The sequence below is a fragment of the Chlamydotis macqueenii genome, chromosome 7 (genome assembly GCF_036417535.1).
Source record: "Chlamydotis macqueenii isolate bChlMac1 chromosome 7, bChlMac1.mat, whole genome shotgun sequence".
NCBI classification, from domain to species: Eukaryota; Metazoa; Chordata; class Aves; order Otidiformes; family Otididae; genus Chlamydotis; species Chlamydotis macqueenii.
In genome coordinates this window covers 18,218,554-18,272,065 of record NC_141562.1, presented here as the reverse complement: position 1 = coordinate 18,272,065, position 53,512 = coordinate 18,218,554, and the positions used below count along the sequence as shown (strand labels likewise).

The 53,512-nt window shown below is 38.1% G+C and overlaps 1 protein-coding gene across 1 annotated transcript; it reads left to right on the top strand.

Moving 5' to 3' along the window:
- The first annotated feature begins 2,805 nt into the window (after nt 1-2,805).
- Nucleotides 2,806-51,880, top strand: TM9SF3 (transmembrane 9 superfamily member 3). The gene is made up of 15 exons (XM_086751828.1): nt 2,806-3,015; nt 11,878-12,073; nt 18,710-18,832; nt 23,318-23,478; nt 26,350-26,427; nt 27,395-27,526; nt 28,069-28,235; nt 30,847-30,941; nt 32,843-32,973; nt 41,689-41,828; nt 43,403-43,471; nt 43,566-43,712; nt 44,135-44,218; nt 44,334-44,410; nt 48,927-51,880. The coding sequence occupies exons 1-15, from the start codon at nt 2,806-2,808 to the stop codon at nt 48,992-48,994; spliced, it is 1,878 nt and encodes a 625-aa protein (XP_086607954.1). The 3' UTR covers nt 48,995-51,880.
- The last annotated feature ends 1,632 nt before the right edge of the window (nt 51,881-53,512 follow it).

Below are 53,512 nucleotides of genomic sequence, written 5' to 3'. Positions count from 1 at the left end.
GCCTTCTCCAGTAACTCTGACACTACAGACTCACTGCCAGTTTGCTCTTTGTTCATAGTAGCCAGGGGAATGGTGAGGTGGAAGCTGCCGTTGTGTGCCTTTTTTGGAATAGAACAAAGTTCCCAGCACTATTCAGTCACATTGGAAGCAGGGGAGGAGGTGTTGGTGCTGAAATGATGAAAATGGTAGCATGGATAAGTGAAGGAAATTAAGATAAAAGAAATAAACTAAAAGAGGAAACTCAACAGCTTGATTGTCTACAGCTGTCACACATGCTTTGGTTTGCTCACAGCTCCCTGCTTTTGCTTGAAAGTTCCGTCTCCTTAGTGCTGGCTGCAGCTGTGCTCCAGAGCTTGGAGCTGTGATGTGATGAGAGGAATTTATCTGCTTCCATATCTGCCAGGCACAACATAAGGTAGAAATGGTGGGGACAACTGTAATGAAGTGGGAAGGGAAGAGCAAAATATAAAAGTGTGTAGTGCAGAAGACTTCTTTTCAAAGCTATTGGACTGAAGCAGCCCAGGGATCTGTCCTTCCTGGCTAATTTTTAATTCTGCACCCACTGCATGTGATAGCCAAATGTCTTCTCTGGGAGAGGTTTATCTGATCTGTATCTGAGCATTTGCCTTTACACAATCTTAATAACATGGTTGCAAATTGGATTCTTATTGCTGGTACTGCAGCGAGACAGTTCATAACTGAATTGCTGAAAAGTGGTTCATAAGTGGCCTTTCAGTTGCTCTCCTGTTTGCAACTTAGGTCCTTCCTTAGTCTGACCTGACCTAACATAAAAAAAAAACAAATACTAGTGGGGCTCTGCTTTGGAGGAGAGGTGAGTTGGGACAGGTGAGGCTGAGAAACATCATAAATACAGTCAGTTCAGGCCCTTTCTGAATTGCATAAGGGGGAAAAATTGAAGATGCAGCTGTAGTCTCAGGCATTCCCTTCTCACTTTCTCTTTGTAACTTCTCCTGGGTTAATTAGGGATCTCACTGATCAGCAATCATAGCAGACTATTGCCCTGTTGAGGAGAAAAGGAACCACACTAAAATGGCTTCACTGTTAAATGCAGGTAAAACAATTGTGATACAGGCATGTATCACATGTCTGTTGCAGGCCAGCAGAGATGTCCCTTCTTAGCTGCCAAAACGTGTTACACGTTGGTTTGGTTTTCTTTAGTTGCTTTAAGTCTGTTATGGCTCAGTGCATGGACTCCTTCTATCTGTAGACTCCAGCTGCGCTGGTGAGCATTCAGTGTGCATTGTCTCCACCCAGGATGAGAAGTGCACTGAAACTGAAGCTCGGAAGATAGTGGAGAAGAAAACTGCATGCAAACCAGGCTCGAGAATATGCTTGGGGTGGGGAGAGCGGGAATGAAGTGTGTTTCTGTTGAACAGCTCAAGGACTGCACAGATAGTAAAATTGCTGGTAAGAAGTAAATGGCTTTGCCAGCTGTAGGGGCATCAACCAGTCCACAAAGCTCAGGTGGCAGCTGGCTGGCCCAGGGAAAGCGTTTGCTCTTTGCGCAGCGTGCCTCACAAAACCCACTGCGCCAGATGGCTCTGGCTGGTCCTGTTACTGACTGAAAGACCTAAGTGCTGAATAAACTGAAGCTGGAATCTCCTCTTTCTCTGTGTCCGAAGGGTAAGCTACTCTGATTTGGACTAGGATGCAACAACTGGAAAGAAACATATGGTGTTATCAAAGCTGTCTAGGTTTTTCTTTTTTTTTTTTTAAATATAAACAGGGGTTGTGAATGGATCTTTTACAAGTATCTCTCTCAACAGGGACTTTGCTTCTACTGAAATAGGCAGGAGATTGTTAACCTACTGTCTGGAAAAGGGTTCCTATAAATGTGGCTTACTAAAATATGTACAGGGAAGGTAGATTGAACGCGTGGGACCACAAGGGAAAAAGCTTTTACTGTAGGCATGGTGGTCAGTGGTGGACAGAAAAATCTGGTTTTGCATCATTCCTACAAACTATGGATGGCATGTAACAGTACAGAGCAGCTCCTGCATTCAGTTCAAGTCTTTCACTGTCTTTATTTGTTGGCTTATGCAATATTTAAGATGATGTAGCCTCTTTTTTTTTTTTTTTAATATTGTGCCCAATACCCTCTGAATTTTTTTTTTCTGTATTTGTTCAATTTAAATATTGTCTGATCAATGAATGCTTAATACCTTGAGATTTTTGGCCTGAGGGTTTTGGCCTGTTTTTTTTTTTTATTATTATTTTTTTTATTTTGGACGTGTAGCTTGAGACGGTTCCAAGTTCACCTGCAGGTTTGCAGGCTTTATCTTAGCTAGAGCCGACAGGAACCTTGCCCTGTGTTCGGTTTGGGTGCCGCGTTGCTGCCTCAGTCCCCAGCCCTCGGCCGGGGCAGCGCTCCGCCCCCCGGTACGTCCCTCTGTGCCGCTTCTGCAAGCGGTGCTGACAACGGGAGCGCTGATTTCTGAGGGTGCTTGCGCACAGCCCCGTGTCACCTTCTCAAACAACCCCGGATCATTTCGTTGATCAATGCGTTATGACTTTTCACAATTACAGAGTAATTCCATCAGTTAAAAAATGACTGCGCTTCAACACGCTCGTGCTGAAGGCCGCGGTGTGTTAAACGCCCTCGCTTTTCGCCCTCCGGTGGTTTCCGCAGCCGCTGTCCCGCCTCCGGCAGCTGGGGAAGCGCCGAGGGCGAGGCCTGGCCTCCCCCCACCCCCGGGCGGTGGCCCGGCCCCGCGCCGCGCAGCGCGGCTCTCGGCTTGGCTCCTGGCGGCCACCGTAGGCGCCGCGCGTCTGGCGTGCGTCCGGATGACGTGGCCGGGCGGAGCGGAAGTGGCGTCGCGGGTCGGCGTTGGTGGCGGGGCGCGGGCCGGCTCCGCGGCGGGGCCTGCTGCGAGCGCGGGGACGCCGAGGCCCGAGATGGCGGCGCCCGGGCTGCAGCTCTGCGCGGCCGCCGCGCTGCTCCTCCTCCTCCTGTGCCTGCCGCTGCGCGCCCGCGCCGACGAGCACGAACACACGGTGAGGCGGGTCCCGGCCTCCCCTGGGGGCCCCGCGGCGCTCGGCCGCAGCCCCGGCCTCCCCGCCCGCCGGCCCCGCTGCTGCCGAGGGGCGGTGGCGGCTCGGAGAGCGCGGGCGGGGCGGAGCGGGGAGCAGCGGGCCGCGGCCTGGGGTGGGGGCGGGCGGCGGCCAGGGTGGCAGACGGACGGCTGCTTTCTGGTCTTTTCCGCTCCCCGGGTTATTTTAGCCGGGCGGGCCGAGTTTGTGCGGGATCGGGTCCTGTTCTCTCTAACTGGGTGCGAGCGGGACGCTGGGCCGCGCGGGGAAGGGCTGCCGGAGTGTTCTGATCCGGGTCGGACATCCGTGTGGCGGGCGCTGCGGCGCTGGGCTGGCTGCCGCCTGTCCCACCTTTTCCTGGAGCAGATAAAAGCCTCGGCAGATATGCGGGCTCTGTTTAAAGAGGGCTGCCGGGCTGTTTGACTTGCGCTCTGTTGGAGCAGTCGTTTCTTCCGGGAGGCTGTTCGCATTTCCTTCAGAACAAAAGTCCAGCCCGGAGCGCGGTGACAGCCCGCGGTGACAGCTCTCTTCTGGGAGAGGGAGGTGTGGCGTGGGTCTGGGCTGCGGGGCCAGAGCGGGGCGGGGGGCCCCCGGGCTTGGCACGCTGACGTGGGCCCCTAGGGGAAATGCGTGCGTATAGCACTGCTGACTTGAGCGGCTCACCTTAAAGGTAGTTTTTCTAAAGTCCTTGCAATATCACCCGAAAAGAATCTCTAGGAAGTAAGTACCAGTGCTTCATCAGTTTCTGATTTTGCATGGGAGTGTTGTTTCCCGTGGCTTTTGTTGTGGGAGGGTGGAAGTCTGTCTGATGAGCTGAGATGTGATTTTGGAACAAGGCTGCTGAAAACCATCCCTGTTTCTTCACAAGTGGAGTGAATTAGAGTGTGGCTGTGCTCAAAAACAGTGTTACCTGTCAGAACTTTTGTGCTCCTGAGCAGCCTGGCTGCTAATATTAAGTACTTTCAAGGAGCAGACATTCTTTGAACTAACTTAGGTCCCGCTTTTGTTGCTGAACTGGTGTTTTAGGGTTAGGTTTCTGCTGAGGTGAGATGGTTTTCAGCGTAGCACTATGTTTATTATAAAGGCTGTTTGACTTAAGGGATTGCTGATAACTCATTTAATATTGGTAGTCTTCTGGGGGAGAAAGGATTTCATAAAGCTGTTATTGAATTTATTTTTGAACTCTCCCTTGAAAAGTGAATTCTTTTTAGGTCGTATGAATGATTACCTAAACAATTGCCAATGGAAGTCACACGTTCCTTTTGAAGAGATGTCAAATTTTGCACTTAAACTACTCAACTCTTCAAGATTATAACTCTGTCTCTTCATTTAGTATTCTCGTTCACATGGTGTCCGGTTTAGTAACATCACATGGTAGGTTAGGAATAGTTGATGTAGTAAGACAGTTACCTTTTTTTGGAAGGCCATCTCCTTGCTTAGCTATGTGAATACTTTAATATCGTACAGGAGATTGAAGTGGAAGCATTAATAGCATGAATGAAACATGAACAGGGTTTTGTAGCAGTATACTGACTTTGAGATTAAGAACCTGAAGGAAATGTTCCTTAAGTACTGCGTTTTAATGACTTTTACTTTTGAATATGATTGGTTACAGAAAGATTAATCTTCCAACTGCAGAGTGCTTTATTACATTTTGGAGACCCTGCTCACTGTTGGGGAAGTGGAGGGGAGATAGTGTATCCTGATTCAGGACTCGGTAACTTTGAAATGTAAATTTCCACTGACTTTAAGACTTGAGTCCTGGTGGTAGGAATACGCACCATTGTGAGCTGCCGTTTCCTTGTTAATGCTTTAGTGTGCAACTTCTTGTGCCCAAGCCCTTGGCAGTATCTGAGTGAAAGTGTGTTGCTACATCTTGTCACAGTTTACTTTTGACTGCCGATGTACAGGGCCGTATCTGTACTGAACATTTGGAAGTACTGGCTTAAATGTTTAATGCTCTGTGTTAGCAGGTTAATTTTTTAATTCCTTTACTGCCGCTGTAATGTGTAATGGCATACAATATTTATAAAACAATACATGTGTGCTATAGTATGTATTTTTGTATTAATATAAATTGGCTGTTAGTGTTTTTGTGTGTGTCCATTATTTTATAACTGTAGGATTGCAAAAACAAATGTTATAAAAGGTAATTGTGAGAGGAGTCTGCACAAAGCTCTAGGACTATAAGTACTAAGTGTTCCTGGAGATAACAAGTATGGATAGCTTCATTGGATCAACAGCTAAATCCTCTGTCTCAAATTTGGATTAGTCTATAAAAACAGTGTCTGCATTTCTTTAGGGGAAGAATGATACAAATACAATTATAAGATGAAGACTTGGGTGTTTAAAATCAATAGTAAGTGAAGAGAAATTGGGATGTGACATAGCATTTAAAATCTCCGTTATCAAAATACAGTGTGGCAGAATAACTTCAGACCACAACAGAGCAATTTATGAGAAACTAACTGAAAACTTGTCTGCTGATTCTTTAACTTATTTTTATGCTTCAGAGTGCGTAATGTGCCTGCTTTTTGCCTGTATTCTGATACTTGCGCTGTTTTTTGACAGTTGGCCTTTTACTTGTGGAAGTGATAGTGTAGATGAGATGTCAGTGGCCTTATCACAGTGTATGCTGATCCTGCAGAAGCAGGGTTAGTAGCCTCCTGCCTGGCCTTTACTTTCACATCTTCTGTTGCTAGACTTGTTGGAGTTGGATGATAAAATAGACAAACCGTAAAAATATTCTGAAATATCCTGGGGTTTTCGTTGTCGAGGAATGGTCTAGGGAGTAGGTAGCATTTTAATTTTAACATTGCTTCAGCTTAATTGTTAGTGCTTCGTAAGAATGGAAATACATGACAAACATTGAAAAACAAAGAAAACCCAGCCTATACTGTGTAGCACAAATCCTAATTTTAATGACTGAGAAAAACATTTTTGTTTGACCTTTAGGCTGATGAAGTATGTTAAAGCAGTGAGCCTGTAAAGCTTGTTTAAAATTAATCCATAAAACTGTGAAATTTGTGTGGTGTCTGTAAATTGTCAGTTAGAGAAACACTGCAGAAAACATCTCAGTGCGTGTAAAATACCTCAGCATACAAAGCTGTGTGCAGACGAGCAGCCTGATTCCTTTTTGAAGTTCTCGTGGTTCCATTTTGAAGAGGTGAAATAAATGTCACAGAAGCAGGACATGGTGTGCCCGAGCAACCTTGTGCATCTAGGAAGTGAACAGCAAAAGGGCTGCTTGTTCAATAGTTCAGACTGTGCTGCCAGTACAGTTCTAGCCACGTTTTGATGAGGCCTACAATTCAGAGAGAAATGAAGAGATGTTACTAGAAATAGCCTGCTTTATCCGAGGGAGAGCATGAGGCTGAAATCCACAGTTTAATAGACTGTGGATGTGAGCTGCAAACATTGAGTATTATCACAGTGCTTGATAGACACAATATCTGTAAGGTACCGCAGACTAGAAGCCTAGGATAGTGCTTGCTGGTTGAGTCTTACTTGCTGCCTCTCTTATTTCCTATCCTGCTTCTGCAGCTTTGCTCTGTCAGTAACAGATAACGGTGGTCCTTTTCCCCCTGAAAGATATGCTGGTGTTCAAGGAACTGCATTGTGGAAAGCCTCACTTCAAACTTCAAATTGATTGCTTTCTGGAAGAAACTATCTTGATTTGAATTTATTTTGCTGAGTCATCACATAACATTTGGTAGTTGTGCCTCTATCATTTTTGCAAAGTGTTCTCGTGATTTAAAAAAATATATCAACAACCTGCCAGTCTCATATCCTTTTCTGCAGCCTTTCATATATTGAGTTAATTTAGCCTTAATTGTTTCGTAGAATAGTTTATTTCTAGGGCTACCATGCTAATTTCTATGGTTATGCAAAGAGAACATTAAGTTACTTTCCACATCACAAGCGCCCTGCTGGGTCACAGGAAAGAAAGATGCATGTACTGTGGTGAAGAGAGCCTTGGTATTGCTGTGCTGGAGCAGTTCTTAAACCCTACAGGTGTATGGAAATTGGATTAGAATGGTAGTGTTGCCTTGTTGCTGATATAGATGGGTTTAATGTGATTTTAGCTTGCATGTGCGCAACATCTCTGTAGCCCAGTGCTCCAAACAGGCAGTGCGACCATATTGTGCTGCTTTGGAACAGATGTCTCCAGCTATGATGAAGGTTGTAGCTGACACGTGGTTGCACCTGAGGCACCACCTGGGTGACAATTATGGAAAAAAGTTTCTGAAGGTTTTCCTCCCATTAATCAGATTGTACCAGCATATGGTAGGTAACTTTTGTCGATGCTGAGACTTCTTCAGGCTGTGATTTTCAAATGTGATTTTGCACAGTTGAAGTAGATCATTGTGTACTCCATCTAGTTACTGAAATTACTGAGCTGATACTAAGTTTAGTGTAGAAAAAGATGCAAAGCCAAACTTTCTAGGCTTACAGAAAAAGTAATAAATTTTTAATGAATTACAGTAAGTGAAAGGTATGAAGAACAAAAAATAATTTCTGAAGTAGCAGTACCTCAGTACAGCAAAATAAGTCCTTTATGTTAGGAAGGTGTCTGGTACTTGTTTTCGTAAAGGATGAAGATAAAATCGCATTGAGTATAAGTGTAGCTCTAGATATTAGATTTGTGTCACTCCAATTATCTGGAGTCTACTCTGTAGATTGTAAATTTGACTTCAAGTTATTGTACCATTTGTTATGTTATTTCGTCACTACTTGCCCCTGTTGCAAGCCTTGGTAGTGTAGATACAGCTGTAATACAAATATGTTTGTTTCTTCTAGAAGTCGTGTAGCAGTGATGGGTCAGATAGTGACTTAGGACCCATATCATGTGTGGAATAAGAGCAAGAAATTTTTATGTAGATCTCTTACTGTGCCAGCTATTCTTGGTTAATTTAACTTGTTGGATGTATGATGCGAATATTCTTGCACATTATAGCCAACTTCCTTTTTCGTTTGTTCTGTACCTGTATTGATAGGGAGTTCTTGATATTTTTTTTCATCTTTTCTGGGACCTGGCAAAATCTCAATGGGTCAAAGTATTTTGCCTGCTGATTAAGTAGAAGAAGATAAGGAAACTTTCACACTTACAGTTGGTTATGCAAGTTTTATATTGCTGTATAACAATTTTTGAAAGAGACCATTGGACCCTTCACATCCTGTCTTATTCTGGGTTGGTTTTGACTATTAAGTTATTGCTGACTTGTGTGCTAAGGTTAACAGAAGACAATAGGATTTTGATTTGCTCTCTTGCTTTCAGAGTTCAGAGGGTACAGTTGAATTGTTGCTCATCAGCCGGTATCAGAACAGTAAAATTCAGAATTCAGGGTTCTTTTGTTTTGTCATTTTGTCCAGTGTGTCTAAGGCAGATCAGTTCCTGATGAAATGAGAAGTTTCTTCAATATGATCTTTCTGCTGAAGATGAAAGGAAGTACTATGGAACTGAAATTTTCTTCCTGTTTTCTGTGGCTTTAAGTTCTCCACAGTTTGCAGGAGACTCTGCATATGCTGAAAGAAGATATAAAAGAGCATGACAGTAGTTGAAGCTACCACAAGACTGACAATGAATGTGCTGAAAATCTGACTGGTACTGATACAGTGTACCTGAGTGCTGTGGCTCCCTTGGAACCAGGGCATTCTTTAGGAGCTTATTTTGTGTTATCTGTCTCATAGTGTGACATTTTTGCTGGAAGGCGTGTTCCATGTTAGCCTTCTCCAAACCTAGAAGTCCTCATATAGAGGTGAGAGAACAGTTCGACAAGATGCTCTAGTTCTTTGTCTTGCCTAATAAGAATTGTTTCCTGTAAGTGTGTTGACACTGCTATTTGCTGTAGATGCTTTGATACTGTGAAGGCAGTAATGAAAAAGAAAACCCAACAAAAATAAAAACCCAAAGCACCACAGACTTGAACCCTTTGATAGCGCTGAGTTCTTGCCACCAAATTACCCTACCACGAGGGTAGGATTATGAGGATGAGGTATGTCGTGACAGGGAAACATATTTAAATGTGAAAGCTCATCTTTGTAATTGAGAATGAGCAAAACCCAATGAAAACAGGACAAAGAAGTTTCTGCTAGACACCACCACCACCCCTAAATTTAGGCTGTAGTTGCTTAAGCTGGATTTCTTACTACAGCCATCTTAATTTTGGGAGGACACTGAGAGCACCTGATGGACTGCAAATTGCCGTGACTAGGGACTTGCTGATTGTGAGTGAGGTATAGCCCGGGATGGTTGAGGTGCTGTGTTAATTTATGTAGTTCTCTGAACAGATATCCTTTGTGATGTTCTGGGATGGTTGTGAGAAAAGAGAAAGTGATAAATATAGTCTGAATTCTTCACTTATGTTTGGTTTGGTCCGTTTTCTTTCCAGAGCAGAAAGATGGCATCTTGGAGTCATTGTGGGAAAAACTTGTAGGCCCTGAAGGAAAGCTAAGCATCATGCGGATAAGAGACATCTTAAGCAAAGATCAAATTTGTTATTGTAGATGTTGTAATTACAATGTAGTTACATTATTAGATCAGAAAATGTGAAAGGTTTTGAATAATATGTTCTTAAGGAGTTGTCTTCTGTCACTTGAAGGGATCTGGTATAGTTCCAAAAATGCAGAGGTCCCAACTCAGTGCGAGGCAGGTCAGAAACAAGAAGCCGAGTAAAGCGGTGGTCAGTGCTTTCTTTATTCAGGCACTGTCAAAGGTGAATTCACAGATGTAAGGATGTTGTCATATTCTGTTACTGCAGGTTGAACAGAGACATACCTTGGTTCACGTGTAAGCTTTTGCATTACAAGCAGTAATGCTAAAGTGGGCTCTTGACAAGACCGTTTGGAGAAAGAGCTGAAAATATGTTCTGCAGCTGTTAGAGGAAGAAATAGAAGACGTGCTAGGCATAACAGTCTAGAAGGAGACAGGAACCAACTTGTCCCTTGCTACAATGGCAAGAGCTAGAGATTATATCGTAGTGCAGATTCCGCTATCTGCTTCTGTTGCTGGAACTGTGATTTTTCTTTCTTCCTTCTTTCCTAACTTTCTTTGAAGTTGGACAACCGTACTGCACGGTATAACCTTTCTGGTTGCTGGCAGAGATTAGGAATGTCTGCTTTCTCTTGCTGTGTTGTTTAGTCTTTCTTTGCTTCTTCATTGGCATTCTTTACCTGTCAGAAGTGTTCCGAAGTGTGTGCTTTGCGAACGGGCAGGTTTGTGAAGCTGCTTATCTCTGCTGCAACTCAGAATTAAATTACTAAAATATTTAAAGTTTTGTGCTGGATATTACTCACTTAAGACGCTGGCATGACCCTTGTGCATCTTTGTTTGAAAAAAAAAAAAAAAAAAAAAGACAAGTGATGAGACAAGTGATGAGACTTGTACTTGAGATGACATGTTAGTTTAAAGGGATTAAATTATTTCCCAAAGCGTGTTTGGTTAATCCTTGAGTTTAACTTCTAAACATCTAATCTGAAAGATTTATTGCATTCCACATGTAGCTAATTATTTCCGAGTTAACCTGCTGCTATGACTGTGGTTATTCAGAATAAATGGAGTTGAAGAACCTTTGTTCATTTTTTAGAAAGGGAGGTGCAGAACTGTATTGAGTATTTCAGCTGTGTGCCGTGAAATAGTTACAGCTAATTAACATTTGACTTACTTTTCCTCTCCAATATGTTCTGTGTTTGTGTATTGATCTTAAAGTAGTACTTTATTCTCCTATACTTAAAAAAATAATTGGGGTTTATATGGTGATTGCACCTACAGATGTGTACAGTTATAATGGGGCAGTTTTTCTGCCTTAAAAGTTAGATCACTGTCTCTCCTAACCTGTTGAAATTGTAGTAGGTGAAGGAGTTGTGTTGGGTGAGAGGCTTTGTATTAACCAGCAAACCCGATATCTCATCCAGATTAGTGCAAGTAATGATTTCAAATAACTTACTTCTCCTGAATTTGTGCAATATTTGAATACTGAGAGATGAATGGCTTTAAGGACTTCTTTTGTTGTTGAAAAGTTATGAGGACTTGAAAAAAATTACTGGCTCTTAGCCAAGGAGTAAGTTTTCCTGGCTAACAGTAGCTGTGGAAAGTGAAGGGTGGATGTTCCAAGAAAGAATTTCATGGCAGCCACCAGAGTCCTTGCTGTTCTGTTTTTTCACTGTGAGAATGTTGGAAATGCATCAAAATACATTCTGTCTGACTTTTTTTGTCTCTTGGCTACTGTAGGTATACCACAGTTGAATTTTAGTGCTTCCTGTGAGACATTGCACTCTTCTAGGAATTTCGAGTGTAACTTATACCATTATAAAAATGAAAAGGAGTTGCATTTTAGGAAAATACAGTATACCTGTCACCATGTGTAGAGTGCCTGATTTATTTGCTAAAATCTTGTTTAACAAGATGTTAGGCTGATACTGCCTTTTTCTCAGTGGAGATAAGTAGAATTTTCTTTTAACTGATGCATGTTTCCACGAAGTTTTAAAAAGCTTATTTATTTTCGAGACTTCTGCTTTTCTCCACTTCTACTCTCTGCATCTTCTGCTTCTCTGTTAAATTTGTATGAGTCTCCCTCTTCTGACAGGCTTCAGTGATATATTCTAAAAAATTGCAGGATCAACTAAGCTTGCTTTTCTGTAGGAAAGCAGGCTGAAAATCTCCTAGAATCACTGCCACCCAAAAGACAAAAATACTCGACTGTCTTTAAATATAACTGTTGCCTGTGACTGAACGATCATGCCTTGCTCGTTAATATGAATGAGAGAGTTTCTTGATATTTTTATTCCACTGGGCTTCTCATCTAACTCAATAACTTTATCTTTCAGTACCAAGATAAAGAGGAAGTTGTTTTGTGGATGAATACAGTAGGACCTTACCACAATCGCCAAGAAACATACAAATACTTCTCTCTTCCTTTCTGTGTGGGATCAAAAAAAAGCATTAGCCATTACCATGAAACCCTAGGAGAAGCACTTCAAGGAGTTGAATTGGAATTTAGTGGTCTTGACATCAAATTTAAAGGTAAGCAATTGAAAGTGCATTTAGTTACTCAAAAAAAACTCCATGAACCCTTAGGACTTGATTTTTGAACTAGAACTGAAAGTTTGCTGCTGCTAGCAACTGAGTGTATTTGGTATTGTTACTTGAAATGCCCTGCAAGGTGTCTACTACTGTTTGCCTTTCAGTTTACAGTAAAATTTTCATCTATTTGCTCTTTAAGGATGATGCTTGCAGCAGATACATGCTTCTGAAGTAACTGGTAACATTTTATAAAGAAAAACTAAGCTTTCTGTGTATGAATGATTAAAAGTGTGTTTACTGGAATTAATATTCTGGTTTTATCAATTCTGAAGATGTATTTTTTTTCCTATTATGTTGAATAGTCTGTAGTCTGATGTAGTTTAGCTTTTAGAGTATTTTCTGCCATTTCTGAGGGAAATATGCAGAAGCAGAGCATTGGACAAATCCATTCTGTGAATACACTCTCAAAGGCTTCTGTGAAATACTTTATTAATGGGGAAATTAATGAGTTTCTCTTTCAGTAATTCTTTAATCTAACACTTAGAGATACTTAACATCTGTTTTCTTAAACAAAAATTAGTACAACTTGGGTACTATTGAACCTCCAGCTTCTCAATACATAGAAATCGATACCATTCCTATTTTGAGAGAATTCTCTTGGAATTCAGAAGTACAGGGAGCCAAAGCCATCCTGGACTAACATGAATTCAGAATGGTGGAAAAGTGCTGTGGTTTTTGTACCTTGTGATTATTTTGATTTTGATTATGTCCCTGCCATATTAGTTTATCTCGTGTCTTCTGTAGTTCTTTACAAGAGATAAACCTGTTTTCTTTAGGTCTTATTTTACTTTCAGCTTAGGAGTTTCATATTCTGATTCATGAATCAGATGTTGATTGTGTTGATGTTTTGACACAGAAAGCTTTAGATTTTCTCTATTATAAGTATTATTTATTGTGAAAAATTGAGTGCAATTTCTTGAGAGTTTAAGGTCTGGTATTCATGCTATTTTTTGTGCCTGTCTTTTTTGCACTTCTAATTGGTTTATCGGTGCATACCAGGTATGTAGTTGCAATATTGGGATATATTCTTCCAGACAGACTGGGTGTGATGTCGTTCAAAATAGGCTTTGAATGGATGTGGAACAATAGAGATTTCAAAAAGAATGAGGTGTTTATGGCTTCTAAGTATAACTGATTGATATGGCAGTACATTTCCCAGCAGGTGGGGAATTCCTCTTCATCCATGTCCTTTGTTGCTTTTTAAAAATTTATTTTTTATTACTATTATTAACACATTGGTTCCCTGTGTAGATTGATAATCTGTATTGGACCTGCAGTGAATTTAACTCCAGACCAAAGTGGCTGCAGGTCAGATGTTTTCTGTAAAGCAGATGGTACATGGTAGCTGGTTGATGACTGAGTATGTGTACATGATCTGGGAAGCTGTCCATGTGCACTGCAATCTGTGTCCTCTGGATAAAAGATGAGGACAATAATCTCTTTGCTGTTAGCTGACATCCAGCAGCTTCTCTATCAGGAGGTGCTTCAGTATTTCTAGCAGTGGATCCATGAAGTGAACTCTGAATGAAAATAAATTCTATTTTACTCTCTTTAATCTGCTATTAAAAGTATAAAAATATCCTTTTATCCAAATTTCAGAGTAACAAGTATAAATTAATTGTACCAGTAGTTATTACTACTTATTTAATATTAAATTATGTGGAATTTATTGAAATCCAAATCCCCCGATATACAGGATTTTAAAGTAAAGTATCTGAGATAAATTTTTTACGTGCTTAAAAGCTGTCATAAACCCAGTACAATTTATATCCAGTGCATGTAAGAAAATTTAAATTTCATAGACCAACACTTAAAATTTAGCATTCATATAAAGAATTATTTTCCAATTTGGTTGTTGAAATGTGATGGTAGTTCAGTTTTTTGGTGACTCATTAATGGTAGATCTTGTTCTTGGCTGAAGTAATGTTCACTTTTTAAAAAACTAGTTGTAACTGTATTATATCACTGAAATTTTATTTTTTTGGGTAATGCATAAATTTTATCTCATTGTGGTTCATCTGTGTTTCCACCTCTGCACCAGTGGTCCAGAAGCTGCCATAATGAAAGGGAAACAGAGTTGTTGGTGGTTTCTGGTTTGGTTGGGTTTTTTTCCCCTAACACATAGAAGCTTATGTTTTGGCACCAATAGATTAAAAAAGGTAGGGCTTCAAGGAGTGTCGAGTATCTAACATCTACAGCTGAAGTAATTAAGAGCTGCTCAAGTACCTTACAGTAATCATTTAGATACTTGACTACATTTAAATACCTAACCGTAGGGACCTGCTTTTCAAAATGTTGGCATGACCATCTGAAAGACTTGTACAGATTTTCTTCATGAATATGTGAATCACATCTAAATTCTGAGTTAACAGTTAATCATGTTTTTCCTCATGTGAGATTATGTCAAGACTAACAATTACAGGTATTTTTCCCTCTTTAAATGAGTGTCATAAGAGTTTACAAAATTAAATTAGATTTGGATTTTGTAATTTTAGACTTTTTTCCTCTGGAGCGAGTAAAAGGGAATTAGAGTTCTAATAAATCAGCTTCTGCAGTAAAAACCAGTTCCCTTCTTAACATAGTTTGACTGGACAGCAGTAGCAGGTAAGTGTGAAAGTGCATGTTCGTCATATTTGAGGAATTATTTAGGCTGCAGCTGTCAGCAACTGAAGTATTGTAGACCACGTAAGTAAAACTGTCAGTTGAATCAGTGAACATTGCCTGTGTTTTTGAAATAGAATAAAAAATTACAGCTCTGCAGACATGTATTCTGCTGAGAATGGAGGTTTGCACTTGAATGCTTATAGTGGTGACTAGTGGGGTAGATGTACAGGATATTCAAAAATCAGTGAAGTGGTGTTTCTTTTTGTATTTAAAAATGTGTTGTGTGAAAGGATACCTGCGACCATACAGGATAGATGGATTTCCCTTCTACTACAAATATGAGCAATATTGTTCTTGTATCACAGGTCTCAAATCTGTATAAATATCTTTGTGAATAAAGTAATGAATTATTAATATATACTTATATTACAATATAACTTTAAGTTTTCAACTGGCTTAATTCTCTTGTCAAGCTAAAGCTAGAGTAATAATGCTTTTTATGTAATATGTCAAGTTCTTTGTTCAAGCATTTGAATTGACATTCTGTATGTTACACCTGAGACCTAGTGAGTTACTAAACATTTTTCATATTGAGATTGTGGCAATTTCAATTAAAAAAATTAATTTTTGACATTGCCATACAATACCAATTAGAGAAGATTAATTTAAAGGGGGAAAGAATATTTTAATGTACTTGAATTTTGCGCTTATTTAGAAATGTTATTAATAATCCTACTTCTAAGTGAGAACTCCTTGCCTAAGCCTTCCTTCCTTCTGCTTCTGTAGCACCTCTAGAAAATGTGACAGCCATTCAGGATGATGTTCAGTGTTGTACTAGGAGATGGTCAGATATAATGAGCTTTTGTATGTTTGAATAAAACCTAGTTGATAGGAGAACCTAGTTCATAGGAGATTTGAAATCTGGCATAAGCACACCTGCTTTTGTAATGAGTCTTGCTTTCATGCTCTTTTAAAATTTGCTTAATGTGCTACTGAAGTTACTGAAGCTGTGTTGTATAGCAGATGTTGCCTCTTTGACATCCCTGATACAGACAGAACACAAAACATACCTCTGACTTCACACTCCTCTTGGATATGCACGCAGCCGTAACTTGAATAAGAACTCTCTAACATATGTGAAACTGTAGATGTGGTGAAGCTGTAATGAAGTAGACTTCAGCTTCCCCAGACATTGAATGCTGTTCTAAGCTGCTTTCATTTAATCGTTTAATACAGTGGACTTAAGCCTAACAACAGCTTCAGCGTTCTCAGTGGGTGGAGAAAGGAGCACTTGTCTTTATTCCTCTTGCCTTCCTTCAGTTGTTTTAGGAGGAAGTGAGAGGAACTGTACTGTGTAGTATGTCTGAGAGTCAAATCGCATACTGTATGTAAAGTCATGCCTGTTTTTTGCAAGAACTGAATGATGTTGTTTCTAATGATTCTGGTGGGGTTTTGTGTATATGCACTAGAGTAACTCATAATGTAGTTGATACACAGTTAATTGTAGTACCTCTATTATGTCTTTTGGTATTCTGAATACCAGGAATAAAATCCATAAAAATGGATTAAAATAGGGGTGTTTTTTGGTGGTATGCTGCTATCTGCAGCCTTATCAGATGTCAGTGCAGTCGTTTCACTTCAAATGATATTTCAAAGTCTTTTTTCTTTTTACAGCAGGAAAAGCCGCTATTCCTAGAGCATTAGATGCAGAATGGTTCATTTCAGTTACTTTAAAAAAACCCCAAAGAAACAAACAAAAAAAGAGGCGAATTCCAGGAATCCGAAAGCCCATGGAGTAGCTTGGTATTAAATTACAATCTGATACCAAATTTGTCTTGGTTAATAACTGCAAACAAAGGCTGCTGTATTCAGGCTATAAAATGTGAAAGGTCTCTAAACAGAGCATGTAAGTGTAGTTCATGTGATTTTTATTTCAGCAGTAGCACTTGCTCCTATCCTTGTGTTGTCCTGCAGCTGTGGTGGTACTGCTCTGTGAGGGGGTGAACCAGTTAGGGGAGAGCCACCTAAAACCAGCCTGGCCCCCATAGCACTTCCCTGCGTCAGGCTTCTGTGCTCCAGGGCTAGGGAATGATTCATTTAACAGCCTCTGCCAGTTTCTTTTTTACCTTTATTTTAATTCACAGTATATTTTTGTTTGACCTTTGTGTATTGAACAATCCCTTATGAATTAAAAAAGTTAACATTAGAAGGGTGTTATCCTTTCATTGAGTGTACTGTGAAACTGCTGGAGAGTGACAATAAAGGGCTAAGTATTTTGGAAAGAATTAATTCCTACTTAGCAACAAATCCAGAAGATAGGGATTCTGATTTTCTTTTAATTAATGTCAAGATGAATCAAAGAAATCTGTTAAAATGGAAAAAGTGCCAAGTAGAGGCATTTTGGTGCGGGGGAACATAGTCCAAAAAGTATAGGATCCAGCTCACTAGAAGCATAAATGCAAACTGAGGCCTGAATTTGCAAGTCTGTGTTTCAGCTGTGGTGCCAGCTTTAATGGCTTCCTTCTCCTGAGTGTACCATGGACCAGTGCAGGTCCTGAAGATGTAATCTATGGTCTAAAAATCTTCTTGGGGTACTTGTTGACTTGAATGGTTTTGTTATTATCTTTTTTTTTTTTTTCCCCCAGCAGAAGTCAGTTTGAATTTTTTTTTTTAAAGTGAAAAAAATGAAGTTTAGAATGCATTCACTCGTTAGGTCTTGGAAGAAACAAAAGTAGAAAATACTAAAGTTTTCATAAGAAATAGGAGAAAAAGATGCATCTATTCCAGAATAGCCAGGGGCACTGTGTTCTTCAGGGCTACAGCAAATCCCTGCAGCTATGCAGGACTGCTGTTTGCTGGTTTCTTACTGCCTTGCTTCACCAGGCTTTGCTTCAGTTTTGCTTGACCAGACATACTGTGCATATTTTCATTTTGACAAATTGTCATTATCAGAGAAATAATGTTTTTTTTTTGTTGGAAATAACTCTGCTTGCCAGTGCTTTTTCTGTGCAGGATATTTGATTTCCTTTTCAAGCTTTATATTGTAGTTTGTGTATAGGAGAAATTAAGCTGATTTTTGATACAGATTAGAGCTGTCCTTGGGGCACAAATTAATTTTATCTGCTAGAAATGGGTCCTCAGTTCCATTGATGACAAAAAGAGGAAGGAGGGGGAGCTGAAATTGTTTATGTTCACTTTGTTTCGCTATTTGCAGAGTGAAAACATTCACTAAGAAGTGGATGGGGGGGGTTTTGTCTTTAAATCTACTGCTACCTGAATTCTTGTAAATGTGAGCCCTTTTGTCTTGTTTCACTTGAAGCGGAAACATTTGTGAAGGAACTTGGGATGTGAAAAATGTGGCTGCTAACTGTGTTATGAATAGCTTTCTAGCCTGAAGAGGTGGATTTATTTTATTTCGAAATGCACTGTCTTGTGTGTTCTTTGTGTTATTTTTATTTTCATCTTCTGTCTTTTTTGTCTTGCCTTTACCATGACTGATTTGTTTCTTCCTTTATGGTAGTTCCTTGAAAATTACAAAGAATACAAACAGTATTCCTAGTCAGTGAGCCTGTTTGTACTAAAATAGAGAGCTAATGTCATACACAGTTTTAGGTGTTTGTCAATAAGATTGTACCTCTTGTTAGAGTAAAAGAGTTCTCATGGTCTATCCAGGTAAAGTTGCCATCAGCAAATGAATCTTAATTTTGTGTAGGTGAAGTAGCAAAAGGATACTTTGAAACCTTTCGTTATCCAGTCTGTGGGAAGTGTCTGCATGTGGACGGGTAGAATTACAAAAACAATAATAGAATTGCTTTAATGGTTCCTTTTTAAATATCCTTTTTTGTTACCTGCTTGAGGATAGCCAAGAGGAGTTACAGACTCCAGCAATGTCCATTCCTCCATTTGCTTGATTTGCCTTCACTTTGAACCAGCTCACGAATAAATCATTAACTGTGCTTTCATTTTTTGCAGATGATGTAATGCAGACTACTTACTGTGAAATTGACTTGGACAAGGGAAGAAGAGATGCATTTGTGTATGCTATCAAAAATCACTACTGGTACCAGATGTATATTGATGACTTGCCGATATGGGGTGAGTAATATTATGCATAAACAACTTAATTACAACTACAGGAGGCCTGTGCTAGTGGATTTCATGGAATAATTTAATGACTAAGCTTCATTACAAGAATCTCAGAAGTGTGTAGAACCAAAATAATACAAAGAAGTTGAAGGATTATTACATTGAAAAAACAGTTGGATGGCTTGTACTAGTGAACTGCAAAAACAATTAAATGCTCTTTTGTTTCTCAAGCAGTGATGCAATAATACCAAGTTTTAACAGTTAAATTATTTTTAATGTTCAAGTGGTAATTAGATAGGTCAGATAGAAGGTCAATGTTAGTGGACCATGTTCATGAATAACAATTTTTGTAAAAATCTTTCAATGTTTTAGCTTTATTTTGCTAGTTCTTATGGTATTAATAATGCAAGAGTTGTTTGATTTATGGTAATTTAGTGGCTTTTAAACAGTTTTGCGTGTACAATCTGTGATTATATGAAGTAGTTTTATTTTATTTGTTCTCATACAGTTCTTAAAATTGCTCTTGCTGAGTATTATTAATCTGGATTTAGACATACTTATGTCTTGAATCAAACTTTATGTGTCCTTACTGCCATTGTCTCCTAAGCTCTGTTTTTTGTCACTTCTTTGTAACCTATGATCACATACCTAGTAAAGAGTGCTCTGCAGATTGCATTTTGCACTGATAGCAGTCAGCCAAACTCCCCAAGCCCTAATCTCCTTGTTGTAGATATAAACTGAAGGGAAAAGAAAAGCATCACAATATGCTTTGTTAAGGTAAGGTCTTTGTTGCCTGTGTTCCAAGAAAGAGGTAAAAAACCCTCCAAACAAACAAACCCCCTCAACATCTACAAAAATAAAGTTCAAGCTACATGGCAGAAGTTCTTTGAGAGTTAGTATGCTGAATAATGTTACCTATAATTCATTCATTCTGACAAAGGCTCGTGTTTTAGCTCTTTTATAATTTTAATTATTTTTAGAATGTAGCTAGCTGTTGAAACATGAGCCCCAGGCAGAAATGCTAGTGTTTTATTTAATTATTGTGTATCTGTTAGTCAGGAAGACTCTTGCTTTTTTCAATGTATCTGTTTTTAAGAGATAACATTGTAATGCCTGACAGGAGATGTATTCATATATTGTATTCGTTCTTTTCAGCTGATTTGCTTAGTGTGTGTAACAGGTCTGTGACTGGGCTTGGGGTAGACACTAGTTGATCTGTGTGGCCTTTACTATACTACTTGTGCAGTTGCTGGTACACTTTTTAAAAGCACCCAGAAGTAACAGTTGTTACTATGTTGGTTTTTTTTTTGTGATTTTTGCCTTTCAGCAAAAGATCAATAAATGATTTTCTTAGACTAGTGGCAGGTACGTAGGCTTTAAACTGCCCAAGGATGATGGATGCTAAGATGACTTATTTGGAATCCTGTGTGGCTACTGAGTCTTGGAGACTTTCTTTTTTAGGACTGATTTTTCTGATCTTATTTAGGAACTTTTTTTCTCACCTCAAATACTGAAGAACAAATATATTTTCTAAATCATCTACACACAGACTAAATTTTATACTCTCAACTAAAAAATCTGTTTTGCTATGATTCCAGTGTTTCTAATGGTCTTCAGTAGCATGCTTTATAAGCACAATAAGTTGTTCCTAGTGCTACAGCTAATAAACATGTAGAATCTAGGTATCCTCCTTGAATAACATTAAGAAGCTGGTTTTGATAGTTGTTTGAAACCAGGACCTCAAGTTGTGATACTTAATAGATGACTGCAGCATTGTAAGTACTGGTAATATTATGCAAGGGTATGATCTGACATCAGGTGTGAAAGCAAACAGTGCTGAAGATTTTGGTCTATGTCTCCTGAGGGCTAGGTAAAACTAGCAGGACTGCAGATTGGTCAGTTGATATTAGCCTGGCTTTTATTAAAAAAAAAATAAAAAATTGGCTCCTGATGTCAGACTGAGAAAGGTGTGGATGTGTGGATGCACCTGAACTGATCAGACGTGTTTACCTGCGAATCTGAACAAGTCTTTCTCGTCATTATATTCCAAGCACAGTTTAGAAAGCTATGAACATAGCTTATCTGCATTAATTCCAGTTTTGATAGGTCTCTGTTGAACAAGAGGAATACTTCAAGCTCTGAGTGCTGCCTAAAACTTAAAGCTCTGAGACGTGCTGCTCACTGAACAGTTTTAATTATAAATAATTTATTTTGTGAATATGGCTTGAGTATAGCGTACATGTGGCTCCTCCAGCTTGTTGGTGTCTTTGACTTAGGCTTGCCTAGTACTTTGTAATGTGGTGGTAGAGATACTAAGGAAAACTAGTATTTTTTGCTTGATTGAGTGTCATCGCATAGCTGTTCATTTCAGTAGCTGTAATTAAAAACATTAGGGCTGCTTAAAACACACTGGAGTAAGAACTTGAGTAATTATGATACATCTCTGAGATACTCGGAATACTGAGAATTTTTTTTTTGTTTTATTAAGACAGTGTCCAGAGCTGGTTACCCTCAGCTTGCATTAAAAATATCTTGTGCTGAAATGGCTTTTTTGTTACTATGTGTAGGCTATCATGTTGATCCACTTTATTTGGATTACCTTTCCTGAGAACCCTACTAGCCAGCATGTATTGTGTGTACTGTCTCACCCAGTCCACTATATTTTTGTGTTTTGTAGCCAGATTAAACCAAAATTTTGTTCCCTAAATGCAGATAGCTAGAGTCGGGGGTTTTTTTTGTGCTACCAAAAGAAAAGTAAGTATTCTCTGAAGCATTTAAAAGAAAAGGATTCAGAGAATGTTAGTGTTTGCTGAGAATTCTAGGCAATTTCTGTTTAATTCTTTTCTTAAAGCAGACCACTTCTCTGGATTCATCCAGATGGATTTGTGGCACTTCTCCTGTCTCCTGGCAAACTTTAGTTACGTTCTTCATGGTTTTCCACCTTGGTAAGGCTTACTGATGTCAAAGTCATGTGCACAACCATTAATATTTGAAATTCTCCTTGGGAAGTCCTCCAGATATCCAGTAAGGAAGTACTCTGTTTTCACTAAAGACTAGACATAAAATAACTTTTCTTAACTGCTGATAACTAAAGGTAATGACTTCAGACTGCTGTTTGTCGACTTTGGAGGGATTACACTTTATTTTCTGACCTTAAAAAGGCTAGCAGATCTTTTAAAGTGCATTCAAATAAAATTATTCAATTTTATCTTTTTTCCTGAATTGCTCTCACAGTGGAGTGGCTAGGCTTGACTGTTTTTGTTTCAGGACATCTTCCAAAGTATATGGAGCACTGTGTTAGTTCACTCCTTCAGGTCGTGATTGATCAGAATGTCCTTAAAGTAGTCTGAAGGTCTGTATTGTCATAGTTTTGGATACTACCACGGGAACAGATGGTGTGCCAGGTGCTAGGATGTATGGTATAGGCACGAACTGGCATGTGTTTCATGTGAATGGCATATCCAAGGCAATGGTGACAAATGAGCATGAGTAAAAAACATGACAGAAAAATACCACCTTGAAAATTAGAAAGCACAGGTAATGCACAAGTGCCATTCCTTCATATACCTGCTGATTCGTGATAACCTGTTCCATATCCTTCACTGACTTATTCTCCCCCTCCCACCTACCTTTGTATATCTTGAGTACTCCTTTTGTTGCGGCTTCTGTCTTGTGATGATCTTTGGTATGATGTTCTTGATGTTAAAGATGATGTTTGTAGCCTGTGAACTTGGTGACTGCTAGACTTTACTTTTTTCATTTCCCCAGCATAGTACATTCTCTAGAATTTTTCTGTAGTAGATTAAATATTTTGCAGTAAGTTCTTGAAAAGTAAGAACTTAACCCTCGCTAATATTGAGTTCAGTTAAAGTTCTGATGCTCTAGGAGCATCTGAGTAGCTTTCCATTTGGAGGTAATAAAAATCTTCAAGTAAATGATAACTTTCTGAATTTTTCAGTGAAAGTAACAGTAGTAAAAAAAACTATCATTCTTGGCAAACATTGGAAGCTTGTGTGCAAATGAGAGCAAAAAGTATGTGTTGGGGAGTCAACTAATGAGGAATACAGGCTGGAAGTAAAATTTTTGGGAGGAAGAGAAATGAGTGAAGGGAGATGGGAAAATACAGAGGCTGGGGCTAAGTTATGTTCATGGAAGTAAATCTGTATTCAGCTAGTTGTTTATCGGGTAAGAATTCCAAATAAAACTAGAGGAACTGTTATCATATCTTCTGTTTCTTCTGCAGTGTTTGTAGCTGCATGTTTTTTTCTTTTAATGCCATTACAAAATGCTTCTTGCAGGTATCTGGAGATTGAAAGTGTAATCCACCTATTAAGTTGAAAAGAAGAGCAGGCGGTCTTCTGTGTTCTGTTTACTGTAGTTATGCTGCTTTTTTTTTGGCTGACAAAACATTTGTAATGCATATTTAAAAAAAATAACTAGAGAATATTTGAAAGGCATAACTTCAGTAGATGCTTACACTTGTTTCCTGTGCAGGTATTGTTGGAGAAGCAGATGAAAATGGAGATGATTATTACCTTTGGACTTACAAAAAACTGGAAATAGGTTACAATGGAAATAGGATTGTAGATGTCAACCTGACCAGTGAAGGAAAGGTGAAATTGGTACCAAATACAAAAATCCAGATGTCATATTCAGTAAGTAATTTGTTGATGCATCTGTAATAAGAAACTCTGCATGGTTAAATCGCTCAAAAATAGGTACCTGTATACCTACTACTATGTGTTAATACATCAGGCCATATTAGAGGAAGATCCATCTTCACTCCTCAAATATTTTTTTTTTTCATTAATGAAAAACCTTGATAGGTTTATTAAGAATAAACGTAAAATGATTGGTTTTTTTGAAACACTTCAAACAATCTGAAGCTTCTATAATCTGCAGAAAAGTGTTTTGATAGAAAAGGAAGATATCCTAAAAGATACGGAGACTAGAAGTATAGAGGAGTCCCCCGTAGGTACACATTTTCTTAATGTTTGGAGCTCTGACATTTGCATAGTAGATTTGCACTGGATTCTGAGCTAGGACCAAAATCCACTGTAAGCCTTCATACTCTGCAGGCAGTTAGTATTAAAGCTTATTTTGGTTTTGCAGTTCCAGTAGAAATTTGTCTTATTTATTTAACCTTATTTATATAACCTTATTAGTAAGGGTTTTTTTTTTTTTTTCTGAAGCCCTCTGCTGTTATATTGAATTGCTATGCTAAAAGATAATGAATAAACAATATTTGCTGATCTGAGAGAACAAATTAAATTTTTCAGATTTCCTCCATATTTTTTTGATATTACTTAAATCTGTAATGGTTCACTTCTCAAATTCACTTCTCATGTTCACCACATTTGTATACTGAAACTAGTTCTTAATGCATTGCTTTTCTACAATGTGTTGTCAGTAGGTGTCAGCATAAGGTTTTACTTAAGAGAATATTTTTGCCATTAGTACATTTGTCTTCTGCTGAATAAGTTGTATAGTTTGAAGTGGCAGATGATTCATTTTTATCTGTGCTTTATAACATCACATTCACATTAATCTCCCTATTTCTACTGGCAAATTGATAGTAGAAACGTTGAGATTTTCTATTTCAAATTCCACCAGCATTGTGAAGACCATTTGCTCTGTGAATTTTGAGGTGGACAGCACTGAGTAGCTTCCAGTAATGAAAATAACATTAGGTGTTCCGTTGAAATACTTTTAGTACAGAGCTCAAGACTTACCTTTTCAATTCTATTGGCACCACTAGGCAATTGCTGGGCTGGCATGTTTGTGGTGTTTCATTCAGAGATTGTCTCTGGTACACTTGTTCTAAGCAGTGCTTCTTAGTGGCAGATGGTCTAATGAGAAATTTATCTACTTAAAAAAATGTTCAAAGCGATTAATGTTTTGAGCCACTAATCTTGAACAAGACTGTAACTTAAATTGAAGAGCATTAATATCATACCTCAAAGTGAGTAATATTTGAGTCTTGGAGTTTTTAATGTGTCTTCTCAGAACTGTTGTGAGTGATAGGAGTATTCAATCTACATTTACATGCTTTCTTTTATACTGAATAAAAACATCTACTGGAAAGGATAGTACCTTGTCATGTATTTTAAAAAGATATGTAAAAGAGGGCTGCATTTATTTCACGATCAGTAAAAATCCTATATTTCCTAATCTTAGCATGCTTTTGAAGAAATTTATTGTAGATCTGTGTTTAATTTCTGAAATTGCTTTTAAAATTAAAATGAAAACAGTCTTGCAAAAATTTTGAAAAATACTTTTTGCAACCATATTAGCACCATATAGTTCATTAGTATGATTAAATCTTCCAAATCCAAAGCAGTCCTCTGTACAGCTAGTGGAATAACTGATAGCAGTAATACACTGCTACCTTGTGATAGTATGGCCATATATGCATCCTTTTTTGGCTGGTTTCAGAGTTGTTTATTGGCAATTGAAGTGTCTAGATAGCAGAATCCTAGTGGTCTTACAGATTTTAAGCTGGAGCTTTTAGCGTGTAGCTATTAAAATTTTAATGTCTCACTTTTATGGTCCAACTTGATCCCTTTTATCCAATTCTCTTCCAGACAGCTTATATGTTAGTTTATGCCCTTTTCTTTCCTACTGGCATCTGTTTTAAGTCTGCTCTTGTATCTTCTAATTTCCCTCACTTCTACTAGGCTGCATCTTTTTTTCTTGGGAACTGTACTCAGAGAATTTAGGTATGGATTATTTCACTGAGTACCAGTCTCAGTGCATGGCAGTAAAACAGATCTCAGCTGCCATTGGGGAGCAGAAGTAGAGGGTGTTGCTCAGAGAACACTGGTAGTGTTCTCCAGAGAGAGAGCACACGCAGCACATGGAAATGTTGAGAAAAGGGAGTATGCTGTCAGAAAAAAAAAAAAAAAAAAAACAAAAAAAAAACAACTTTGGAAAAATTCCACTACTTTCTAGCATGTCATTCCTGAACATATTTAAACATGCTTTCTTTCTCTAACCTGTTTTCTGAAATTTGGGAGGGTTTTTCAAAGGTATTACCAAAAGTGACTCAAGAAAATTAATTATTTTACAAGTATCTACTGTGGGAAAAAACATCATATTTGAACTATTCTTTTGACAGAACTGAAAAATTGGATCATTTGATGGATTTTGGTTTTGGCACCTTCAATATGAGTACCTTTATGAACTCCTATAGTATGAAAAGTGTTTGCTGTATCTGACAACTAGAAGTTTGCATCTTTGGTTAGTCTTGCAGAGACAGTGAGAGCTGAGCAGTGCAAGACTGATTCTTCCTTGTTAAGCATAGACAAGATTAGGTCTGTGAGGCAAGGTGGTTGATGTTCATTCTATTCCTGACCTGTAGATACCAATCTTTAAAGACATCTGTCCGTTGTTTGTGCCAAAACCTGGGTTCATATTGAAGGAAACATCTGAAGTGGATGATTTTAGAAATATGTTTTGGACTTCTGCATGTTAGTATAGCTGAACATACTATAATGAGCGTTTCAAGTGTAAATTTTACTTTCTAGGTGAAATGGAAGAAATCGGATGTGAAATTTGAAGACCGATTTGACAAGTATCTTGATCCATCTTTCTTTCAACACAGAGTATGTATTATTCTAAGATAACCTTACAAAATATTGTTTTGAAATATTTCCTTTATTTTAGAAGATGTCATGGAATTTTTGGATGACATCTTTGAATTTTTGGATGTCCCAGATTTTCTGTAACAATGAAACAGGCAGGTCTAGAACTGTACATTTGAAATGATAATTCAGCTGCTCAGATAGGATGTCTCCAGTTTCCTAGAGTGCTTCAGTAAATGTCTGCAGGCAAGCTTCAAGCCTGTAGGTAATACAGGATAGTTCAAGTAAATATATTCATCTGATTGGAAGCAATGAACTTTCAGGACACAATTGTACAACTTGCAAGCTGAATAACTGCAAGTAGTCCTATGTACGCTTTTTACTGAAACAAGGGCAAAACAAAAAAAAAACTAGCCAAAACCAGTTGGTGATATTAGCTGTGATGGTTTAAACTAGTGGTTGTAATCTCCTTAAGGGTAGTATACAGAACTGTACTACTTTCTGAAATGAGATGTTTTGGATTCTGTTTGGAGCTTGGTGAAAACCGGATGATGTGCTTGTCAGAGGCAAAATAACACTGCTGCACATTCTGGACCTGTGCAAACCAATGGTTACTTTGGCTTTTTGGCTGTGAGCAGCTCTTTCACTACTTAAACCTCTTCTCTAGGAGGGCAGCAGTGCATCATGTTGCCTTTTCTCTACTAAGGGAGCATGTGCAGCCAGTTGTTCGGACTTTGCTGGTGCTTAACTAAGCTGTGATAACTTTATCACGAGCAAGCTTGGCTGTTGAAAAGCTTTGTGTGTGGTGTTTAACAGGCTAGTTTTAGTGGGACTTCCTACAAATGTACTATTACTTACAATATAGGTTTATTGTTACTTACTTAGTGTGCTGACAAGCTGTCCTGCTAGGCAATGATCTATCCTCATTGGAACAAATTTGAAACACATTTACAGTTCTAAACCTTAAGGATGTGTTTTCTTTTTGTAGATTCACTGGTTTTCAATTTTCAATTCTTTTATGATGGTGATCTTTCTGGTTGGCCTAGTGTCTATGATATTAATGAGAACTTTGCGAAAAGATTATGCACGATACAGCAAGGAGGAAGAAATGGATGATATGGTAAGATCTGGATTAATGCTTTTTTTTAAAATTTTTTTTTTTTTAAAAGGCTTATTGTTTTCCTCCTTGTCCATTCATTGTGTTAGCAGCTCTGAATGGCTTTCTTCAGTTGGACAGAAAAGTGCCCTATGTGTGTCTTGAAAGTGTTACTGGTTTTCCTTATAACATGCTCCTAGCTTGCAACCCAGAGTTCAGTCTGTGGTCACTGTGTTAGTGTTCATATCCACACTTAGGTTAAACGAGGTCCATTCTGAATGCGTAATAGAAGCCTGTGCATATTCCCAAGTGCTTCAGAGGATTTTAGGGACAGGGAGGGAATCTGTCAGATTTTACTGTATCATGCATTCAGGTAGTAATTTTTGTTGTCTTCATAACCATTTGAAAAGTGAACTTTTCTCCTAGATTTGATGCATTCAAGAGAGAAGACATACTTGCACTTGAAGTTGCTTTAATAAATCAAATGTTTAATTTGTGCCTAGCTTGTGTATTTGTCATTAATTGTCATGACTAGACTTAATTTTTGTTGTTGTTGTTGTTCCTAGGACAGAGATCTAGGTGATGAGTACGGGTGGAAGCAGGTCCATGGAGATGTTTTTAGACCATCCAGTCATCCTCTAATATTTTCATCGCTTATTGGTTCTGGTTGTCAAATTTTTGCTGTGTCTCTTATAGTCATTGTTGTTGCAATGATAGAAGATTTATACACAGAGTAAGTGTAATTGTGCCATACCTTCTGTATATAAATGCTTAAATTAACATAATAACTACAAAAATGAATGTACTAACAGACCTGGAAAAAAGTGTTTGCAAATTTTTTAGCAAACGATCAGATGTAGTATTGAGGAGGGTTCTTTTAAGTTGTAATGAAACTTTGTTCTAGTCTTATCATGAGTTAGTCTCCTTTAATTTTACTGTTTTCATGCTTGATTTTTACATGATTTATTATGAAACTGTAGTTAGTTGTTCTGCAGCATCGTGATTAGATTATATGGGAAATAAATGTGAAAAGATACATATTTCACTCCTAGTTTCATCTGGAGTGACAAAATATTACTATATTTCTTATTGTTTTCCCACGCCTTGTCCTGTAAAGACTGAAGTAGGATTGTGTTGTGTTGTGAAGAGTCCTGTTTACTGCTGACAATGCATTAAGCCAATCTTATCCACAAGTCTTCTCAGAACTGGAGATTTAATTTCTTGAGTTCTTTGGAAAGATACTACTAAGCAGGTGTTGTATATAAAGCCTCCAGCAATAGACAGGCTGTGGTCCAGACTGAAGAGAATTAATTTAAAACAAATAGGACTCCAGTTTAAATTTAACATACCACTTGTGGTTCTCCTAGTTCTCTTCCTTACCTTGTATTGGTTTGAGTTTTTTGGTGTCCTAGATGAACTTACTCTGTTTCTGTAGTGATTGTATTTTGGATACTGGGGTATTATTTTTTTTAAGTGCTTTGTTTTAAGCAATAACTAAAATTTCAAATCTCTGTTCTATTTTCCCTTGCATATGACCTGTAACAATTAACTTTAACAAGTTGTAGTACTTCTAATATACCACTAGAGCGAACTCTTGGGGTTTTTTTTAAGTTTACCTGCCTTCTAATAGTGTGTGTAAAAAGCCACTCTGTAGTACCAGTATCTTGGTATATTTTCATTTTTCATATGGTGTTAGCCTCCCTTGTACCCCATGGTTACATTTCTGGATAGACTTACATATGCATATTTTATTGTGTAGCATGTCAGCTCTTAAAGGGAGGGAATGAATCTGTTTCAGAATGTTTCTGCACTGTAGGGAGGTGTAAGTTAGCAATTGTAATATGTGTCAGAACAGTAATTTAAAAAAATATATGTGCACTTAGTCTTTTATGGCAATAGTCCTTTGCGTCACTTTAAAAGTTAAGTTAATTCTAGGTGTGTAATGGAACAGTTGACCAAATCTGGTGCGGAAAATTCTTATGTTTAGGAAAATAGTGGTGCGAGTGAAAAAGGCTGTGAAACAGCATTATAAGAATGATTTCCCGTCAGTATTTTTCAGGTCTGTTAAAACTCTTGGGGATCATGCAGCTGATGCCGACTAAGAGTCTCTCAGTGAAATTTGGTCGTGTCAGCTATTAATTTATTGATACTGGTTTGTGTTTTGAGAAGCTTTTCCATTAGAATATTTAAAACATAAGTGAGTAAATTCAGTAATAAGAAATCTTGAGATAATTTTAGATGAACTGGTCACTTTACAGGCAACCTGGATTTACATGGGTCACGTCAGACTGCGCGTGGTTGTCTGGGGTTTTGCATGTGTTTCTAAATTGGCTTAAGTTAGGGCAATGGTTAAAATTGGTTTCTGACTAACAATTAACTTTCTACAATGGAACTATTGCTTCATTTTTTTTAAGAAGCCAATGTTATTGTAACGCTCCTTTAGTGTGTGTGACCAGCAGGTATATGTGCTTAGTTCAATCCGTGCAGTCATGGAAGCCGGTTGTACTAAAGATTACTTCTTTGAGTAGGGCAGGCATCCAGTGATGGTTCATCAAAGGCTAAAACACCAAAGGTCTGGAATCTTTCTGAACAACTAAGTTGAAAATAGTACAGCAAACTGGCTGAAAACCTTCTGCTGCTTTTTGCTCTTGAAGATTAACAGGGGGACATGGGGAAACAGCTGAATAACACTTATATCTTGCTATTCTTGGATATGATTTTTTAAAAAATGTATTTGGAGATGACTTTTGTGATTTAAAATTACTAGCTTTGCCTGTAAAAATTCAGAAAAACTATGCCAAAATGAGTACTCCAGCATTTAATGAGGTGATAATTTAAAAATGACTAAACTCCTCTGGTTGGACCATGCCACGCTGATTTGTGGCTTCATTATAATATTTATAATTTCTAAATCAGATTTTCTAATTTTCTGTAAGATTAACACTTTCAATCTTAAAAGTTAATTTCTGAGGGATGTCAGAAACAGCATTCACAGCTGTAGTATATTTTTGTTAATACTGGCCTTATATTAAGCAAAGAGTACCTTTTATGTGCAATAGTTAAATCTTATGCTTAATGTACGTCATGTAAGTAGTTCAGTTCTTTATGCACAAGGGACATGCATCCAGTGAAAATAAATGCCTCTTAGAAAAGGATGTAGTATCTTGGAACTGTTTTTACCAGATTGAGTTAGACTTAGCCAGAAGCTTTGGATACAAACAGTTCTTGCATTACCTAAAAATATTAAATAAAGGCTTCTGCTAAATGTACATATTTTACGGTAATCTTTTGCTCTAATACTGTTTGGTTTTCTATTTAATTTATCAAAATATAACTTCTTGTAGGAGAGGATCAATGCTTAGTACAGCTATATTTGTTTATGCTGCAACATCGCCAGTGAATGGATATTTTGGAGGAAGCCTTTATGCTAGACAAGGAGGTAAATTGTTTTCGTTTTTCAGCATTTTCATTGCATTGTTAAATGGAGACGTTATTATTTTCTATTTTTTTACCAGTATAGAAGTATCCTTACGGAGTAAGGTAATTCAGGTTGAATCAATTAAATTCTTAATAGGAAATATTTTTAGTATATTTAATTTTCATATTATGTCCTATTCAGTCTTGGCTTCATTTTCTAACTGAAGATAGCTCAAGTTTTTGGTTAATTTAAAAGTAATGAGAGCTAAAGAACTATTAACAGTTGTATCTTATGAATTACTTGTTATACTCTTGTATATAATTATTTGGCATGTGATATTCAGAGACTATTAATGGTCTCTCCCTTTTCTGTAGCATGCTGTTAAACAGCTCATGTCATCTTCTCCGGGTGACTCCTACATAGTCCTCCTCTGTAGGTACTCTGGGGGTTATGTTTACTAACACAGAAAGAACAAGTATACAGTACTTACTAGACCATTAATTGTGGATGTGGAAAACTATTTATAGCATCTTTTAAAGAAGGTTTTTCTGCTTTTCAGTATGTGCTGTGCTTTATACTTAGCAAATTCAAAATGAGTATCAGTAGAGAACAGAAGCCCAGTAAAATTGACATCACAGATTAGGACAGTCTGTCTTCAAGTGCTCCCCACTATGCCTCTGAGTTATGACCAATTACATCCTTGCCGTCCACTAGCTTCATCCATTCCCTATGCTGCAATAAAAAAGTAATCAATATCCATTATCTTCTACAGTGCTTTATGAAAAATAATTCTGGTAAGCTTGCAAAATAATTTTTTTTATCTTTTTAGCATGACATACTTGTTAGTATTCAGTCTCAACTGCACTCTAATCTACTCTGTTTGGAGGTTAGATGTCTCTTTTCGTGTGGCTTGCGTGTAAACCTAGAAAAAACAGATCTAGGTAAATCACGGCTGCAGTTCTAAAATGTACCAGGCAGTATAGTGGAGCCAGATTTGCATTGTTTTCTACAGATCAAAACACATACCAAACTGTGAAGTTCTGATTATGTTGGCTCATGGTGAAAATACATATGATCATCTTGAAAAGCATATAGTTTTCTGGCTGTTTTTTATTTAGTGCATATTACAGATGTGTCTGTGGTGTATCAAATTTAAATATAGACAGTACTTAAGAGCATAGAAAGTAAAAGATACAGACAGTGAAAATTCCCAGTGTGTTGCCCACTCCTCAGGGAGCTCTAAACTTAGTAATAACTGCTAACAAGTGTTGCTGTTCCCTTTATGCCTGGAGTTCAGAAATTATTTTTCTTCTACTTTGACTGCTGTTGAAGATGTTTGAGTTCAATTTTGCTTTAGATCAAATGCTGTGGCATTTTGCTTTATACCATGATAGACAGTTCCTTAATGCATCCTGAATGTATTGAGTCAGCTTAGTTGGGTCAAGACAACCTGGAGCAGATGCTGCCTGAAAGCAGCTGTAGTGCCGAGTTGTCCCAGGAGCAGTGCTGAGCTCTTGTGTCCTCTCAGGGTGCGAGCCAGCTCTGCGCAGGGCCAGCTCTGCTATCTCTGTCTCTACTAATTTGCATCTTAAATACACACTTACGTTTCATACCCCGGTGTCTTTGGCTAGCGTAGTCAGCACATGCTGTTCTTCAGCCAAAATGTTCTTACACTCTATCCCTTTTCCTGTCTTTTCACCTGGCCTAATAAATTGATTAATGTGCTCTTGTGAGTTGCTAGGAGTCATATGAAACTGTTAGTTGACTCTTGGCTCTTGTATCAGTGTAGTATGTAATTACTTATTTATTTCACCTTTTTTGGGGAGAAGAAGTCAAACACCTAAATTCTGGAGAGCTTGCGGATACACTGTATTTTGTTTAAAGAGTTCTCACCAGTCCCATTGGAATATCCATTCTTACAGGAAGGCGATGGATAAAGCAGATGTTCATCGGAGCCTTCCTTATTCCAGCAATGGTGTGTGGAACTGCCTTCTTCATTAACTTCATTGCCATCTATTATCATGCTTCAAGAGCTATACCCTTTGGAACCATGGTGAGTCACTTCACTGGAGAATTTAAACACCACTGTGGACACAGGAAAACTACCTTTTAGTCTAAATACAATTGTGAGTCATAGCTTTAACCTCCTAGTTAGAAATTTATTCTACGAAAGTTTTAAGGTGCTTCAAGTATAGTTCCTTTTAATCACAATAGCAACAGCTGCTGGATGCCAACAACAGTTGTCTTTCTGCTTAAAATTACACTTCTGCTTTGCATTCAAGCTTAGTGTTATAACAACATGAGAACCTGAATTTTCTTCTCAATGGCCAATGCAAACTGGATATAAATTAAAATGCAATATAAAAGGATTCCAAGTGAAAGCTGCTTCTAAATCATTGCAGTCAAGCAGAAAAAATAAAAACAAAAGATCAGCCAACAATATGAAATGAGAAGGTCTGCAGAGATGTGGCTTTATGAAGTTTAATCGCTGTTTTCACTTTGTGAAGTGGTATTTAGTATCCAGTTATGGTCTCGTGTCTTTTTGTGAACCATGTCACTTGAAAAACAATGCTGGTTGGATTACTTTCTCATTTAATCGTGATGTTTTTCTTGTTTCTCATGGCTTTTGTCAGGATTTCGTTTGTTGTCATGGCCCTTCAAGTAACCTCAAATAACTCTGTGAATACAGTGTAGGATATAATCAGTTGACACTGTCAGAATTTCTGTTGAGCTTGCAAGGGGTATTATTTGATCACAGAATTTTTTGAAATATGCACCATAAAATTGCTTTTTCTAGTTTTATACAGTAGCACTGTTAACTTAAATAAATATCTTAATACAGGACGGCTTGCTTTCTTTTCAGTATCTTTAGCAAATCTAGGGATTTAATGTGTGGGGTTTTTTTTATAGCTCCCTTCTTTACAAATCAGTTTTTGTGATATGTTAAATTGTTCAGTCTATGCAGAGATGTTTGAGTAGCCTTGGATTTCTTCTTAGTTTAAATCTACCACAAAATGAAGCTTAATATCACAAATTCTATCTTATGAATTGTATTATTTGGAATATAATAAAATTCAGTATGTGACTGAAAATACTTCTTAAGAACACATTTTTAATTAATGTGGTAGAAATCGTAAATAGTAATGACAAGAGAGACAGTTCTCAGTTTCAGGCAAAGGCTTTCAATAATTTTCCACTGATGGCGGAGGCTTACTTTAGATGTACATTGCTGGTTCTGGTCGCCTCCTTAGTAGTAGTATTTTTCCATGCATACCTAAATACTAACTTTTTACATTGAATTTGTTGTTACAAAACCACTAAATATAGTATCAAGCTAAACATATTTATGAACTGTTCACTTAGTTTTTCTGGTTTTCCTTTTGCAAGAAATGAGACAAATCCTGTCTTTGGATGGGGCTTTGAGCAATCTGGTCTAGTGGAAGGTGTCCCTGCCCATGGCAGGGGGATTGGAAGTAGATGGTCTTCAAGGTCCCTTCCAACCCAAACCATTCTGTTACTCTAATTTGTATTAGTTGGTCAGTGCCCCAAAGCAATACTGTATTTGTTTTTCTTTCCTGAGTTAGTAGCTATATACAATACTGTCAGAAAAGTTTCCAACATTAATCTTTGATATGTGCAAAGAGGCCCTGTTTTACTGCTGAGTAAGCATTTATGATATCACATTCTCACTTTCATTCCCGTTTGGAGGTTAGGAATGCTGAGGGAAGAGAATTCCACCTGTGCTGAAGTTTGTCTTGTAAATCTGTTCAACTGATTTGTATTTTAAGGTCATGGAAACTAGTACATGCAAAAGCAAATGGGAATATAAGTCTTCAGGGGTCACTTAATCAGGACGTCAGGACTCTTTATACACAGTGATTTTAATGATCTCGGGGTTTTATGAACGTGTTTGAATCATTATGACTGTGGCAATAAAACTTCAGTGGAGTTAGCAGAGTTTTAGTAGGAGCAGGTTATGAATTGGAAACTTCATCAGAATAAGCAACGCTCTAATGACTTCAAATCAACTAATGAAGCTGATTTGTAGAAGGAAAAGAAAATTGTAGAAGGAAAAGAAAATTGTTTGGAATTACAATGTTATGCTTCAGGTTAAGTCCCCAGGAAGCCCTCTGGCTTTATGGATAAGAGACCTTTGTGTCCTTCCACCTTTGTTTTCAATGTAGAGAAGCTTCTAGAGTTATCTAGTGCAAACTTGATGCTGCTGCATTCTTGAAGAAATAAAACCTCTGCTGTCTAAATGTATTAGAACACAGAAATTACTTCTTTTACCCTGGCGTATCTTGAAACAAGCCTCCTTGATTTAAATTGCTGGCAAGAATTACTACCTCTTCTTGATTACTGTAAGTCTGGAAAAAGCAGAAACCAAATTGCTGAAGAAATTCTCTGAGCTAAAAGGTTGCTAAAAGACTGTGCTTAAATATGGCATCCTGTGCTTTGCCCATTTTGCATTGCCGCTTCCCAGTGAACGACTAGGTAGTCTCCTCTCTGTGACTTAATTCCTCCCTCCAGACAGATTTTTTCTACGGAATGTAGGAAAGGACAGCTGATAATGTCAAAGCCAAGACATCCAAGCTAACGTACAGTTGCTACATCTTTGATCTACCTGGTGTCTACTCTTCTACATTTTGCCTTGAAATGTTCAAATTGATTGGGATCTTCAGGACCTTCATACACCTCACTGTCATTGCAGTCTGTTTTGAACTTCAAAGCTTTGTTCACCTTGTATATCTCATGTCCAGTGTCTGAGATCTTAAAGATGTGGCAGGGACTGGGAAGATGCAAAGCTTGTTTCTGAAATCATTCTTCAGTCTTGGAACTCTGCCTTTGGCCCTTTTGGATATACATGCAAGCTGTCTACTGTGACAAATCTTCTGTAGTGAAATACACCATGAGCCTCAACAAAGGCTTAATCTCTTCCCTGGGATATCTTTCAGCTGCTTTTCCCTTAAAAATGCAATAAAGATTGTGACAGATTTTATTCAAATATGAGAACTTTTTAAAACTTAATGGTTTAAAGCTTTCAACTCGCTAAGCATATGAAGGAGATACAAAAGTCTGGCTGTTTTCTCTCATCTCTTCACCTTTATAGAAGTGCAGTGGGTACTATTAAATTCTTTGTTCTTTTGAAGCCCAAATTTGATTTTTTTAGGGTATTTTGTTTATTATATCCTGTTACTGGTGAACATAGAGTTCATTGTTGTACACCTTGACTTACCTTTTGTTGAGTTTTGTCAGTCTTTTTGGTATGTTTATGAATCATCATTTTATTTTGTTGTGTTTGAATTATAGGCAAAAATGGAGTATGGAACAATTAAAAAATATATTAAATAATGGCAAGTGGAGTGACCTCTCCATATGCCTTTACGAGGAGTGTGACGGTAGAAATACTTACTAATACTTGCTAAGTAATGCAAAATTTCTACAGAGTACAGCATGATTGAATTTGAAGGGACCATCTTAATTCTGGCATTTCATAAGTTGTGACTGCTTGTTCTGTATGTGATACATAATTTAAAGATTTCCATTAAGGCTGCTGTGACTAATGTAATATTCTGAGTGGAGATCCATACAGCTTCTGTTAAACCGTTTCAGATATACAATTTTTATTTTGTTTGAGCAGTAGGTTCCTGTGTGGCTGATGTCTCCAGTATGCATTTTTAATGATACAATTAAATAAGGTTATGCACACTGAATTTCTCTTGGGATCGAGATTCTGGTGTTTGCACCTTTTATACCTTGTTTAAACTAGGAAAAAAAGTGTTTCCTCCATCAGATAGTTTAGTCCAGACTGCAGCCATCCCTGAAAGCCTTAAGTTGATATAAGTATTGGCTGCTACTGAAAAAGGAAGACCTGGTAGTGCCAAAGTTTTTCATGCCTTGAGCCAGATAAGGAAATACACCTGGCTAAAAATAGAAAAAAAATCTAGTTATATACATTCAACAGGATGCTTTCTGTTACTGTGGAAACCTTGGTCAAAAACCTCATTTTTGATGAAAGTAGACACAGCTTAATGCTTCTGCCTAAATTGTCAACAGTTCAATTTTATTACCCAAAACAGAACCCTAGTTTAACAACTTAGTTTTAATAAAACTAATAACACTTTATTTTGAAGCCTTCCATTCTTTTCTTATTCTGTAAAATGTTTGGGCAGATGATGTGCAGAAAACTGTTCCACTGTGCGGATTCAGTAACCTCTATATGGGGGGAGAGTCTCATAACTGAGAGTGCAGTTTTGGTAGCTGACAGGAAAGATCAAGCTGCTGCTTTGACAGTTAATTTTTATTGCTTTTCTCCCTTGTGCATTAAGCAGTCAAGGCACCATAGCCTGCCAGTAGCTGTTTAATATTAGATATGCTCATAAAAATTTTAATTATCACCTTTGAATGAAGTTTAATCTACAGTTGTCAGAAAATATGAAACACATGGCACTAGAACATAAATTATATCCCTCTTGACAATGTTTCCTTTCAGATAAAGAAAACTGAATCCTGCACATTCAGTCAAGGGCAGTAGAATATTCTTTCCCCACCAAAACAAAACAAAAAGGGGTTAGAAAGAATGCAGGCTTGGTGAGCTTGATCATCTCTTCTGTGACAACTAAAACCTGCACACTAAATCAGATGCTTGTGTGTAAATGAGATATTTTGTACAACAAAAGTGCAACAGTCAAAATTATGTAGGTATGTTTTAATGTACTGACTTGGTAGAAAAACTCATGTAATTTGTCTTCAGTGATGTGGATTATGGAGAGTGCGTGCTTGTTTGCTTGATGGCAAACTGGCTTTGTAGATGTAGTAAACTTGCCTGTTCGTGTAACTTGTGTTTTCTGAAGTGGTAGTTAAAACTATTCTCTGAATTTCTCTTGGCTGATGTTACAGTATTACTTCTCTTAAAAGGCTCACGAAGAACGAACTTTCTTATCTCTGCCTTTCTCTGTCATATAACAGCTATTATTGGGGGTTTGTTTTTTTTAGTATGTTACCAGTGACCTCTGTAGGTAGGCACTTCTGCGGGAGGGCAGAGCACATGTGTGTTGATCCTGCTTTCATTTCCTCTTGCCGTTTGTGGTGGTAAAATGGAGGCCAGTAAGTGCCCGAGCTGCTTTCACCGTTATAATCTCATTCTCCAAGACATTTGAGGCAGAAATCTCCTAAGTTCATTTCCTTATTAGTTAAGACACTTGTGTACCCTAGTGCCCTGTGTGTTCTTCAGTCTGAATTTAAACTCTCTAGGTTTAGGCATTGCCCAGCCTGCATCATCACTGTCCTTGCCATCTGTGGCAGCAGGCAATACCTGTTCAGTTTGGGTGGGAGTGATGTCTTCACCTCAGATCTGAAGTTAAGAGGAACATGCCCCAAAACGCAGAATGTAGAAAACCCAGTTATCTCCAATCATCTTTCGCATTGGGATAAGACTGGTGCTGCCAAGAATGAAGAAAGTAATTTTCAGCAAGCAACAGTCTGAGCAGGTAGACTACCTTGGAGTCAGGCAGCAAGTTGAAAGCAAGAAAGAAGATACTACTGATGTCAGCATGGGTTATGCTGGTTGTAACTAGCACCAGTTGTGTTAGTCAACCTACTCAGACCAGCAGGTTGCTGACACCTGGGTGGGGTGATCTCAGAAGGCGGAACATTCCTGTTCTTATCAGCTTGAACAGCTTGTCAGAGGCAGGTGGATGTAGAAGGCATTCCTGAGCCTGCACTATTGTCTGCTTGCTCTCTTAGTTAGGCTTCTGCACTGCAAAATGATCTCAGATAATTTTTAGAGTTCTGAATGGGTCCAAGAAAAAAGGAAAATATGCACTTCATTTCCAGCTGTCCTGAGAACATAGCGTAGCGTTAAAACAGGCAGTTCATTGTTTAGCAAAACATTGACTTTACCTAAGGCTGCTTACTAGATTTCATTGAAGATGCTAACTGTTCTATCTGAAATCAGTTCATTTTCCAGCCAAGTGCTTAATAGAATAGGAGGTGTTACACTGTTATCAGCCATGCTTTGACTGATCTGATAATGAAACCACAAGTACTCAGGTTTTCTGATGGATGCCAATTATAAGCATACTGGGGACAGGTTGGCAGTACTTACTGAAGCCATTATTCAAGGAACCTTGGTCTGTCTCAGCTTGTTTTATGCAGATAAACATTTGAGATTTCAAAGCTGCTGCTGAGTCAGTCTTCTGGACAACACAACAGCCGTGCCCTGTGGGAGCAAGTTAGGCCTACTCCTTGCCCACCTAATTTGAAGCCACTGAGCACTGCAGTTGGTGTCACTAGAATGAGATGCTGTTGACTGCCTTTCTTTATCTAGGAGTTAAACAGCTTATCAGTAATTAGGCCTTGGATGGTCCTTGCTTGGTTCCTTCTCTGAGGTTATGTTCGCTCAGTGTGGATTCCCTACGGTTGATATATTTTACAAGATGGACAATTGCCAGCGATGAAGTTTTGTGCCAGGTGAGCTTGAAACCCAAGGCTGTTCCTGGACAGTTTATTTCTGCAGTAAAGCAGTGGATTCACTTTCTATCACTATGCCCAGTCAGGGCTAATTCCTGAGATCAAGAAACGAAGCTACAGACACCTTGATAACTGCTCTGTAAAAGACAGTTGTGGCTGTGTGAGCAGTACAGATGCCCTTCCACGCTGCCTGTGTCCACGCTGCCTGCCTCAGCCAGGTTTGAAGCCTGCCTGTTGGAGCGCCACAGAGTGCCATGGACACGGGCTGCCCCCCAGCAAGCTCGTCTTGGAAATGGAAATGGTTTCAGTATGATCAGCTCAGAAATTCTTTGGATCATGTCCAGATGTTAATTCTTGAACATCTCTTCTACCCACTGCATTTCAAACAAGCTGGGACTTTTTGGTCAGAGTTTTAGTAAATGTAGGACTAAGATGTTCTTTGATGTTTCCAATACCTCTTGACCCTTTTATCTGAAAATTTTCATCTGCTCGTTCTTTTAGACTGAGCAGTTTCCAAGTGCAGAACGTGCATCTCTTAAGTGTATATGTTAAGTGTAAGTTGTATACTTCTGTAATTTATTCTTAGGCAACCTCAGTCTCCTACCTAAGACACTATGCTTAGTTACCTGTGCTTTTTCCAGTAATGGAAGATACTGAAGATGTATTAAATTTGTAAAATCTACTTTATTTTTGGCAAGTATAAATACTACTTAGCTTTTCCTTATTTACCACTGAAGTTTGACATTTTAGTGGCTCCTAATATAATTCTGTAATAACTTCTCCTCAAAGACATACAGAGCAGTCTGGACAGTGCTTCTGTTTGTTGACCACCTGTTTGGTTCTATGAAGCATGAAGGCTTGCTCTGTCCCACCCCAGGCAATGTTTTTCCATTTGCATATGGCCTAGGCTACTAATAATATGCAAATCAGTAATAGAGGGATAATCCACAAACTTTTGTCAGATGTTGCCTTAAACTGGTGTGATTGACTTAATGCTAAGTTCATATTGAGCTAATGTAGTGCAGGTCCTCATCTCATGAAGCCTAGTTTTTCTTGCTTTTCAGCTGCTTGCAGTAGATTTCTGTAGATATAACGTGTGAACACACTTTATTTATCCTGGATTAACTGCTGCGTACACAAGTCAGTGCGTGACTCTTAGACCTGGTGCTCTGTCCATTGTTTTGGATTAATCTGCTGCTATGGACTTTGTGTCCTGATGAAGTCAAAGAGGAATATAGCTTCTTTGCTCAGGAGGCCCTAGAGTGTACACAGAGCCTCAGGCAACAGTGCTTTTAAAAGGCAGTATTTTAATGTGTTTGCATAGAGAAGGTCACAGGGTCAGTATTCAGAACTGTGGTTATTGCATTACAGGCAACTGTTCTGTCTTCAGTTATCAATATCAAAAAGTTAACAAACTGTCTAATGCTAATTCATTTTGTGCTAAAGAGTTATGAGTAGAGAACGTCTTGGTAAACACTTGAAATTTTCCCATTTTGGAAGATAAATTTATGTTGCCTTCAAGGCATAGTGAAAGTAGAGCTGCATACATATACTGGAAAAAAAAAGATAATTTCATGGTAAAATTTTAGAGAGGCTGTTCCATTGGAAAGAGGTAGAACATTGGCTTGACTTTGCTGCATTGTGCATAAACCTAATCTCTATTTGTAAGCAGGGTCATTATGCTTCTAGAATTGTGTACCTGTGCATACCAGTGGTCACCTTGTGTCTTTGGCAGTCTGTGTTCTTAATTACCTGGTTGGTGGATAGTGGAGAGAATGTAACCAAAATTTTGTTTAGTAGCATTCTGATAGGGTTTTGCAATTCTTGTTTGGGTTTCTTTTTTGGACTGGATTAAGAACTTCACTTCCAGTAGTTGTAGTTTTGTATGCAGCTGCATAACTGCAAGACGTTAACTCCCAGGGACAACATACTCCACAAAAATTTGAGAAGCTGACAAAATTTTCTATGGTGAAGTACCATGAAGATTTCCATTTCATTCCTTTGCAGTGTATTAAATATAATGATTAGATGAAAACACACAAAAAAAATCTGTAATGGTTCTGTTCTCTCAATTGATGCAAGAAGATGTACTTAATAATGTTTATTATGAAGTTTTTCAGGAAATAAATGCTTCCATTTGATAAAATAGGTGTATATTGACCAATGGTTCATAACTAGGAGTACAATTCTGCAGCAATAACTACTAATGACTAACATATATATGAACAGAGTGGGTTATCTTCTTTTTTCATCTTGTTTTTTTTTTTTAATTATTATTTTATTTTTCTGCTTGCAGGTGGCAGTGTGCTGTATTTGTTTCTTTGTCATTCTTCCATTGAATCTCGTTGGTACAATTCTTGGCCGAAATCTGTCAGGACAGCCCAATTTTCCATGTCGTGTCAATGCAGTGCCTCGTCCCATACCAGAGAAAAAATGGTAAAGACAAGCATGCATGTTAACTAGATGTATTCACTTCGGTGTATTTAAAATATTTAAATTTTCAGATATGATCATTAGAAGTTTTTCTAGAATAACTTCTTTTGTTTAAATTGAGTTGTGTCTAGAAGAACACCTCTACTTTTCTTAATATGACCTTTCCTTAATATGATTTTTCTGTTGAACAAAAACGCCAAGTGCAGTTAATGGTTAATAGTTGTAGCAGGATTTACAGTCCTGGATCACTGATTCACATTTGGCCTGAAATGCTCTTCAATCTGTTATGTAAAAGAGATGATCCCAACCCAGTTCTTCTATGGGTATCTTGAAACTAAACCTTTCCTCTTTAGTTAATGCCTCTTTCAGATTTAGGATTGAATGTGCCTTGGAGGCAGAACTGTTCCCTTTAATGGTCTCAATGTACAAGCTGAGACACATTTGCAGGGTGATGGTGGGGGAGAAGCTTGCAATGCTGTTCCCAGTTCTGCACTTTTTTTGATGGGACAGAGCCTAAAGTTCTCCAGGTATATGGTTTGAATATACCTGGAGAACTTATTATGGTGCGAATAAGCCTTTATTATTTTTGAAGTGACTATAAAGGGGTGGGTGCCTAGTCTCAAAAAGTAGAGTTGGATTTTTGGAAAATCATGAATGCAGTAACTTTTTCCCTATTAATTTAAATCTGAGATGGAAGCAGCAAGCTATGGCAGTGAAAACATCCTCAGAGGATTTTTTAAATAGATTTTTCTTGCTTTCCCTGTTCAGAGGAATGGAACAGACAAAATGAAGCAGGCACTGAAACGTGTACGCCTGTGATATCCAGGAAGTGCAGCACACTTAGTCTTGTTAGTGGCAGGTTGTGCAGCTCAGATGCTAGGATTTGATTTATATTGTGACCTGTATCTTGGGAGTCTGATGGATTTTTCTGGATCAGCATGACAGATAAAAAGAAATAAGATACTGCTCTTGAAGGTGATGAAATTGCACACCGTCAACTTAGACAAGTCTCCCTATAAATAATAAAAGAAGCTGCAAATTAAATCACTAGTTACCAGCTTGATTCAGCATCATTGCAAGTACTACACAGAGGTCACCTTTAGTAAATGACAGTATCATCTACAGGTAGCCAAGGTAGCCAAGCATTCGTTTTTGGCCATAGGCTTATGACTCACTGTAGCATTAAAAATGAACACTGGTTCTTCATTATATAACCATTACCCTGCAAAATTTTGTTTGCACTTTTTGCTGTATTTGTAGCCGTCAATAGCTCTGAGTTTTCACTGCCTTCATTCAAGGCTAGTGGGCGTTATGGGTCTTGATTGATTAATTCCGTTTTGGGCAAGAGAGATTCTTTCTGTAGCCTGTTAGGCATTTAACCAGCCTTACCTTATACCTGTAGGTGATAGGCATGAGACTTATGTCTTGTTTCAGCTTCCCCAAGAATAACTCCTTCTATCCATAAACATGACATCTTTGTGGAAATCTTCTTTCTAATGTGCTGATATGAGACAGAAATGTTCTTGTTAGCGTGCCTTTTAAATAATTCTCCCTAAACTAATCTTAATATCTTTCAGGTTCATGGAACCAGCTGTAATTGTTTGCCTAGGTGGAATCCTCCCTTTTGGATCAATTTTTATTGAAATGTGAGTATGTGAGCTATTTGACAATTTGATTTAAAAGTGTGATAATTTAAGTTCAATTACAGTATCATCTGCTTATTTTGTTTACTCTCTTCAGGTATTTCATTTTTACCTCTTTCTGGGCTTACAAGATCTACTATGTTTATGGCTTTATGATGTTGGTTCTGGTTATCCTCTGCATTGTGACAGTTTGTGTGACTATCGTTTGTACGTATTTCCTGCTAAATGCAGAGGATTACAGGTGGTAAGTATTGCATTATTTGCATGGTTAACCAGATTGTGAGAGTTCTATAGAAAAGTAATGTTCTTTGGTCTGGATGGGTCTTTTTGAAGTGTCCCATGTCCTTATTTTAGCTGTAGGGAATAAAAGGGATCCTTTCTATACAGGAGCTTTCTGTGTGTATGTGCATCTGTGTGTGCATGTATGTATGTACTAAAAAAAAAAGTCAAGGCACACGGGAATATGACAAAGGATCATCACTTGATATCAGTGGTAGCTTTTGCCATAGAAGCTTTGGTTACTTAGGGCAGACAACTTTTAAATTTTGTTAAATAATACTGTAGAAACAGTACACTTTATTTTCAGGGTAAGGTTTTAGTGCATTGTGCATCTTCTTGGGAAGCCTTTTGGTTGGATATGCGATGGACATCTGTGTTTCTTTTCAGGCAGTGGACAAGTTTTCTTTCTGCGGCATCAACTGCAATTTATGTTTACATGTACTCCTTTTACTACTACTTTTTCAAGACAAAGTAAGTGGTAGATTTTTTTTTTTTGCTTGGATATCAGGTTACCATATTACCAAATAAGTTTATTGAGAAAAACTGGGGAAAGTACCTAGCATAAATGCCTATTTTTCTTTTTCAGGATGTACGGCTTGTTTCAAACATCGTTTTACTTTGGTTATATGGCAGTATTTAGCACAGCTTTGGGAATAATGTGTGGTAAGTTTCAAATATATTGGCAGTTTTCTATCAGAATTTTTCAGACTGTCATGTTTCTGATTTTAGCTCTGTGGTTTTGCTGGTGGAGTGCGTAGGTCTGCAAGATGTGCTCAAAAAGCTTACAGTCTTTAAAAAGAATCTTAAAGTTCTCTGCTCATACTTGATTCCTACCTGATACAGGAGATTTCTTTGGATTGTGTCTCCGATAGGAAGATATTTTATATACTATGCAGCGAACTTCACCCTAAGTGCAAGCTTGAAACACTCAGTATTTGGCAAGAAGTTCTGCAAAATAAATTCCAAATTAAGTTGAGTCCATGATACCAATTTGTTTTGGAGTTTTTACTGTTGCTCCGAGACGAGGAGCTAGGTACACCCATTGAGGCATCAATGGTATCGTAGTACTGATGACACTTCCATCTGTATCTTGTGGCCTGTATACGTGAGGGTGACCAGAACAGAAGGGACTTCAGGATAGCATTTGGGAAATAAGTATTGGAATATTCGCAGGTGAGGAGAGTGCACAGTGCTCCTGTGTGCAGCTGGTTTTCATTGCTTTTGAAATACTGTTTTGAGAGATGTTTAGAAAAAAACTCAACAAGGAGGTCATCTGATAAAGTCGGATATACTTGTTCACCTGTTAGCTTTATTTTTATCCTTTGCTATGTGACTTCCAAAAAGTGCATGAAAGCAGCTTGGTTCTTTTGCGCTTTTCTGTGATGTTACTTGCTTTTTATGTGTGATCCTTCTTTAATACTTTCCCTCTTAGTAGTGAATGAATAGTCCTATAGACTCTAGTGGAAGGCTTTCTTTGAGTTAGATATTTGAGACACGTGATGTCTTACAGGAACTTACTTTTTGTAAAGTATACATTTCTTGATATCCCAAGAGGGTGGGTAATTTCACAATGCTTTATAAAAAGGGGAGGGAAATAATATCTTAACTGCTGAGTACCTGTTCCCCTTTTCTCTCATACAATCTAATCTTGCTTCATCAGGTTCTTGGCACGTTACAAGACTTCCCTGCTGCTCTGGTAGTCTTGTAGCCATTTTTTTTCTTTAATAGGCTTATACTTCCAGCTGTAATCTTTTCTTTTCAAAGTGCTCAGGCTGGTATTGATTAAAATGTCTCTGATGCAGAAGCCAAGCTTGCTCACCAGTTTCTGTAATTAAAATGTTTTTTAAAACACAGAAAAGGAAGATTGTCGAATGCTTTCTTGTCATGGTAGGACAGTACTTGATGGAATAAAAATCCAAATTTATTCAAAATCAGAAAATACTTCAACATATTAAACTTTATTTCCACAGCTCTATTGAGTTCTTTTTATCTTTTTAAGTATGTTGGAAGAGAAGCTGTGAGATCCCTTTTTACCAAGAACTCCCATTTCCAGCATGTGGAGGCAAGGAAAAAAATCCCCTGTCAAAAAGCATTTGTCTAGGGAATTTGCTGCCATTGAGGTCTAACAAAGACATTTGTTAGAGAATTGTGCACAGTGCATGCTACTGACTGAATGTCTCCTGTGAAAAGTGTGTAGAGCTGTGCTTTGGAGGCTTACACGAATGGGTGTGTTCAGTATCACACAGCTGGATGTAAGATGAACTAGTTAGGGTCCAAGGCAGCCACAGGGAAGCTCTCTGTAGGCTTGTATTATCCAGCTCTGGTTTTAGTGCCCCTGCTAACGCATAGTGAACTCAAATCCTGCGTGTAGTGGGATACTTCGATCCACAAAGTCTACTGCCCTCTGCAGAGCATCTAAGTTCTGGAACTGGACAGTAAAGGGAGCTCATGAGAACTTCCAAACCTTGTAAGCTCCCTGTGCTTCCCTCTTAGTGACACAAAAGAATAAAACTTATTCCCCAACTCAGTGGATGGCTTAGGAGCTAGGTAGTATAGAAAGGCTTCTTGCAATACCATACTTCACCATCCAAATAAATACTGTAAGTACAATTGAAGGGCTTTTTAAAAGAAATCTGTGCTTACAAAGTAACAACTGTAATAAGTGTTAATTGGTTTGAAGTAATAAATGGAATTTAATCTTCTGTTTTGTGGTTGCTCTTCCTCACTATTTGGATTTTTCTGTTTATTTAAAAGCTTGTTGTTCTGCTGAAGTATGCTTGCAGTCTATTTCTGCTAAATCTATATAGGCCATAACAAAGTTAAATACCTTATCAGATTATATTTGAAATAAATAAATAAAATTATTCTCTTTACTGTGGATTTTTTTTTTTCTTTAAATGAGCCAACTCTCCTGGGCTTGTTTCAGGAGGACATTCTTTAGTTGTCATTGTCTAGGGTCTCCCCCTCCCCGCCCCATGTTTTATTCAGTGGCTGTGAAGTAGCCTTGAGGCTTAACCCCTGCCTTGTGTATTGGCCATTAGTGGCCTTCATGGATAAGGCTCCTGTGATTCAGAATAGGTTATGATTTGTTTATGGGGTTGAGAGCTTGTGGTCCCATGTGACTACTACTCTCTGCTCCTCCCCCTCACTTCCATCTCATGCACACATTCTTCTAGATCCCAAACGAAACACAGTTAGTGGTTTGTTCTCCCAGATTGCTGTGATACCTTCCATCACATCACTAGAGAAAACCTCAAAGAACAAATTCTGGAATGTATCTGAATTTAGTAACTAAAATGGGTATTGGATCTGTTGGCAGTGTCTGCTTTAACAGGTAAAACATGATGAGTCTTAAAACAGGAGTCCAGTGCCACTATTTTGTCAATTTACTGCATAAAACAGAAGATAAGTTTCTTGACAGGCTACAGAAGAATCTGGGTGTGCTCCTGTATGACTCCAAGCTCACATCACCTCTTCTGCACAGCCCGTGCTTTGGTCTGTCAGAATGCTGCACTGGTCTCCTGGAACTGCCAGCCTCGCTGCTGTGTCCTCAGCACACTTCAGGCTTACAAGCAGCAACCTGATCTTGTGTGTGCTGCATTTGTTTTAGTCAGACTCTGCTTTGTCCATTTGTTGGCCAGTGGAATGGTTGTCATCATATTTATACAGCTTAAAATGCCATGCAGCACAGAGGCTGACTCCACAGGCTCTTTACTACTCTAATAGCATTGGAACGATGCATCAGGTTTTCCTTGTGCAGATTTCCTGATTAGATATGAATGCTGGGCTTTCGGGGTCTAAAACCCAAAATTCTGTGTGAGTTTAATGGCTGACCTCATGAATTATCTGAGCAGTCCCCAGAATTTAAGAACTCTCTAAGTTCTGAATAGATCTGTGGTCAGCAATGCTAGCTGCAGGTCTGTATGGCCTTAGTTAATAGAGGCAAAAAAAACCCCTTTATAATTTTATTGAAGAGTTAAGTTTTGGCAGAATTTTTTTAGTGTTGGTTAGACTGTTGTATTGTAACACATCTTTTACTAGTGTGCTGCATTCCACATCACTGAAAATGTTGTTTCATGCTTTATTCTGGGCTTTTCTTTATTGCTTCAGGGAAGCAAAAATCTGTATTTAGAGTCTGTTCTTTACTGAGTATCCAAGTGTTTGATGTTAGGAGTTCTCTTATCTGTACTAAGTTATAGGCCCTCACTTCTCTATCCTTTTCTTCCCATATTTTATGATGTGTTATTCTGGCAGTCTGACAGCAGTTCTTTCTTAATTCTTGCTTGATTTTTCAACTTCATTTCTAACCTGAGTTAGCCAAACTACTTCCACAAGACTGATTTACTCTCATCTTGCTTGGAAGAGAAGGAGAAGCACTGGGGTATTCCCTGCAGATATCCTAAGACAACAGTATTTACTGAGCCTGGCAAACCTGAGGTTCTGGGTTTGACCAGGTAGGTTGCTGACCTCTTTCTCAGAAGAGGTTCTTGGTCTAGTGGGTTTCTTTCATTTTTCTAGGTGTTGATAGTCCTGCAGTATTTTGGGTTTAGCATAAACTGTTGCCTCTATCAAAAACCCAGTGACCAGTTATTTTATTACTGCTGTGACAATGCATACTCTGCTCATGACTCTTACTAATTTGAAAACCACAGGTTGCAATTTCTTTTAACTACTAACTGCTACTAGTTTAATCTCTTTGTACAGACCTCCGTGGAGTTTAAGACTCCTGGGATGGGGATCTATTATTATTTATGCCTTGTGGGAAGGAAAAAGCCATCTGCCAATAAAACACTGATCCACACTTATAATAAAAACTCGCCCTCCCATCCGCCTTCCCTGCAGAGTGGGTGATTGTATGTTTTTTACCCTCTGTTCAGAAAAAGGGACTCGGTTATTGGCAGCAGTAGGGGGGCTGCTATATTTATCGAGGCCAAGTGAGCGTGGCCTCTTGGTAAGATGGCTTAATGGATTTAGATTGCTAGAGTAGGGGAGTTCTTGCCAGACATTCACTGAGAGCATGGATAATTAGAGTTTGAGAACAAGTATTGCAGGTAAATAATTTTCTGTGTGCAGAGTGCATGCTTTATGTGACTTTGTCTGTTTAAGTTTGTGTGTTTTATATTGCTGGCTTATTTTGATGATCAGCTCTCATACTCAATTTTTTTGATTTATTTTGCAGGAGCTATTGGTTACATGGGAACAAGTGCCTTTGTTCGTAAAATCTACACTAATGTGAAAATTGACTAAGGAAATAAGAAAATTGAACTATGGATCAGCTCCTGTTTTCATGGGGATGAACTTGCACAACAAAGAGCGCGAGAAGAGATTTGGGTTTTAACACTGGGCACTCTATGGGTCTCTATTTGGTGGATGGCTTAAAGTAACATCTATTTCATTGATCCTAGGTTCTTACTGACTGCTTTCTCCAACTGTTCACAGCAAATGCTTGGATTATATGCAGTAGGCATTACTACAGTACGTGGCTAATCTTCCCCAAAAAAAAAACCAACAAAAAACCTAGCTCATTAAAGATGAATAGACTAGCTCTCTTCAGTGAAGAGGACAAACGGTTTATTTAAAGCATTTGTTCCATTCAGTAAAAAGAGGGAAACTTGGCTGCTAAAACTACTTGAATAGTAGTCTTCCTGGTACTTTACATTTCTAAATTATGTAAAAATGCCGTTCCAGAAAGATTACTCTTCTGATTTTTACTGCCATTGCCAGAATAGGAGGTATGTTTTATATTTTGACTCCAGGTGCTTTTTGGTTTATTTGCGATAACAACTATACCCTACACTCATTTGTTTAAAAAATAATTTAAAAATAGATAAGAAACCCATATGCATGTAATATATCAGCTGTTGTTCTAGTTGGACCAACTTCCCTTTATTTATCTTTAAAGTGATATCCAGCTACATCTTCAATCCATCCAAAGAAAATACAGTCTGAAGACGGGATGTGTTCTCTGCAATGCAATTTACTGTACAGTTAGAAAGCAAAATGTTAAATGAAGAGGATTGTTTGTTTTTTAATAAACACTTTGAGGTCTAGATTAAAACAAAACCAACATTTTAACTGAATGTCTAAAGTGATTCTCCTTTTTTTCCAAGTTAGTCTTGCTTCTTTTATTTTTTTTTGTTTGGGTTTGAATGGCAATTTTCCTTTAGACATTATACAAGGGGTAATAAGTGTATATAACATTAAATAATGTAACTTAGGTGTAGATCCCAAATGTATTTGGTTGTACAGATTTACTACAGAGTACTTTTCTGATGATTCGGTGTAAAAATGTGTGAATTTGGGTGGCTTTTTACATCTTGCCTGCCATTGCATGAAAAGTTGGGGTTTCTTCACAATGTGTGTATGTCATGCTTTTCTGTTCTATTTCCTTTCTCAAGCTCTTACAGGAATTAAATTTGTAACTTAGAACATTTTAATTTTTGTTAATCCTGTCTGGACACTTGTGTAACATCAAAAGCGCAGTTGCTTTATAGTGTTCAGAAAACTAAAATAAACTTTTCATACAAAATATTCTGATTGTGAAAATAGATGAGTTTGCAGTTGAAAATGATTGAAAGGGCAATGCTGCTGAATGCCAGTTTCTGTATAAAATATTAGTGTGGTTTTCAAATATCAAAACCCCATGCTTTGAATTTAGAATTTGCTTACAACTGTATTGTACAATACAGTTCCAAAGTGGATGACCAGCCCAAAAAGATTCTTCTTGGCTGAATTGTTTGTGGAGAAATCTGTTTTGTGATCCACCTAGTGTACTGAGAAAAGTAGGGGTAAGTGTGGACTGAAATAAATGGGCAAATAAAGGTTAAGTCTTTCTAAGATGACTGTTAATTATGCACTGTATTTGGCTAGAAATATCCGGAATGTGTTTGTGACAGATTTGAGAGGCAGTTGGTTTGATTTTTTTTTTTTTTTTTTTTTTTTTTTTAAGGCATCTGCCACATAGGGATGTTTTCATCAGTGTGGCTCTCTGAAATACAGCACCTGCCATGGAGAAGGCAACTTCCTGGATTTAAAAAATGAGCAAAGTGTTTATATTGATTCGCACTGTATTGTGTCTCTGTAAAAAGTACTGATAATGCAGTAGCCACAATGAGAAAAACCATGCTTTGGGTTGGAGGCTGGGGGAGCTGAACTGATAGGTAATAGTGAGCAGCAGTGCATCGTGCTGTATATAGCTTCTGAAAAGTACTTGAGTTTCAGCTCTGATTTCTCTGGCCAATTTTAACCAATCTGTCAGAAAATAATTAAGTTTTGCTTCAAGTGAATGGTTGGTGTCTGTAGCTGAACACTCTGCTATTTAACAGAAGAGAATTTTTTTTTTTTTAAGTGCAGGCTGATTTTGAGATGAACTTATAAACTGGGTCAACAGTTAGGTTTTCCTTTATTCCAAAACATGGAGACTTAAAGTGAAGAATGGTTTTTGTACTGGTTCTTGCTAGGACATACAGCTGTGGGAAGCCCTCTTTTCATCCACGTTCTTCTAAATCTGAAGTGAGAAGCCATTATCTCCACACAGTAAATACATTAAGTACTCTGCTGAGATACAGGTTTTTAAAGGGAATATTTTGATAATGGGTCTGTTTCTCTATTGAGAGCACTGCTATGTGATTAGTCTATCAGAACTGTCACTAAACTGTTTGTGAATTTCATTTAATCACATTTTAATGCCACAGAGTGGTGGGTTGCGTACTTGCTTTCTCTGTCCTCTGGCATTACTAGCTTTTGCATATCCAGATAGGATTGTATAGCTTTTAAAGTGACATTGAAAAGATACTTGCCGCACAGGCATTGCTTTTGTTTCTGCAAGCACGTTCCTCTGGAGGAAGTACTGTGTTTATATAATTGACATTTTTATACTTCCACCCTAGTACATGAGTAAGTTGGGGGGTTGCTTTGTTTTCCTCCTTCCTTTTGGTTTCTGAAGGAGTGCAAAAAGTGACCAGTTTTCAACAGCTTTTCTTTATGGTTGCTGTTTGGGACAAGGCTATTCATTTGCCCCCAAAAAACTGTGGATATAGCTTGAACCATCTTGCTTAATAGAATTTGGAAACTCTCTGCTTAGATGATGTAGTCCTTCCTCTTTTATGGAAGAAATAAAGATCTTACAGCCAACACTCCTCTTTCCATGATTGTTTCTTAGGAGTTTCTGGTTCTTAAATGGAAGCTTTTTTGATAACTCCTCAGTTGGCCGCTCAGTGCTTCTCTTCCCACTTCTGCTACAGAGGCCAGAGAACTGAGTAAATGGTTGTGCAGCAATAGTCAGTCTTTATCAAATGCTTTACATAAATATAATTGCAAATCTTTTCAGTTGAGGCAGAGTGCGTACATAGTAAGCACCTGTGGTACTTTGTGTATGAAAAGTGGTGAATGCTGGATTGGAGATAATGGAGCCTGTAAATAAACATTACATTATGCTCTTTTTTTTTTTTATGTCTGAATGTTTTGAAGCAACAGTGTCTATTAATTCCTCTCCAGTATTCCCTTCCGAAGTGTGTAAAGGGGACACAATTAAATTGTTTTCTGTGTGATAGTCTAGGTGTATTTCTTTAAGAAGTTTCAGGTTAAACAAAAACAATAACAACAACAACAACAAAAAAAAAAAACAAACCCAAACCAAAACCTAATGCTGCTGTTGAATTTTACACTTCTGGAGCTAAAACTGGGTAAAATTGATAGCACATTCGTATCGCTAGCTTTACTGCAGAGGTGACACAAATGAGAAAGTTAACATTTCCCCCTTCGGTATCACCAGCATCTAGCCAAATTTGCCCAATGAAGTATATGGACACAGCTTCACTGAACACAGCAAAATTACTTAACTGTGAGTACATCAGCAATTTCTCCACTGGAATGTGTCTGAAAAGCATAAGCTTAGGAAAAAAACAAGCTTTCTCCCTAGTCTGTGGACTGCAGGCAAGTAAACTGAGTAGTTGGAGCTAGAGTTGATGGGTCCTTTTATCTTGAATTAATTCCTAATTGTGCAGCCTGTGGTTCATTTTAAGGGTCCTGTAGGTTGATCCCTTTTTTTGCTTCCTTGGATCTTTTCTAGCTAAATGCGCTATGGTAGTGGCAGCCATGCAAGGGCTGTTAGCGCTGCTGCTCAGTGAGGAGAGCCAGCAGCCTCAAACAAATAACCTCTCACCAGGGTTAGCACTGAAGTCACGAAAGCCTCTGCTGTTGTTGGACCTCTGTTGGAACAAACCCATGCTTTACAATTTTAAAGCAGCACATTTATGACTTGCATTCTTCAGGAGCATCTTTTCTCGAAAAGGAAGAAAAAAAAGGTTTGGTGCCATTCATTATCCAAAGGTGGAAGCATAGGAATGAGCCTTGCAAAGGAACATTAGATTTTTGCTAAATAGCTTCAGTCAGAAAAGTCTCCAAATTTTCTGAGGAGATATCTGCATGCGAGTTCTACTAATAGCACTAGTGTTCTTCACATCTCGCAGTTTTATCCAGGAGGTGCTTCTTCAGCTAGGGGAAGGGGCTGTTAGTGTTCACTTTTATGTCTAGTTACACGGTTCTGAAATTTTTGTCAGTTTTTGGGTTATAGCATATGGAACGATAGAAGAAAACGCGCACAACAAAAGATGGAAGAACCCATGAATCTGGAAGGCTTTGTGCAGTTCTGGTAAATTCAAGCAGTTCTTGGAGAGAATAATTTTAAAGGGCAGAAAGTCAGTTGGGAAAAGGCTAAGAAAAAGTTGTTTTATCTGGTGGACTGACCTATTTCAAAGCCAAGCC

Bases quoted from the DNA above. Each gene is read 5' to 3' on its own strand.
- TM9SF3 (XM_086751828.1), top strand. From the start codon at position 2,806: ATGACGTGGCCGGGCGGAGCGGAAGTGGCGTCGCGGGTCGGCGTTGGT. The intron at 41,829-43,402 runs GTAAAGACAAGC...AATATCTTTCAG, and splicing joins CCCATACCAGAGAAAAAATG to GTTCATGGAACCAGCTGTAA. The intron at 43,713-44,134 runs GTAAGTATTGCA...GTTTCTTTTCAG, and splicing joins AATGCAGAGGATTACAGGTG to GCAGTGGACAAGTTTTCTTT.